This window comes from Anarhichas minor, unplaced genomic scaffold (assembly GCF_050575085.1).
Source record: "Anarhichas minor isolate MPS153535 unplaced genomic scaffold, ASM5057508v1 ptg000030l, whole genome shotgun sequence".
In the NCBI taxonomy this organism is placed as follows: Eukaryota; Metazoa; Chordata; class Actinopteri; order Perciformes; family Anarhichadidae; genus Anarhichas; species Anarhichas minor.
Window position 1 is genome coordinate 6,096,024 of NW_027466476.1, and position 72,089 is coordinate 6,168,112.

At 42.4% G+C, this 72,089-nt stretch overlaps 2 protein-coding genes across 5 annotated transcripts in view; both read left to right on the top strand.

Annotated features, from left to right (window-relative positions):
- Window positions 1–20,321: 20,321 nt before the first annotated feature.
- On the top strand, window positions 20,322–56,025 carry sema4c (sema domain, immunoglobulin domain (Ig), transmembrane domain (TM) and short cytoplasmic domain, (semaphorin) 4C). Its single transcript, XM_076104559.1, has 14 exons — window positions 20,322–20,445; window positions 33,921–34,075; window positions 38,122–38,184; window positions 39,998–40,096; window positions 40,548–40,644; window positions 41,991–42,110; window positions 44,318–44,469; window positions 46,348–46,523; window positions 48,468–48,612; window positions 49,149–49,362; window positions 52,018–52,133; window positions 54,053–54,210; window positions 54,797–54,888; window positions 55,130–56,025. Exons 1-14 carry the CDS (start codon window positions 20,322–20,324, stop codon window positions 56,023–56,025), a joined length of 2,607 nt encoding a protein of 868 aa, XP_075960674.1.
- Window positions 56,026–63,615: 7,590 nt separating this feature from the next.
- The window catches only part of cdca2 (cell division cycle associated 2), a 13,218-nt gene continuing 4,744 nt past the window's right edge, over window positions 63,616–72,089 (top strand). For all 4 annotated transcript variants that reach the window (XM_076104822.1, XM_076104824.1, XM_076104823.1 and 1 more), the window contains exons 1-7: window positions 63,616–63,966; window positions 64,555–64,729; window positions 65,049–65,185; window positions 67,289–67,454; window positions 67,876–68,030; window positions 70,882–71,011; window positions 71,740–72,086. In XM_076104822.1, the coding sequence (XP_075960937.1) occupies window positions 63,958–63,966; window positions 64,555–64,729; window positions 65,049–65,185; window positions 67,289–67,454; window positions 67,876–68,030; window positions 70,882–71,011; window positions 71,740–72,086 (1,119 nt within the window). In that variant the 5' untranslated portion in view covers window positions 63,616–63,957. The remainder of the gene's footprint in view (window positions 63,967–64,554; window positions 64,730–65,048; window positions 65,186–67,288; window positions 67,455–67,875; window positions 68,031–70,881; window positions 71,012–71,739; window positions 72,087–72,089) is intronic.

A 72,089-nucleotide genomic window follows, 5' to 3' on the forward strand; every position in this document is an offset into this window, starting at 1 on the left:
CTTCTCGTGCACAAACACCTTAAAAGTCAAAAATACTTCTACTAATTCACTCTCTGCCCTTATGTGGTGATGTCATCTCTTTTAACTTTCAAAACAGATGTCAAGTGTCTGTGATATATAGCGGTTGTGGGTGTGTTGTGGATGTATTGACAAATGTGAGCTTTTTTTTCCCCTTCCTGTGTGTCTTCTTGGGTTTAGCTCACACACCAGGTGCTGCTCAGTATTTTGTGTCCGTGGCGGCTCCTGTGTGTTCTGGCACAGTGAGAATAATAATCACGGCTCCTCAGCTCAAACCCAATATCTCTTGCCAAAAGCATCCAACGCGGGCAAGCAGAGGAAATGAATGGATGATAGTGGAAAGGTCCCACTTCACTGAGAAAAAGAAAAATCACAATCACTTTATGTGTTGATATCAACAAATGCAGAGTTTGGGGGGTTTTCGTGTCACGCTGCAGAGACAATAGGACTTCAAACCCTCTCGTTCACATTGCCAAAAACTCGGTCGATGCGTTTTGACCGACTGCAGTGCCAAAGGCTTTGATAGCATCTGTGCTGTGGGCTGCAGTTGCAAAGTTCGGAGCTGGCAAAGAGAGCATTTTCCTCTGGTACTGCTAATGTTAGAGCAGTCATGAAATATAAATAGCTAAAAGTTTACTGGCCATCTTAACAATGGGTGTGCAACCACTCTCCATCTCTTTTTCTGACCCAAAGATATTAAAAGCTTTGAAGGCTAATATGCAACTCTTCATTTTATGAAATGTTTGCTAGTTTTAGTCTACAGTCCAATCAATTAAAGGCGATCTGGCAACCCAAGAGTCTAGCTATTCATTACAGCTTATAAAAGTGGTCGTTGATCAAACATCAGGCATCTCTGTGAAAATGTCAACAATAATTGTCAAAGCCACATGTCTCTCAAAGCCTATGAAAGGAGTGGTAACACAGAGCAGAAACAGTATTTCACATACAGGGCAAAGCATGAAGAAGACAAATGGTAAACGGCCAGCTGTATATCAGTCATTTCTACAGAACACTGAATAATCGATCCTTCAGTAGAGTACGGATGGACGTCTCTCATGAGGGATCTCAATGGCAATTGACTCTGTCGTGCCTCGGCGCTGATAATGACTCCAGCAAATGGGGGCCACCTCTAATTTTAGCCCGTAAATCCAAACCCGTGGGTAACAGGCTGCACTTAGAGGCGTCACAGTTTACGACCGAATCACTCGGGGCGACAAAGACCGTAAAGTCAGGCTTTGCAGCTCAAGCTTTCTTTTTTAAAGGGGTGCGAGTGGTGGTGGTGGTGGTGGTGGAGGAGGCGTGGGCGGGTGGAGTGATAAGGGGTTTGCAGTTGGCATTCATTGCACAGATCTCACTCTGACCTTGGCCAGATGTCCACCAAGATGGAGTGTGTGTATGTGTGTGTGTGTAAATATATATATATGTGTGTGTGTGTTGTCAGCCACGCTTTCGGAGAGTGCTCGGCTCTAATAGGGACTGGCAGGCATTTTGTTGGGCTTTATTGCCACATGCCTCTTCCAATCCTGTCGCTGATTAGAGCTGCCATTACTGGCACACACACACACACACACACACGCGCTTACCAGGCCAACCCACACACCTTGGCACACGCTCAAAGCTCGGGCCTTTGCATGCCATTAGCATCCCATTGCGTTGTCTTGTGCACCGATCAAATGGAGCAGAGTTGTGCTCTTGTCGAGGCAGTTTGGAGGAAGTGACGGGTACATCGTCACTCCACTTTTATTCTGCTCATCAGGGTGCTGTCAGCTCAGACAATGTCAAATTTGCTGCAAAGCAATTATAGGCCCGGGCTGTCACAACTGGGCCTGATGAAGAAGGCTCCTACACAACAGCAACACACAGTCCGGCACACTCTGCCGTGTTCACACACGACGTGGGTACACGACACATCCACCCACCCACGCGCACACACACGCACAACGCATGCATTTACAATAAGCATGCAGGCGATTAGCTCAGAAAGTACAGGTTTAAACTGTTAGTCATTGCTGATTCATAAGCGGCTGGCTGGCTTCCACACAGCTCCTCACTGTGCTGCCTGTCAAACACAGGCAGCTGGAGATGTGTGCGTGTGTGTGTGTGTGTGTGTGTGTGTGTGTATGTGCAGGTGTTCTTGAAATCCTGCTTTTTAACCAGACCCCTCTACTCCCCCTCCACTTCGACCCTCCTCCTCCTTTTCCTCCTTGTGTGTGTTTGTGTTTTGGAAGAATATGTGTGCGCATTGGTTTGTGTGTAGACAACGTGCTTGCATATGTGTGTGTGTGTGTGTGTGTGTGTGTGTGTGTGTGTGTTTGTGTGGAGCCTTGCAGGCATTTGGCTGCTGTGTTTCCCTGGATGAAGCCAATGGAAAGCTGAGGTCTGGATGACTTACTTATTTAGGAAAAATCTACCAGAGATGGCCAGTATGCTGCTGTGCTGTCACATAGTCGTGTGTGTGTGTGTGTGTGTGTGTGTGTGTGTGTGTGTGTGTGTGTGTGTGGGTTCATCCAGTCCTATAGGTAGCACAGCAGTGGCCTCAGTAGAAGCAGTATATTTCATTTCGGAGAGATTTTTTTTTTCCAAACAGCCTTTAAAGTTCTTTTGCTGCCGCTAAAGCTTCAGCAGACACGCCGCCGGTTCAGTCCCAGGTGGAGACTCTCACTGAAGGGTTAAACGCTCTACCAGAAGCAGTTAACACACACATACACACTCGCGCTCATATGGTGAGTGACTCATAGCTGTGATGTTTCTCATTTAGTCTAAATTCACTTTCAAGCGCATTTAATTAAACTAACTCGATTTTGAAGGACCTGCCATCAAATAGATTTTTACATAGCCTGCTTTTTTATGTTCTTGCAACCATGAAAAGAGGATTCATCTCGTCTCTGGTTGCTCTCTTTCTTCAGAAAAGCAAGTCAATGGAAGGTTTCACATTGTCCCCTCCCAGTGATGAAGGATTAATAGATTTCTTTTGGGTTGAGAAAATCCTTCTACTTCTTTGGATAAATAGGCCATTTGAAAAGCTACTGTGTTGCTACAAGGATCAAAACGCAGCTGTTTTAGTTGACATTTTGGAGAGACACAGTTTTTATTTTTGTTTTCATGTAACAAGGGCATCATGCCATTCACATAAATTTGCCAAAAAGTCTAAATTAGAGACGCTTTTCACAGATTTCTGAATTATTTTTTGTGAGTTATGTCAGGGTTTCTCGCATTCAATCAATAAAGTCTGATGGACGTCACAGCTTTTCCAGTCGATATAGTGCAGAGCAGTGTGCACACAGTGTAGCAGGGTTTCCAGTGTCTAGTTTATTGACAGCAGTGAATGAACTATATGATGTGTCGGAGTTTTTTTTTGTTGGCTCTGTATGCGCCCTCTGTGTAACACTAGCTGGCCCATACGTTACCGACAGTATCTGCTTGGCTCTCGGCGCTCTCCTCGTGATTAGTGAGCCATTGATGTTGACATGAATCTTAGCCTCTACACACACACACACACACTGGCTGAGACTTGGCAGTTAGTTATGTGATCTGCAGTGGGATCCAATGAATGTGAGCAGCCTTAAGCGTCCAGGTGTGTGTGTGGCTTTGTATGTCAGAGTGTGTGTTTGATGTGCGTATTAGGACACAAAACAGCAATTAAAACAGAAAATGTCTGCTCATTTTCCGCATCAAATTCAACTTCGGTGAACTTCGGCACGTATGGTTCATGCCATTTGCCATTGACCAACAGCAACATAGCTTATCTTTGAAGGAAACGGAGAGTGCCAAATGGAGGAAGCTTTTGTAGCTTGTTAGCTGTTTTTCTGTTGCATCATCCACTTTTATATAACCTCCCTTTGTACAATCTGCTCCACAAATGAGGGATGATTTTCAGACAGGAGTTGATGGTACCATATGTTCTGAATACAAGTTTGAACGACCACTCAAACCACTTGCAGAGGTCGGCTCTCCTTTTGTTCCTCTTTTTTCTCACTGGTTCGCAAAGCTGGCTTCATCTATGACTTCTGAAAATTTTGAAAAAAAACAATAGATACAAGTGTGCCCGACATCTTTTTTACCAAAATGCTCAAGAGACGCATTTGTTCCACTAGCTGCCGTAACTCAATGCTATCTATCAATTAGCATTTTGAAACCTTTAATAAAACTAAACAACAATTAAATAGTTTGCCTAAAACTACAGCTCCCATAGAAAAATCCCACTTTATTACTTTGGTTCTCTATTGTGACTGACTAGGGCTGCCATGTCCCTGTCTGGCTAGCGTGTTCGTGGCTAACTCGCCAGCTTCAGTAGTTCACCAACTGTCTGTGTACATCTGAGTAGAACAGCTGTTTGTATGCGTGTGTACTTATGCGTGTGCACAGACTGGCTGCCAGATCTCCTCTGAGAGAGACATTAACATGATTAAAGCAGCCGTGCCAATCTCACATGGACACAGACTCACAGACAACCACCCCCGTCACTCATTAACCTTCTCTTGTTCTTCTCCTCTTCTCCTTTAGCCCAATGTGAACTTCATCTGAGTCAAGTGTCTCGATTCAACATTCACAAAGACGAGAGAGAAGCAGAAAAAACAACCTGAAAGGGAGATCAAGAAGAAAGCACACAGACGCACGAGGGAGGAGAAGAAAAACAAGTAAGGCCGTAAAAACAGAAGAACGGGTGGAGAAGAAAAACAGCAGCATCTTTTTTCTGCCTCCCCTGAAACCTTCCTCTGCAAAAAGCAGTACTGGTCGTGTGAATGAAGGATGAAGACAGGGGGGGGCATGTAAAATGAGCGAAGAATCAAAAGAAAGTGAATAGGAAAGGAAAACCATGCAGGAGGGACGGGAGTGGTCATTTTCAAAACAGGATGAGGAAATTACAGGTATTTTGAGGTACTCCTCGAAAGAAATGAGACTGGAGAGAGACAAAGAGAAAGCAGAGGAGAGCGTGCTTGAGCCGGGAGATAATAAGAAAGTAAACAAAAAGTAGAATTTGAGTGGGATATTGGATTTCAGATTTCAGGGCATTTTCCTTCAGAAATATGCTGATGGTTATGGGTTTGAGAGTGTGTGTGAGCGGGATGCTCGCACCCTTTCCTCTTGTATGTGTGAGTGAAGGTGGGGGCGGCCATATTTCGGCGAAGGGTAAAAGTGGAAAACAAGGAAGAAAGGAAAGAGAAGAAGAAAAGAGGAATTGATGGATTGCAGCACTGCCACTAGCAAAGTGAATACGGCAGGCCATGCACAGAATTTAAAGTTAAGGTTTACTAAAAATACATTTTATGAGTTTATAGTTTTAGTCTAAATGCATCAAAATATATAATGTAATTTCCACTTTATCTCTATATTTATAGCTAGATTTAACATTTGAAAAGGTATAAAGCTGGATATCAATCAAAAAGATAAGGCAATGAAGGTTTTTTCTTAGATTACCGTCATTTGAAAGCACAATAACCAATTTTAATCCTGATATGTCAGGTAAATGTGCCACAATAAGCTTACATTTTTGGGGACCTACCTTTGACAAATTGTCCAGATTGTTCCCTCATGCTGTCCACATCCCGACTCAATGCGAGCCGGGCCACCTCGGCATGCGTTCTGGCTGATCGGATCCCAATGCGTGCAAGAACCGATCTTGGAGCTCACGGATTTGACAGTCAATGCTTCCTGGCAACAAAAGAAAAACGTGTTACCACAGCCTTAGACAGCTAAGGCTGTGGTAACACGTTTTATAATCATAGGCCTTGTTCAGACTGCCATATCCAGAGTTTATCCAGATTGATTTTACAAAAGGGTGGACAGCAAAAAAACAACAACACACGAAATATGGATCCAAACCACATTTGAGGTGGTTTGGAATGCGTTTCCAATCGTATTTCTACAGACGCGTCTCAGTTCGGATGCTCTGTTCGCTCAAATCTGATTTTAAAGTGCGATCCAATGTGATCGATTGTAAATAACAGTAAGGACAGTCTGTCTGAAAGATCTGAGGAACAAATATCCATAGAATCGGGAGTTGTAATCCATAACCAACACTCCATTGTGCCCCCTTTACTCCTAAAATCAGGCCCATGCCCTTGTCATAGTGGAACGCTGGATATCATCATGTATGATGTGTATGTGAGAGAGACTGGTGTATGAGGCCGTCTGATTTACAATCCGTTGTCGGTTTGGTCAAAGCGAGTGGTACTAGACTCAAGTAATTATTTGCATCCCAACTTCCACACACAGAGCACAGAGAGGGATGCACTGAAGCGCACACAAATACCGTGACAACAACGGCCGATTCGTGCACACACACACATACTGCAAACACAGAGGCGTGAAAAAAAACAGCCTCAGGCAACATTGTTCTGTTAATCAATGCATATATTTTCTGCAAGTGTGTGTATGTGTGTGTATGTCTCTCACACACTATCACAATATCCCCCGTTCTCTCTAATAATTCTGGTAGTGTCTCTCTCTTTCTCTCTCTCTCTCTCTCTACCTCTCACACTGCGGGTTTATCTCTGTGAGGATATTGGTTGACGATCAAAATAGCTTTCCCCTGACAGGGTGCTATCATGGCCACCGAGAGCTTTGGGAGGAGAGGAGGGCGAGAAAGGAAAAATAAAGAGGGACATTACGGTCAAAGGAGGGAGATGGAGAGAGCGATAGAGGGAGGAAGAGGAAGGTGGAGGTTATGTACATCAAGGCTGGGTGACAGGTGTCAGGTATCCACAGATAAATGTACTGCTCATGTAATATAACACCACATACTTTATTCCGAATCTTCATTTTTTTTTTTTTGTATAATGTATAATATTTTAGTGGCACAACTCCCTGTCTCCCTGCAATTATGTTTCACGTTAAAACACTTACAGTGCCTCAAAGGGCATACAGCATGTCTGCTCCTTCCTGGTAGGCTGTTAATGTTCTCCAGGAAGTGTTTCAACCACCACCAATGTCTTTCGTTTGTGCCTGGTTAAAAATATGGTTCTATATCATGGTTGTTGTATTGATTAAATCAGTGCTGTATTAATGTACGTTATGCTGAAATGCTTTTAGGCTCGTTAATCACATCAGCCAGTATTTGAGTAACGGCTTTCCTTTGAGACTTACAGTATATTAACTCTGTTGCAGTAAACACGCAAGAGGCCTCTGCTGCTACTTGTAAGTATATTGACATCGCCCAAGTGTCCTGGCACACACGGGTTCCCCTCCGTCGGGTTTGATGAGGTGGACGGGCGTGTGCCTGCCGCATCTCGCATTCCTCCGTCCTCTCTCTCTCTCTCTCTCTCTCTCTCTCTCTCTCTCCACCCAGCAGCAGCAGTCCTTGTCTCTCTATCGATCCCAGCTTATCTTCCCGTAAACCTGGACTTTTTTTTTCTCTCCTGCTCGCCTCGCCACCTCCTATATACCCTCCTCTCCTTCCTCCTCATTGCTTATCGATCAGCCCGAGTGTTCAACAAAGTAGAGAGCAGGCAGTGGTTAATGTAGAGCCGGGCCAGAGGAGCGCTGTATGAAGTTTCGTGTATCGTCTTTCCCTTTTAATGGTCCCACTCAGGCTCTAATAGACCCTGTGTTAGGGCGCCGAGGCCCACCACTTCTCTTCTCACTCCTCTCACCTTTCACTGCGCCTCTCTTCTCTTCATTAAATATCTGTCTTCGCTGTAATGTACTGTATGTCTTCCAGGTGCATTTTTAGCTGATGGGTGTTGATTTCCCTAACTGTTTAGCTGTCGTTGGCAGATTTTTCTTCATACATATATTCATCCAAGGAAGGATCTCCTTCTGCTGAGTATGCACACGCTTCTTTAGCAATGTCCTGCTTTGCATTTTTTCTTTTTTACAGTAAATGCACATTCATTCCTGGGAGCTGCCCAGTACAACCACAGTCTGCTAATTTTGGCCACTGGGAACTGCCCGGCACCAGAAGCACAACTCGTTCATCGTGTCCAGTCTTCTCTCAGTCACTGAGCACATTGAACCTAGCTTGGTTAAGTGCTTTGCTCAAGGGCAATTTCTTTATTAGTAGTTGTTGAGTCAGGGAAAAGTGTCTCTCGCTATTTGCTTTTGCAGCTTTTGCTTGCCTTCCAGGGATTTGAATGGCTTATGAATGAAAAGTAAAACAGCAAAGTAAAAGAATGAAAGTGCAAGCGCATAATCGCCGTGGGACGGGTGGTGACCTCCATATTTGTAATGACTAGTCACCAAATGCCTCCAAAAGCTAAAGGTTAATGTTCTCCCCTCAATATTCAGTGTGAAACCAACTGCAGAACATGCTGTATGCTCGCTGAACCGCTCCCGCTTCCTGTCGGTGTTCATGTCAACCAGCACTAGTGGACACAACACAGCTGTGCACGTGGCCTGTGAGCACGTTCCAAAGTTGTTGGCCATTCTGTGCGCTCCGCGGTATGTACAGTTGATTACTATGGCAGGTGTGCTACAACATCACTGATACTTAACTATAAAGCAGTGTGTTACTGCTCACATCTGGTCGGTTGTTTCTCAGGCTGGTGGATAGTTTGATTAAGTCACTTGTCTTCTGAAAGTGTAATTGTCTAAACAGTTCTGCTGTGAGCCGTTGGTGCTTTATTTGCATGCAGTGATGGCTGTTCATTGACTTAACCTTAAAGGTCCAGTGTGTAGGATCGAACGTGAGCCGGCAATTGCAAAACCGCAATAAAGTCGTAGGAGCAACGGAAGTCAGACGGCGGCTGGTGGTACAATGGTGTGGGGACTCTGCAGCTCACGTAACCACAGTTTCACAAGTGTGCCAGGTAACTAACCGGATAACCTGCGGGAAACAAGAAAAGACAAAAAGGCTCGCTCTACAGTCAGTGTTTGGTTTGTCCATTCTGGGCTACTGTAGAAACATGGCGATGCAACACGGCGGACTCCGTAAAGAGGACCTGCTCACTATGCAGATATGAAAGGCTCATTCTAAGCTAACGTAAAAAACAAGAATTCTTAGTTTTAGGTGATAATACGCTGATGAAAACGTAGTTATGAATAAGATATTCAATTTCTACTAGTTCCCCGGAATGCTACGTATAAGTTTATCAAAAAAGCTAGTCCATGTGCCTAAATAAGAAACTTTACCATTACTATCCCTCAGCCAACAAAGTCACTCTCACAAGTCTGCCGTGTCTCCTCCCTTCAGTGCTGTATTTCTCTCTATCTGCTGTCATTCTATTCATCTCTTTGTCAGGGTAACCCTCCCTCCCTTCCTGCCGACTTGCTACTGAGGTGTGTGGGTTGTTTCTATAGGAGTCCAGCTAGGTGTAACCTTTCTGCCCCATGGCACCTCACTGGGATCCAGGGCTCTGGGCTCAGCGTGAACTCCTGAATTCTTCCAGAAAGAGAAGCACAAAGAATTGTGACCTGAAGAGAGGGGATGAAAACAGAGAGAGTGGGAGGGAAAGAGAAAGAGTGCTACTGGACGGACAATTAGACACCTTAGGAGCATAGTAGGCGGTCTCCCCAGGCCAGAATACAATTGTTTCAGAGACTGGCAGGCAGAGAGTGAAACCAGAGCGCGAGGGAGATAGTGTGTGCGTGGGCGTGTGTGTGTGTGTGTGTGTGTGTCACAGTGTTTTGCATTCACACGCCCAGCGGTTGTTTTTCCCGAAATGAGACAGTACGTCGGGTGCCCGCAGGCGTCAATATGACCATTTCTATTATTCAGAGCTGATTACAGCGCTAAATCGTACAGCAGTGAATGCTTTTTAATGAGCTTTGAAAGACAACAGAGAAAGTTTGTCGGCTTTTTTGTTTGTCTGAATGTGGCCGGCGGGGGAACAGGGCATATTTGCGGGAGTGATTTGATTAGTGCGCTGGCGTGCGAGGAGCAGGTTGCAACATATGCGAGTGGTGAGACTGAAGATGTGTAGCCTATGAGCGGGTGTGCATATGGCACGTGATAAAGAATCTTTTTATGTTGTGCATGTGTGCACAGTGTTACATCCACATAAATATGTGGATTTATGCGGATATATTTCTGTATAGTCCATATATCTGTGCAGCAATTATTAGTTATTATTAGTTATTATTAGTTATTATTAGTTAGTATTTAAATAAGCACCAAAAAAACTAGTTCGTCTGGATGAAAGTGTGTGCGTTTGTGTGTCGCCTTGAGCATGACTGATCGGCTTGTGGCTTTATGGTGATCATTGAGTAGTACACACACACACACACACTTAGATATGTGTATTGATGAAAGGTCCGAGCGCTATCCCAGCCTCCCCCATGCAGGCAGGTCGAGGCAGGGCACAGTGCACGTGGGTTTTACCATTTCTCTCTGCCCTCATGTGCGCACATCAGACACAACATACGGAGCGCTGACAGCACAAGGTCGACCAGAGAGAAAGGAGGGAGAGGGAGCCCTTGATAGAGAGACTGAGAGAGAGAGAGAAACACAGACTCTGTGTCTGCTGCACATACGTAACCTGGTTAATGTGGCTTTTCTGAGGTAATCTTATTTCATACATCTCAAGTAAACGAAAAACATGGTTTCCACAATCAGATTAAAGGATTACGAGTAATCTGGTTGATGTAGCTAAATGGGGAATCTATCACTGATGTTAAGGGTGGGCGATGTGGAAAAAATATTATATGATTTTTTTTCTTGTCTAAAAATATATGCCCTTTCGACATAACACCACACCAAATTCCACTCTCAAACACTTTAAAGTTTGTTTAAAATGTCCTTCAATATTCACCAGTTACCTTTCCAAAGATTTCTCAATATCCACATGAACCACTCTTCCCATTTCTGTATATTGCTTTTGCACAATGCTAACGATCCCTCTGTAAAGGCAGATCCTAGAGACATTTTAACCGTTTACGATATAGTATTGTCATATCGCACACCACTAACTGACGTTGCTTACATTCTTACTGCAATAGTCCGTGTCCCATATATTACACTGAGAATAACTACAACTAGTGACACCTAAGTATACGTTCAACTAACCATGGTTAGTTAGGTTCTATTTGTTTCTATATACCATGATGTAGGTTTTTTTTAAATAATATTTCAAACTGGAAACAGGGTGGAAAGTTTCAGACAGTAGAGTTCTACAAACAGCACATGACCAGATCTGCTCTTCTTACTGATTAGCACCTTTCACCAGAGACTGATACTGAGTGAAATTAGCTGCTGTAGTGATTGGCTGGAATTAAAACCATGAACGTCTCGGGTACAGGCTTGAAACCCAATGATTAAAAGCATTTGCGAACAGAAAAAAAAAAGTCTCCACTCAAACTAATGAATTTCTTTCAGCTTGGTTTTCAGCTCCTCGAGGTAGATAATGATCGCTGCAAAGGGAGTTCATAGATTCAGTCAAATACCTCTCAAATATAGAAAAACTGAATCTGGTGTATTGCTAAGTATGGTTGTCACGTACAAGAAATTTGCTTAGGTGTATTGATACATAACATAAACATAGTGTCATTACAAAAAGCAAGAAACATAAATAATGAAAAATGAAAAAAGAGTCCATGTCAGTGGGGGTCCCGGGCTTCATTTATGAAGCCAGTTGCAGATGGTAAGAAAGTGTTTTTGTGGGGTTTTGCTCCACTATGTTCACCAGCTAGCGGCTGGTGAACATAGTATAACATTGAAGTTACAACGAGACGCTCTAAAACACTGAAGCCGAATGGAACTGTGAGTCTGTGATAATTCTCTATGAATTCATCAGTGCGAGAGGCCCCTTTCAAGTTATATGTAGCCATTTGGCCCACAATGTTAAATATGTATTGGTGCAGCTTGAATATCTGGTTAGAAGCTTTACAAAGTTGTCAAAAACGTTTGTGTTATCATATTATCCTGCCCAGCAATTTAAATCTAAATCTCTGAAACACGTCTCCTGGTTACTGCATCAAATATGGTCTTATCAGTAAAATTGGGGATCAACTATAATTGAATCTTTGTACTGAAAGTTCAATAGTTGAAATTAAATACCCCCATGCCACGTCCATTCCCCAAATGATTGGATTAAGGTCTGACTCCATCAGGCGTGCGTTCACCGCTACAGACCAAAGGCACAGATGGTCTCGCGGTCCGATTAGCTGGCCGTCAGTCTCTCTGGCTTCATCTCCACAGCACCTCCTCTTCTATCACTTCCTCGGGTCTGAGCAGGTGTTTGGCCCGCAGTTAGAGTCCAAATCAGATCCATTTCATCTGTAATCAGCGGGAGCCCCTGGCACTGATGGACGAGATCAGAGCGCCGATCAAAGAATTATAAGCCGACCACGCCTGACCGGCCAACCATGCCATGACACGGACAAGGCGAGCTGTGGGGGGGGGGGGTGATGTGGCCGAGCGAGCAAGAGCTACAGCAGGGATGAAAGGAGAGAAGATGGAGATTTGAAGATTTGAAGGCCTGCAGAATCTCCCAGGGGAGAGACATGAAAGAGCAGGGCTGTGGGGGGAGGTGGCAGCGAGGGAGGCAAAGATGTTGCACTTCACACTCTCATGGGAGGACATTATTTTATTTTTTGACATTTCCATCAAGTGGAAATAGATTGTTTAAAGTCAAATGCGGTGCTCCGTTCCGCTTCAGTTTGAGGTAATTAGGATGGGAGGTGAATTCCAATCACCATCTGAAAGGAAAGTCAATGACATTAACTTGATGCAGTTGAATTGCTAGATGCCCCGCTGCTGGTTAGCAAATCATTAATTGTGTGCAAATATGGGAAATCATGTGCTCAGGTGCATGAAATTTGATGGGTGGCTCGCATATTGATGGTAGCAGTTTTAAAGGGGTATTCCAAACTCTTTTTTTAGAAGATGATAACACCGCGTTGGATGTTTCAGAAGGACTCTGCTTCTTGCACAGTCACGTACTCTTTCAAATTAGTTCTTACACACATTCACACACTGCAGCATGCAGCTGATCAAGCAGTCTTGCATCTGTGCCAGCACTTCACCCACACACGCAGCCATAAACACACAGCTCTTTAATGTGAGTCGGTCAACATAAAGACGCAACACTTGTTTTTTTCCCACCTATATTCTCAGATATAATAATAATAATAATAATAATAATACATTTTATTTATATAGCGCTTTTCATAAAACTCAAAGACACTTTACATTAAAATCATCATATATAAAAGCAATACACTAAAAACATAAAATACACAATAGTGGTCACACATTAAAAGCAGTTTTGAACAGGTGGGTTTTGATTTGAGATTTGAATGTGCAAAGGTCAGTGCAGTCTCGGATGTGTTGGGGAGAGAGTTCCAGAGGGAGGGGGCAGATATGGAGAATCTAATATGGAGATATGCTAGTTAATGCTATCACTTAGATGCAGGCTCACTCGTAACACACACTCCACCTGCTTTAAATGTCCACGCGTGTCTTTGTACAAAGACTCTCAGATGCTGAGTATGGTGTGGGTGTGTGTTTCACTGTCAATGGAGTGTCCCTGTTTGCTCCATTAACTTCTCACTCTGAATAAAAGCTCTGTTGTCTTCATCGTTCTTGTCACTGTATGGGGAAAAGCTACTCAGTGTAATGCGGAACCTTTTTACAGCCCTGTTGCACGCATGGCTCAGCAAGACTGTGAATAAGTGCGAAGAAATAGCACAAACAAAAGTCCTTGATGACTAGTCATCAGTTTACCAGGGAGCGCTGTAACATGATATTTATTTCATTCCAGTTTCACAGCCATTTTGCTCTGGACTTGAACCGGGAACTCTGAAATCTCCTCTTTGATATGTTGCCCAAGCCGAGCCATTGTATATTTTTACATTCATATTTCAGGCATTATTTAGCTAGAGCTGCTGAGCGACTTAAACCGTGTGAGTTTAGATTCAAATCACCAAAATAGGTTTTTTGAGGGCTGATCTCTCATCTCTGATCAAAACGTTTCAGCTGTATAAAATCATATAAATTGGTGAAATTATCATATGATACATCTGCTTCCAAGGCTGTCTGGTGGGTTCACAGACTCTCAGATAACATCTGAACAACCAGAATATTAGCTGAACTCGGGTTACAAATTATCATTTGGCAGTGAATCCTTCTGTGTGGAAAGATATCATGTTGTTGCACAACTGATCTAGAGCTCTCTCTGACAGTAAAGTTCAAAAAGCTGAACCGTGGCAACGATTAAACTGTTCCTCCTATAGGACCCCATTTGTCTTTTGAAGTGACATCCTCTGGATGTGTGATCCCTCCCTGGTCAAAGGTCGTAATAACACCATCACGCTATTAAAGTTATTCTTTTCTATTGTTTAGTCGTACAAGTCAAAAACACATGTTGGTGCAGTGTCATTCGATTGAAACAAGTTGATTTGTACGTGTTTCTCACTTATACAAGCAAACTTTGACATAATGATGGCGTTAGATTAAAAGTCAGGGGATCGCCAAAATAGTGAAGAAAAAAAACCTGAATGTTTTTGTACCAAAAATCAATGAATAATTGTGATTAAGAGTGTTGATCTCAATACATGAATGTTTCAGGACATTCTGTTCTATAGTTGATGAGACATGTTACAAGTAATTACTGCTATTCATTCTCCATTCTAGAGAGCTATAAGCCTTGGTTTTAATAATAGTTAATACTGAGTTTCATTGTCCCATGATGCTCTCTTTAATATTTCAGAGGCTTTCAGCACTATACAGTTAGTTTGTTGGGATCCTTTTTTAAACTTTTCAACTGAATGAATGTTGAAAAACGGATATTGGCAGCCTCAGAAATTCGTACGTGTCCAACCATTCATGCACCAGTGCTGCTCCAACCTCCCGCTATGATTCATAGTGAGGCTAGCGCGGCATAAAAGTCATGGAGCCGCTCTCATCCCGCCATCCACAAGGTGTGAAATCGTTTGATCCAGTTTTGTTCTGTTTAGGTGAAACAGCTCCGGTGTGTGTGTGTGTGTGTGTGAGAGAGTTTGCACTTGTGCGTATTTGTGTGTGTTTTCAAATGCTCCCGGAGCAATAAAAGGTGGAGGGAAATGGGAGGGGACGGGGTTGCAGGAAGGAAGGAAGGAAGGAAGAGAGCTGCCGGTAGCTGCTGTGTTTGTTTTGCAAGGAAGCGAGAGAGGAGATGATGGGTGGGATCAGTCCTTTTGTCCGTCCTCCTGTGAGGGAGTGGTTGTGTGTGTGTGTGTGCGTGTAGGGGCATTTACGGGTTAATGGACATTAAGTCTGTTCCAGTGTGAAAGTCGAGGTGGAGGGCGGTTGGTGATGCGCCCTGGCTTGCTAACCCACAAAAGGGTCAAAGGTCGGGGTTACAAGTCAAACAATGCCTGGAAGGACTAGCAATCAGCTGGGACTGCACCAGAGGTCTGTGTGTGTGTGTGTGTGTGTGTGTGTGTGTGTGTGTGTGTGTGTGTGTGTGTGTGTGTGTGTGTGTGTGTGTGTGTGTGTGTGGTAATATGTAAGGAAGAGTAGGAAAAGGCTGTCAGGAAAGGAGGGGTGGGGAACATGAAGGGCAGAAAGAGGACAACATGAAACAGGACAGAGGGATGGGGCTTGAAAACGTTCTTGTCTTCCTTTTTCTCCTCCGACATTCGCTCATTTCGAAGAAACGACCCTGGTTTGCTTCTCCCTACAGGGACTCATCTTACCTCCCAATGCACTCTGATAAGAAACACACGCACCGAAAACTCATGCACACATTCAGGCAGAGAGAAAAAGACACCCACACATGTGCGCATACAATGACACAAATCCACAAGCACAGCCAAAACACACACACAGGAGCTCGGCAAGCTAATCAGAACATGTGGCCTATTTCTCTCTAGGTTTTAATGAGCTCTCCATTGTGGAGTGCTGACTGATATTATTAGGCTGCCGTGTCTCAGCTCATTAGCTAAACCAGGCTCAACAACAACACCAGCAGCTAAAAGATGATTTGATACCACCTGCAGAGTTATGTGTCACCACAGGACCTTAAAGAGACGGCGGTGAGAGACCGAGCAAGTGTGTTCATATGGCCGTCAGGGGAGAGCGAGGCTGAATCCCGCTTCTTACGACACAACGAGGGATCATAAGTCAGTTTGATAGAAAGAAAAAGAAGAATACATCATAGGCCGAATTTAGCCGTCTCCCCTTGGCGTTTATAAAGTTCCCTGCGGGTGTGGCTTGCAGATTCATCGTGCAATTTTAGCAGCACACCGGTGACAAGTGAAGAGAAGTAGTCAACAACACTCAATGGAAAACAATTCAGCAATCATCTGTTCTTAGTTGACTGAGTTATTGCTCTGTGTTGAATGGCTCAATTTCCTGTATTGGCACTGTGTGGAATCCCTCTGCTACATGCTATCAAAGCAGCTAAATGAATCCCACTCAACTGGAGAATATTTCTTTGTTGGTTTTTAAATGGTTTGTACAGTTCTACTCAAGTACAATTTTGAAATGCATGACTTTTACTTGAAACCAAGTACTTTATTCATTTAATGTATTATTGCTACTTTTACTTTAAAGTAAAGGATAGTAAATAATCTGCTTATGGACCACACTGCCTGTGGGTATGAGTTGTTTTTGTCAAATACAACGGATACATTTCAGTCGACATTTATTATGTAAAATTATGTCGTTTTACGCCACTGGCATTGAGCTGTTCTTTATTCATTATCTACTATTTCTCCAGTCCAATAATGTAACCTGAGTTAAAGCTAGGGTTACAAATATATTTTAGAAACTATTTTGTTCTATTTTTTGAAATCACATTCCGACTGCAATCCAGAAAATCAATTACCTTAAAGAATTCTGAAGATTTATTTTGAAGTGATCCTTGTGCAATACGGCCTGATGCTGAAAGCTGCAACGAAGGTATCTATGAAGGCTCTCCTGTTAACCCCATGCTGTAACTGGCTCTACAGTTCAAGTAGACACGTCAACGAGTCTACAGATAAGTAGGCCACGATGACCTTTCTTTAAATCCACTTTTTGCTGTTTTGGTCAATGAGGGTTTCCTCGGCATGCACGAGTTGAAAAGAGAACATCCTCGACAGACAATATTTTAAAGTAGTCCTATATTAATGATATTTCACAAGGATTTTATAAACCATTATTTCCTGGATTTAGTTTAACGCTTTGGCAATATTGATAGTGACAAACACTTGAGCTGTACGACTTGCAGAGAAAAGGAAAGAGAGGGAGACGGAATTAAAGAAAAGCAGAGAGAGACAGAAAGCAGAGGAAGAGGAAATGATAGCAATGTTTACATTGAAGATTTTTTCTCAGACAGACGCCTTGTTTCTCTGTTTTCCCCGCTATCCTCTTCCTCCTCATCTTCCTCTGTAGAGTTTACATGCTGCCTCTTCTCTTAATCCGGCCTACAGGATGCCCACTTCACTTGGTTACCTCTCAGTACAGAGATGAAAGGGATAAAAAAAAAAAAAGTAAGCCTGTAAGCCTCCTTCAACATGTTTTTGTTCTTTTCTTTCTCTGTAACTCTCCCCTCCAATTCTGTCATTCTTTCAACCCTTCATCCCTTTCTCCGTTCCTCACTCCCTCCCTTCCCACCTTTCAATCTCAATCTCAATCTCAGCTCACTCAAGCGTTGGCCGGCGAGGCCTCCAGCATCGATCCAATGAAGCTGGTATTCGGCACTGCAAGGCTTGAAGTGCTTTCACCCAAACCAAGCATTTAAGCACGCTCTCTTAACCGCACGTCGCTATGATCTGATCTGGGGTTGGAGGGAGTCTGGGAGGTGTTGTTTTTCTTCTTCTTTCAGCATCTTCTTATTTTCCTATCAAAAGTCGAATCAATAACAGTCACATTGGTTGGACGTTGGCACACAAACACACACACACACACACACACACACACACATCTCCAAATCTCAATTACCTCTCCTGCCAATCCACCAAATAGGCCAAGTGTTTGTTTTTTTTTGGGGGGGGTTTTTGCCAGCACTGGAATTTAGTATTCACTTGTGGGAATAGGTGAGGGAGAGGGAGTCGGAGACATAAAATGTGCTACAAGTACAGAGGTATTCTCTGTCTTTGTTCTGGGTTAAGGTAAATACAGTTTGACATTTTGTGTCTGTTTAAAAGTCAATGTATTCCCATCTCCAATGAATGTGCATCATCGAAGGCGTCATTTCACTCGCTGATATGCAGCAGCAGGTGCAGAGGGGAAATTTTAGCAATGGTGTGTGTGCATTTCTGCCTGCGTGTGTGTGTGTGTGTGTTCGTGTAACTCAGTTTTTCAATTATTATGAGGATATTTGGTCCTCAATAGAATGCAAACATTAAGAACGATCCATCATGCTTTATTTCTGCAGTGCTTAGGTTAAAGTTCAGTAATTGGTTTAGTATTATGGTCAGAGTAATTAGACTCGGTTTAGATTGTGGTCCGTGAGTTGGAGACGCAGTGGGCTTACTATAGGTCACCTTTACATTTAAATTAAACCCACTTTTAGAAAAAATACTTAATTTCACCACTCCCAGTGCTATATAGTCATGCAGATAATTTGAGCACTGAGGTTTTGACATATACATATATCTGAGATTTCTGCTGCCATTTGAATAAAACAGAAGCAAACTGAATGTTCTTGTACTCACAGCATTTTAAAATGGCATTTAAATGTAACTTGTGTTACATGTGTGTCATTATTTTGCCCACAGTGTCCCATGCAGGTGCTATTAGATTAGAACTACTTTCTACCAAGAAAGAAAGTTCATATGTGACGCATATGTTTAATATGCTTCAAACAAAGTGCTTTTCAGATAATGGAACAGTTTTTGAAGCCCAATTTCTAATGGCACAATCGTATGGTGTCTTTTTCAAGTGCAACACCATGAATGCCTTTGAGGGGAGATTGCGCTCCGTATTTGTACTTTTGATTGCGTTGGGAGACTACAAAGACATGCAAAAGACACAGAGGGATCAGGAATGCAGCCAGGAGGAGGTTAACACATTACCTTTGGTCATTTAGAATAGGCACAAACACTTTGTCCTTAAATGACACGTTGTAAAACCTAGTTTGTTTGAAGCAAACTGAAGCCTTTACCAGGGACAGGATCTGGATGTTGGTGTTGCATTTCACTGTTGTGAGCAACACAAATAAATTCCAATGAGAAAAGGGAGACTTTTTTTTTTTTTGTAATTTCAACCCCCAATAAATCAGTATAAATTGTTTTATAAATATGACCGTTCACGAGCAGTCACTGAAGAATAATTATAGATTTTTTTTCTTAATCTCCTACTTGTCATCATTGATCGAGGATGTTTGTCAGCACAGGTGGCTGCAGGATATCTACGGATGGCACCAGTCCGACTTAATTAAAAACTATATTTACTGCTAATGAAAATGAATTACTCTATCTCAGGCTGTTCATGGTTGATTTGACAAGTGACATGTTTCATCTTGAATTAACACATAATGCCACTAATTGATGTCCCTGAGGTCATACAAAATGATAATGTGACATACATTAAAAGTTTAAGGGTTGCCATGTCCTCACAAGCATATAACAAAAAAAAACTTGATTGTGTGTCATTATATCCGTGTTAGTACTATTTTAACGTGAAATTCCTCTTCTCGCCCTGCGCATCAGTCTCACCTGCAGCACCGTAACAAGTCAATCATCCTGTGCTGTTATTGGACTCTATTGCCACTCTGTAGCCGCACACTTGACATGTTCATTAGGTATAAACCAATTCATTTACAACACAGCGCTATTGGATTGTCCTTGCCTCGACATTCATTTCCCAACACGTTGGCGTTTGATGCATTGCCAGCGCCAATTAACTTTGATAACTCAGCCCCAGTTTAATATACTGCTGCTGAATTGGCTTGACAAGAGCGCGGCGATAAGCTATTTCTGAGCTTTTTGAGCGCCGATAGCTGGATTATCGCTCAGAGTGAGGGAGGGCCAGAGAAAACTTTCCTGCATAACCCCCGGCCAAAAGTCATTAAAATGTTTTGTTTGTTTTTGTTGGCAGACACACACACACACACACACACACACACACACACACACACACACAGAGGCACATACACTGATTGCAGCTATGTCCTTATTGGCTTTAATGATTTGCATAACTCATTTCTGTTTTACGTTATTGTGGATTTTGATGGCCATGTGAAATTTTATAGTACATGTTTTCAAAGGGACAAATTTATCTTTCAGTGCAGCTTGAATGTGTGAACCGTATTCTGTGTGGCTTTTTGAAAAACATGCAAGTTGTTCTGACAAAATAGTTTCTGATAAACAACCAAGCCAATAAAAGAAGTGAATTGCTGCTTCCTGCTGATGTGTTGTTGTTTTTTCTCCCGGCAGGCTGCCAGGAGCTGGGCCGCTCTCCAGTCCCTCTCATCGACTGATTTATCCCCCGATCCATCACACAACGCCAGTTCCAACGAATGGGAGCTGATATGGGAGCTATGGGCGGGACGAAGGTCTTGCTCCTGGTGTTTCTGGTTGGATGGGAGAAGTCGCTGGGTCTCAACTGGAACCCAACACCACGCAAGACTGTTCGATACCAGGGTGAGTGAGATTAAGAGATTAAACAATTAACACAGTGACACACAGTTAGAAGTTATATTTATTTATTTGACCATGTCTTTAAGGACGAAGGGAACTATGTGATTCTAGAAGCTTGGTTAATTAGTGATTACTCGCAGGGCTAGATGGTGAACTATTGTAGCTGGCATACTAACCGCTGGAACACCAGCTATCCGGGAATAAGGTAGCACTCGTAGGACTCTAAGCTTCGTTCTATTTTCTTCGTACCGTTGGGGCCATTGCTGGGCTCAGCTGTCCGTTACAAGCTTGTAGGCTTGTTTGGTAATGGGACAACAAGTTGACACAGTTTGTTTAATGTATTTGTACCACTGACTTCTCTTTCCTTACAGTCTGATTAACTGTCTCAAACTATTCCTCCTTTTTGGAGCAGTTTATAGTCAGACAGAGGGGTTGTAAATAAAAGTACACAGAGCAACACAGCAGCTGGCGTACAGAGCTTCCATCTTCAGCTTTCTCAAAGTTTAATACTATTGGTGAACATCCAAATTTGCATGTCAAAGCTCACCAAAGTTGAACCTGACACAAAACACGAATGCATATTTACTTTCCTTGCCTCGACCAAATCCACTGAAGCCAGACCTTAAGACGGATTTAAAGGACTGACAGCTGTTGGAGGAATCCTCCAAGTTGGCCCTGGAACGATTTATCTGGTCAGACATCCGATACAAAACCAGTAATTGCAAAAATGTATTCCGTTACAACTACCGGGGAGGATTTTGCATTAAATCAGAGGTGGATGCTTTCAGATTTTGTAAAGAGATCGACCCCCAGTAAAACAATACATCAGTCTAATCCTAGCGCTCAACTGCATTTGCACTCTTTATCTCGGCCCTCCTCTGCAGCCAAACCCGACTGTCTTCACTGAACAATGCCAATTGTTGCAAGCTGAGAAAATGTCTTTTTTTTAATCCCTCAAAGGAGAAGTACTGCATTCTATCACTTGGGGATTATGGAAATTGTATTAAGAGGGAGGAAACAATATATGGGATTAAAAAAAGATACATTTTCTCACCTCTGTGTACCACCTATTCCACCTTTCATCCCATATCTATCTCTCCTTTCCCTTCCCTTCCTCCTTTTTCTGTTTGCCTTTTATCCCTCCCCTCCCCTTCTTTGCTTTGTATGCTGCGGCTCATCGTATGAACTCGTAATGCTCTTATGGCGTTTTCACAAAGAGCTCAGATTTCAGCCGCTCTTGAGGAGAATGGTGCTGGGTAGCGGTGGGGTGTGGAGATATTTCAAATGCAGCTTTCTCATGCCGCTATCACGCCCCCCCCCCCCCCCCCCCCCCCCCCCCTACAGCCATCCTCCTTCCTCTCATCCCTCCATGCAGTCATCACTGGCATTGTGTTGGGATGTAAGGACAGAGGATGTCGGGGGAGGGGGGGAAACAATCGATAGGATGACGATACATTCTGGGGAAATGCTCCAGTGTGAGCCAACGTTGGCAGAGTGGCCCTGCTGCACTTTGGCCAGAACACACTTGTGGTAAGGACACGCCAGACAGGGCAAACTGGGACAGCTGCACACACATGGAAGGAGCAAAAAAAAAAATACATTTCCAAAAAGTATCTAATATTCAGTATCTTTCTGGAAAAAAATGGTGAATAAATCTGTCTGTAGAGATGAGATAACTTCCCTTCGCTTCTTGTGCAGCTTCAACTTTTTTTTGTCATTAATGTCTTCGAAATAAAAGCCTTGTCATGAAACGCTTCTCATACTTGATTCGAGTACGACACTTGAGTGCAGAAGGATTCTTGACGTAAATTGATTTGCATTGGAAACAAGTGGGATTATCTTACCCGTTGACAGATTTCTCCACTTGGTTGAAGAAAAATTTGATTTTCAGGCTCAATACTGGGTAAAATGACTTATATGGATGGGTTCTTGCCACGGTGCTGAGGAGGAGATAGGAGAGAGACGAAATGGAAAAACAAAGCTGCAGAAAGAGGGAGGGAGGGAAGGAAGGATTGGAGGGGAGAAATGAGAAGAGAGAAGAGAGCGATATCATGGAAGGAAAGCAAGAGATTCAGAAAGGAGGAGAGACATAGAGAAAGACTGGGAGAGAGAGGCCACTCACTAACTGCCTTAAAAGGACAGAAAGTAGCTTCAGTGGAACGACAGAGAAAGGAAAATACACACACACACACACACACACACACACACACACACACACACACTCTCAGCAGGCCATTTGCCCTGTGCTTCATTTTACATCAGGCATCTCCCTGCACAGACACACAGCTTCCATATTAACGTGTGTGTGTGTGTGAGCTGCTGTTTGCATGCAGTGTGAGTTTACAAGACAGAGATAAGAAGACAAGCGATGAAAAACCAGAGTGAGAGAAAATGTGGGGGCACAGAGGGCGTGTGTGTTTATACCTATTTGTGTAGAGAGAGAGAGAGAGAGTGTGTGTGTGTGTGTGTGTGTGTGTGTGTGTGTGTGTGTGTGTGTGTGTGTGTGTGTGTGTGTGTGTGTGTGTGTGTGTGTGTAGCTGTGTGTCTATCAGTCTAATCCCCCTTTGTTTTTATGTGTGTGTGTGTGTGTGTGTGTGTGTGTGTAGCTGTGTGTCTATCAGTCTAATCCCCCTTTGTTTTTATGTGTGTGTGAGTGTGTGTACTGCTTAGGCTGGCAGTCTGAGGGATTTGGAGCTCCGGACCGTGCAGGAGTGTGTGTGTGCGTGTGTGTGTGTGTGTGTGTGTGTGTATGTGTGTGTGTGTGTGTGTTGGCTGGGTTATGCTGGGGCAGAGATGGTTGAAGAGATAATATTTACCCCCCTCCCCCAACACCAGCACCCCCACCCAGCAATTACATGAGGCTTACACGAGGTTGCAGAAGAAGAAATACAATCATCTTCTCTATCTCTCTCTCTATTTCTCCACCTTTTATTCTTTAAAAGTCACATTTTGACATTTTGAATTTTAGGTTGTTGTTATTCTTCGCCACCCACATGTCACAGTTATTGAGGAGGAAAACATAACAGTTGGCTCCTAATGAGACATTTTATGTACACACATTATGTATGGCCCTCATAGAGCTGCTAATGAGCTCTATAAATTTGCATACTTTTCTTTTCTAATTACTGACATAGTGCATGTATCTTGATTTCTTTTCACATTTATGTGCTTTGTATTTCAAATTTATGTTCATTTTGTACAAGTTTCTCTGTAATAATTGTTTTGCTAAAGGTCCTCTCATCCACACTTTTTCACTTAATGTTAAAGGAAAAGGCTGATGTTAAATCATTGCTCTCTTAGTGGCAACAAATGCCAGGAAAAGACTCAAATGCTCTCCTCATAGCACCACACTCCAGTCAGACAACAGCAATTCTACCTCGGTAATAGTCGTAGAACGCATTTCTTGCAAACGCAACAGATACAAAATGAAATGAATCGAAAACGTCTTTGTTTATCTTTCCACTGTTCCAACAATCACCAACTCTAGTTTGAGAGTTTGAAGGAGAGGCTGAAGTAACGACTGTAAGATTTTCCCTGGAAGTTTATTGACCCTGTTTTCCGGAGCGATCGTTACATCACACCAGAAAAAAAAGACAGAAAGGTATACTCCTACCGAAAATTGGGAAAGGAGCATATTGCCTATTTTAGAGGGTTTTTCCACATTTACAAAAAAAAGCCTGACTTGAGTCAAAGTCCTATAACTCAGGTCTACACCCCTGCAAGGATCAATTCATTGTTGCTTCTTTTCATAGGATTTGTTGGCAATAAGAAAAAAGGTAAAAGTTCTTCTTTCTGACTTGTTGTCTTTCTTTTCCATTCTGTCTCTTAGACTGACCTGTTCTAGTCTTTTCCCTCCTGTTTCTTACTTAATTGGTCACAGCTGATTGGAGCATCCATTATGTTGTTTTAAGCTGCTTTCACGCACTTAACCTGGCCTTTTGACGACAGAAAACACTCCAGCTAATAGCAGCGCTGTCTTCTCCCACTCCTCCTCTCTCTTTTTCTCTGTCCTTCTCTCTTTCTGGCTTCCTCCTGTTGGGTTCATACACTCAACCACACAAACACTCCTTAACCCAGCCCAAAGACAGAGGCCAGTAAGCTGAAACTATGGCAAAATGCAGCAGCTGTGGTTAAACAAAGAAAGGAGGAAAGAATGAGAGAGAGAGAAGAGAAAGAGGGAGGTGAAGAGAGAAGGAGAAATAGAGCCCTTAGAAACTTGATATGTTGATTGAAAATCTAGCCAGCTTTGATGCAGCACATGCATCTTTAAAGAAAAGTTTAGCAAATGCTCTCCTGGTTTAGAAAAAGAAGGATAGAATCAGAGATGGCGGGAGAGAAATAACTGAGCAGAAAGAGAGTGGAAAAGGGCCGGGCCTCTGACCTCCAAAAACCTCTCTCTCTCTCTCTCCCTCTCTCTCTCTCTCTCTCTACCTTTCTTTTTTCCCTTTCTTTCTTTCTCTCTGCCGTATCTCCCCAAACCCTCCAATTACAATAATGAGCGGTTGAGAGCCAGGCAGAGAGAGGGCTGTGCGTGACTGGGAGGATAAATGGAGGAGAGGAAGGGAGGGATGGAAGAAGGAGATTCATCACCGCTTTTTATCTGCTTTGAGTGTCACTCATCCCCTGACCCTGTGCTGATTGGTCAGGGAAGATTAACAGCCGGGACCAGATGTCAGGAGCTGGAGCACTCTCTCTGTTGTCACACTGACTCTGTGAAACCTGATGTGTGAGCAAGTGGGCATGTGGATTAAAATGAAAATGCCACTCGAAGGCTGCTCTTATCCGAAGCACCTTCTTGTAGTAGCAGTGCCCCGTTGACATTATAATAAAAAAATCACTGCCGCTCATAATCCCTATCCGTAACTCAAAAGCGTAATTTTTGACATTTGACATGTGATAACAGCTGAATTTTGTTTATCACATGTGAAGCAGCATTTGACCGACACATTCTAACTTTTGTATTTTGTAAATTGAATATGTTTGGGTTTTTGACTGTTGGTTGGGGAAAAAAACAAGCAATTTGAACAGTTTGTGATTGTTTTTTTGTAGCTATTTTATGGACTAAATTATTTGATGCATTCATTTAGTTCTTGAATTGACGTTAAAAGAAACAAATCAACAGCCTGGAGGGAAGGTTAACCTGTTCATGCAGCATATGGGGAAACAAATCATGTGCAGGAATAATTAATTTGAGGCACAAGCAGGAATCTACTGTGCCGAGTAGCTTTCTGAATGAACAAGACCACATGTTGTGACTCACATAGCTGCACACGTTTGCCTCCTCCACTGATTGTTAAAAGCAGGAAATTTCTATTTTGCCCTGTGCGCAGAATAACTACACCATGAGTACCTTTCATTCAAAAGGGGCGGTACTGAGTCATAAGTACTCAGCTGGACAGAAATCTACTGATTTAGGTGGTAGAACAGGCTTTGTCTTAAATCGCAAGCTTTTTAGGGTTTGGTGATTCAAACCCCAGCCTGGAGTGTCTCCAGTTTGAGGACGCAATTCACTGTTCTTCTGAAACAACAAATGTAAATAGTTCAGTGAATCAAATTCCCAAACTACAGCAGTGCCAATGCTACACCCGTTGAGCTCCACAAGCATCCGCCTATCTCTCTTTGGGTGTGTGTGTGTGTGTCATCACCACAACACTGTACCAAAAGGCCTGAGTCTCCCCAGCTGGTGCCCGCTGCTGTACCAGTCATACATGCTACACCATGACGCTGGAGTGGAAAAACCTCACTTTGTGGCATCAACCAGCTCTTGATGATTTGTTCAGCTTGTTGTGGGCTGCAATAGCGACCCCCCCATCGAGCTCGGCTGTTTCAACCCCCCCCCTTCCGCTTTCATCTTCCAACTTCCAAACCCCCCCCCTTCGAAAACCATCCCCCCACTGGGCTCACTTGTTCCGTCCTTGTGTTTAATCCACTTTTACCACTTCCTCTCCTCCCACTCTCCCATCCCTTCATCTCGCTCTACCAATTTGGCTGAATTCAATCGCTCCACATTGCCATGACTGTTTGTGAAAAACTGTAATAGGGAAATACAAACGCTCCATAATCGACAAACAACAGCTTACACATATAAGCCATGCAGAGACTAGTAATTATTTGGCTTAAAAACATGCACTTTCGTCAGTGTACTTGCTATTATTCTTTATGGCATATTGATCCAGTCACAAGCGACTTAAGTACATGAATTCCTTGTGTTGAATAATCCTATCAATCTCATTTATTCTTATTTTACAATGGCAGATCATCCATAATGACCTAAATTCACTGCACAGTTGACGGAAAGGTATTATTGCCGATCTAGCTCGTACGGGCATGTATATCTTTCCCTTTCTTGTGTCTCTCTATATCCATGCTCTCATTCTGTCGTACACCTGACTCTCCTGTGAACTTGTCATCTGTTCGGCAGACAAAGCTTGTGCATCCACGTGGGAGTGTGTGTGCCTTTGTGTGCATATTGTTGTTGTTTTTCCTTCAAAGAGGGTACCTGCTCAGATGAGGATCTGACGGGGCTCTGTGTGTGCACACGCTCGGGTATATCTGCATGTTTGTGTGGGCGCTGCACAACGTCTCTCCCTCCTCTGTCTGTCTGTCTCTGCCTCTCGCTCGGTGTTTGTCGCTGCTTCAAAGCTCTCCCTAAAATAGGCCTTTAATCATAGTTTGGTGAGTGCGTGGCTCGGCGGTTGCGAGCTATATGCAGAGGCTGGATGTATTTATAGGAGACAGGGAGAGGGAGGCTGGAGCTCCGCTGGAAGGCTGATGGAGGCAGATTACAGAGGCGAGGCCGGCCGTGAAGCAACAGGCGTCCCCCCCCCCACCACCTCGTCCTCCTCCTCAACCCCACATTGGAGTTCTGTTGGGTTTGGCTTGGTATGATTTGGGCTGAGCTGGATGGTGCAGCTGTGACATGACCCTGAGATACCCTACATACAAGGAAGAGTGCCCGTGCATGAACACATGCAAGCACATTATACACATACCCGAAATGTCTTTCTGCTGAGTTCCACCTGTTGATGTCACCACCAAGCTACCAGTATTAACTAAGTTGTTGCCCGCTTTCCTAAGAGTCACATCGTGTCACAGCTTGATTAGCTTCAGGAGGCCTGCGGTGTGTAGTCCTCTTGATAATGTTTTGTCTGCAGTTGCATTATTGTTGCATGATACTGCAGTTGTATAAACTGGTACTGGGTGACAACTCTGCCGTGTGGTGCATGCAAGGACACTCAAGCAAAGGCTTCACACTCTGTCATGACCCGAGTCGGAAGATGTTATTCCAAACAGTCCTGTTCAACGAAATGTCTTTGACTCTGGTTAAAAGTAGTACAAGTGCAACTTTCCTCAAATACTTACATTCTATGTTGTCCTGCTTCAACATTTCAGAGGGAAATATTGGACCTTTTACTCCACTAAATGTACCTTTACTTTAAAGATTATGATTATACATAATATGTTTAATCATAATCTTCTAAATAAACTCACCAGAATAAGAATAAGCTAAACAACAGTATAAAGGTGTAAGCTTTGTCTCAACAAGCTAGAACATTAACAAGCTGCTCACACACACATCATCATCTTTCCATCACTAATAATAACTGAATAATATAAAGATAATGATATACGGCATGCAGGGGACTTTTTTTTGCATTATGAGCACTTTTACTTTTGACATTTTTGCTTTAAATACTTTTGCACTTTTTCTTAAGCAAACGTTTAAATGTAAGACATTTTTGCAAATGGTCTTGTTTCTTTGCTTAAAGAAATAGTTTGATATTTTGGGAAATATGCTTAATGGTTTTCTTGCCGAGAGCTGGATGAGAAGATTGATAGCACACTCTACAATGTCTGTACGCTAAATATGAAGATTCCGCCAGCTGCCAGTGAGCTTAGCTATATCATAACTTGTCATTTTTTCCACTTAAACAAATGAGATATGACATGTTTATTTGGGAGCTTTAGGGGTGCTGGTATGGTGGACTTTGTTACCTTTGGACAGAGTCAGGCTGTTTCCCCCCCTGCTTCCTGTCTTTATGCCAAGCTAAGCTAACCGGCTGCTGGTGGAGGTCAAGCGTCACTGGTCTTTGGCAAAAAAGGTTCACTGTGATGATTTATCTTTCTCAAGCATGTTTCAGGTCTCTTTGAGTAGAAATGAAATGAACGGAATAGAATGGCTGTCGGAAAGGAAGGAAATCCATCCAAAAGAAGAAATGTCAAGTTTAGCCCAGAGCTATAGGCAAATAGCTTACTCAATGAGCAAACATTTTAGGATGATGCATCCATGTATTTGTTCCAAACTTCGACTGAAAATAGTGTTAAACATTTTCCCTTTTAAATCCCAAACATCTCTTCATTTAAATATGCGTAGTGTTATCAGCAATATATAATCCACCCACTTGCGTACAGAAATGCTCATACTTTTTTTTAATCACAGTCTCAAACACGCACACAGCCAGTGGAGAGGTTTTGTAGACATTGCTGATCATTTCTGTTTCCAGTGGTACTGACCTCGGTCGGGCCTTTTGAGTTGTCTATCATCTGTATTCTCCCTTTCTGTTCTGGCTTTCTATTTACCCTTTTGTTTGTATTTCCCCTCATCTGTTGGACTCATTATGCCTCTCCTCGTCTCTGCCCTCCATTCCTTATTCATGCTCGTTTATTTATATTCCCTCTTTTCTTTTGCTTCCGACAAACTGTTGTCTAGAAGCATCAAAGGCCTTGTAATTTAACCTAAACCACTCTTACACACACACACACACACACACACACACACACACACAAAATCCTTGAAATGATGGAAAGACTCTCAAGACAGTCCTAAAAGCTTTAAACCGTTTTCAAATATCTTCCATCCAGTATATATAGACCTGATTCACAATCAGGGGAAGGACAGTGTTGTGTGCTGCACTGCTGTATATTCAATGCAAGGCGAGTTGTATAATATGCATCCTTTGTTCTTTGGAGTACATTGATTTTTTTTCCTTTTCTGCTCAGTCATTATTAGAACAGAGGGTTGCCTCTTTTATTTTGGCATTCAATTCTCCACTGCTGTGAAAACATCGAATAAGATTTGTGTTAAACCTGCAGATGTTTACATAAATGTAGACATAAATTCAAACTCACACACTGTCCCTTCAAAAAAAACATGTATACTTGTTCACTTGCACATAAATAGTGACGAACCACAGGTGTGGACAGCCTTGTGTCTGTTACAGAGACACCCACAGCCACTCAGGTTACAACACACACACACACACACACACACACACACACACACACACACACACACAGCAGGTAGCCTCAGGGCTGCCACAGAGTGGTGGCAGATGGTAAGTGCTTCTGCCCGTATCGCCTCTTAATGACAGAGCCGCTGATCACTTCAAACAAGCCACTCGGAGCAAAACTTTCCCTCTGTTGGTGGAGAGATGCTCAAGTCACTGAGCAGGTACCCTGGAGAACTATCCAGGACTCTGCATGCGAGTGTGTGTGTGTGTGTGTGCAAATGCAATGTGTCTTTCAGCTTACCCATCAACTTTATGTGTGTGTTCAGACGTGCACTGATTTGTGTGTGTGTGTGTGTGTGTGTGTAAACGTGTGTCAGCTCTGGAGTTTCTTGCCTGGCTGTGTGGAACACAGCAGATGTGCTCAGTTCTCCCCTGAGGATGCCGCCTCTCTCTCTTCACTCTCTCTCATCAAGCGCCCTCATCCGTACATACCCTCCAATGTTTATACACCGCTGCTCTTCACATAATAAGCTGACTTCAGTACTTATCCCTCCTTTCCTCTATCTCTCTCCCTCCATCCTCCCGTGCCTCTCACAACACGCCATTTTTTAACCATATCTTGATCAGATCTATATGATGTTTGCTGGGTGTTGTTAACACACATCCACACACACACATAAGCAGCATGGTTTTAAGTGGAAGGGTTTAATTGTGCCAGGATGGTCAAAATGCTTTTTAAGAGGCTCTTAGTGTTTTTCAGAACAATTCTGGAGTTAACAGCTAACACTTTAAACGTTTTGTATCCTTTCACATGAAATTGGTCCCATTTAAAGTAGACATTTACCCAGGGTATAATATGAGGTTTTTCAAAAGAGGGGTCTCAAACTCAAATTACGTGGGGCCCGCTGGTCCAGTTCCAAGGGGGCTACTTGAGCACTCTGTGGATGCAAAAAAAAAAAAGTGGTGACAAGCTATTCAGTTAGACTCAACTTGCTAAATGTTAAAGGAGCTGTATTTAACATTCATAGCATTAATATAGCAGCAAACAACTATTATATATGTAAAGATATGGTGGAGTAATGTCTACCTGAGCAGAGAAGTAAGTCGCTCTCCCTCTGTGTGTGTTGTTATCCGAGCTTCTCTTTGCTTTGTTGACATAACCGGGCTGGCCGTGCACAGTTTTTAGTGCATGTGAGCGTGCTCCACTAGTTAGCTGCTCTGAACATATGGCGGTTACAGCTGATAATGCTGTCTGATTTTTTTACTTTTGTCGTAGTTTGCATTGTTAGCAACGTTAGCTATGAGCCTTTGGCTCGTTGTCGACATGTTGAGAGCCCTTGAGAGGCAATCTAAATGCTCCCAATCTTGGATCTTGCACCTTGCAAATGAGAAATAAAAGCACATTTTATGCTCCAATTTTACTGGCGGCCAGAAAAAGTAGTTATTACTCTAAAATATAAGACTAGAAAGAAAATGAGATTGGGAAAAAATATTTACTTTGGGAGGCTTTTTCAAATAGTCACAGGAGAGATCTCTGGCTGCAAAGTACAGTATGTGCCCAAGATTATTGTTTGTCTTGATTCTAGTGCTACCATTTGTCTAAAATTGGTAGCGTTTGCGTTCCGTTGACAGCAATGTTGATTTACTATGAAAATTTGAAGCATCACTTGTGTGCAGCAGGTACAGAGAGAGAGAGGACTGTATTTTTGAAGCCAATAAAACTAAATCTTCAAAAAACTGGCTTTAGGTTGAATGACTTTGGTTGAGGGGTTCAGCAACAGGCCTCACTTCTAATCTCCCTTTCTTTTCTTCTCTCTCTCTCTATCACACACACACACACACACACACACAAAGCTCCTTCATCCAGTACATATTGCTGCATGTCTAAAAGTCTATTTAGTCCCATCTAGGCCACAGCATCACATGAGCAGTTAGTCACACCATAAATCACACCGGTTCCTGCCGTTCCCTCCCTGGATTTCAGCTGCTATTTTCAGTCGGGGGAAACAGCGAAAGAAGTGAATATATTCAAGCTGTCAAAAAACAAAAAAAAGGAATATTCTTATTCAATTTATGAGATTGCATTACGTGCAGCGCAGGCTGTCGTCGCCTCGCGTTGTGCACACGTTCCATCAGCCCAGATAAAGTGCGAGAGAGAAGACAAGGTGACACTACAAGCAACAAGAGTGTGGATAATGAAAACTAAACACCATCCTTTCTCTCTTTCCTCCCGTCTTGCATCTGCTCTGCACCACTAGTTTGTCTGTATGCTAGTCAGGGGATTTGAACGGCGTGTGTGTGTATTCGGGCGTATTTATGTGTGTGTGTGGGAGTGAACAGCAAAACAGTGGGTGTATCTTTTTTTTTAAGTTTCGATGAAAAAAAGTCAGCTCTGGTTTTTCAACAAACTCTGCAGATGGGACCGCGGAGAGACCATTTTGTGATTTTCTCATAATGTTTTTGAGATTGTTTGTGTCTGTCGGCAAGTGCGAAAATCAGAAACAATCCAAAAATGTGGGCACTCCCCAAACGAATCAGACAGCCCTGAGATAAATCACATTGAGTCAGCTAGGATCAATAACTGGGTTTACAAGGAGGCTGATATTCCGTTAATACTCTTGAGTGATCGTCTAATCAGAGTAAAAGGCCTCATTTAGGCTTTTATTAAAATGTGATTTGCATCAAGATGTGCAACACGGATAACGAACAATGTAATCACACCTGCAGATTTACTCCCATTATCAATGTTCTTTTGCTCTGCATTCTGTCCACGTCGGCTCTCATTTTCCCTTTTGCACTAAAGTCTGACTCTAAACCCCTGTTTGCTTGTGTATAGGTGCTCCGTGTATATAGCCTTGATTAAGCTGCTCTCTTCTTAATGCTGCAGTGCTGAGTGTAGGAGTTCTTCAACAAGTGTTAGTCTAAAAGCTGTGTCCAATTGAGGCAAAACACAATTTAGGTGGTTTTATAAAAACAAGATTAGCCGATTTTTTCTCAATTTGAAAATTGCCATTCTTAATGGAACGTTGTGTGTTGAACAAGTGTATGAATACAAACCTCTTGGCGACTGGCTCGATAACAAACTGCCTTTTAACGCTCCCATTAAAGCAATGGCTGATTGAAGCGGTTGACGGTTAGTTTCTTTTATAGATAACAAAAGGTTTCGATTGTGCAGATTGTGCAGACTTGCAGCCATTTATATCAGTGTGAGATTATGGTTTCATCAATATTGCGCTATTTAAAAGCTCCAGATGCTGCCTTCGCTCTGCTGTTAGATTCATAACTTTGACAGCACACGTCACTGCACTCTTCATCAAAACAAGGGCTGGAAGGGCAAGTGCAATATTGCTTCTTGTTTATTTGCACAGCTTCTCTAAATAGAAGACCACCTTATCTCTCCTCTGACATGCAGATCTGGAACTTATCAGACTTGCCTTGAAGACTGGCTTCTGCTCGAGGTTCTTAAAGTAAATACAGAGCTTTTGAAGCTTTCGGTGCAGTGTTCCATCCTGCAGGAATCATTTACAACAGATCCTAAAGCTAGATACCTCGGGTAGTTTCGGCAAACTTAATTATGAGTTATAACCGTGGGAGCTTTTCGTACGAAAAATGCTTTTTTTTTTACATCATTGATGTTGTGTTGATTGCCAGCCAGACAGTGAAGCTGGTATTTTGTTCACCTTGTGAGTCTTGAGTGTGAGTCAGCGGGCCTGAATGTGGTCCTGCAGACACCTACTGTAGGAACTACCACAGAGGCAGTTTTAAGTACTTCGGTTCGGTGTTTATATTTCTGCAAGATGCAGTCACGAAACTGTATAGATGTGATCAAAACGAAGGCCGAGTTCAAAGATGGGTGTGGCCCGAGCAAGGGTCCCGGAAGTAGGGGGGTCCTCAGTGTCCGAGGTGCCTCTGTAAAAATGTTAAATTGAGCAGGAACTTTCACATGTTGTGAAGCTGAAAGCTTTGTATACGACACACAGCTCGTAATGAAAAGCAAAGCTGTGGGGGAAGTGCACCATGTACCGGACGAGCAGAATGGACGACATTGAGCTATAGGTGGTGGAGTAGGCGAGGCTCGGTGGTGTGAATAAGATGAGACATCAAACATTTCCAACAAGGGAAGTGTGAAATGTTCTTCCCGGGTTTTATTCTGTCATCTGTCAACAGATCAGTTGAAAGGAAATGTGAGCAGTTCTGCAGCTATGTATTATCAGCAATGTAACGATGCCCCTCTGTGTCTTTATCCAGATGTTTTGGACAGCATGGCGAGGTTCAGCATTCAGGGAGTGTTCAACTACAGCATGCTGACTCTGTCTGACAACGAGAGGGTTTTGTACGTCGGAGCACGGGAGACGTTGTTCGCCCTGGACCCCAACGACATCAGCAAACAGCTACGGCCTCAGGTAACGCACACACAACACTTTAAAAGCTGTATTTTCCATTTAAGAGGATTCAAATTTGACAAAACGTCAATATGGGAAGGATAGGAAGGATTTCAAGACAAGCAATTGTATTCACACAATACTGCCTCTGACTAACTGCCACTGCGAACGCCCACACAGTCTGAGAGGCTTTTGTAGGAATGTGAGAAATTAAATGATAACACATAAGATTTAATATCACAACGCTTCATGATGGACAGTTCAGGAACAAAAAGCATCGTCTCCTCCGCACAGCCTGGTTACTGAGCACTGCAGAGATAAACACACATTTCAAATACTTCATTTAAATACGCCAAATTCAATTATGATATCAACTGTGATATAATTATTATATCAAAGATTCAGCTTGAATATGCAGGAAACGGGCAAAAAACATAGAGCATAATCTCTGCCACACTTCTTTGCTGTCTATTAACTTACAGAACGACCTCATTTCATCCTTTTTTGGCTCATTTTTGGACTCAAGGACATTTCAGAGCACACACCAAAAAAAATTCTGGCGAACAATCAAAGAACTGTAATCGTACCATAATAAAGTACACTGAGTCATACTAGTTGTTGGGTTCTTTATTGGTCTGGCCTGTACTGTACTTCTTTTATTAAATGTTCAGGCCTTGTACAAGCTAATAATGTACGAGCTGACAAGCAGTTTAATGCCTTCTCGAATTGTGTGTCCTCCTTAAAGGGTCAAAAATATAATAAAATGTATTTATTGCTGCTGACCAAAGATATAGCATTTCTCGCAGAAAAAAAAAGTATATGGAGCCCTGAAACTGACAAAATACATAGATCATAGATTGAATAATATGAATTAATAATACTGTTTGTTAAATGAAAATGGAATGTTCCGTACTAGTTCTGTTGTGGTCCTTGATGAAGGAAAGAGACGTGCACTTGAAGATGAAGATTAGGTAGCTAGCGATGTTAAGCATCCATTATCATTAGATGTAGTGTTTAGACTTAATTAACGAATACCCTTAAACTGAATTTTTTTCTGTTTTAGGCGCCAAACATAAAATCTTTCAACTAAATCAAACCATGAAAATCCCATAAACGTACAAAAACAAGGTCTTATAAGATAAAGAGTCATCGTTAATCAGGAAAGGGATTTTTACACGATCAAGTTTTATATATTTTGGACTAAATTCAAATGTTTTTTGACAAGTTATTACTTTATTTGCAAGTTATTTATGTTATCTGTTGCTAAAAGCCTCCAACAGCAATAGTGTGAGTACGCTGCCAAATACTAAGATCCTAATATGTGCGGCTGTTGGCTCCAATATTTCACTTTTGTCAGCACAAACATATCCACTGTGAATGTGTGGGAGTAAACAGGCACTCTCACGCACACACACACACACACATTCACAGGCGTTGGCCCTGTTTCCCGGAGTTTACGATGCACTTATTCAATCATGTTTTTATTGTCCTTGTTTTAATTTGTGTATCTTGTTTTTCTTTGAAGCACTCTGGGGCAAACCTGTTTGTTCAAAGCACTCTATAAATACCCTTGACTTGACCTGATACACACACATGCACACACACACACACACACACACACAGGCACACACGCAGAGATGCTAAAGCCTCAGAGACTCAATCTGGTTTTGCTATGCTCCGTCAATAATTGGTCCATATTGCAATCAGTACAATTGCAGCAGTCCGATGAAGGTGTAGCAGGCAGCCTGCAGCGGTCTGGGAATTGTTATCTGATTTAGAGCCGTAATGAGCAGTTATTAGATGCACATACACACACTGTCACACGCAACACAGGCTGTGGCTATTGGAGTGAGGGTTATGAGTCTTACAGTAATGATAAGACCACCTGTTTTCAGCCCCCTAGTGTGCATTGTAGTGGGAAGGAGCCAACGCAGAAAAATGGCAGTGCGAAGACGAGGGAATAGTCCATCCCCTCTGTCACCATCTGCCCATCACTCTCTCACCCCTCCTCCCCCTTCCTTCCTTTAACTGCTACTCTTTTATTTCTCCGCCGCTGTCTTCCGTCATTACTTTCATGCCTGTCTTTCTTCCCTCAATATTTTCAAGGGATATATTTTCTCAGAATTTGGACTTTTTTTTTTGAGACAGGCAGCTCCCATTCGTGTCTGAAGTGCTTCCTCCTACATTATTTAGTTATGTTCTTTCCCATGTCTGTTATATAAGTTATGTTGTTTCTGTTTTTCCTCATTTCATTCAGACACCGCTGATACAGTTTAGACTAACATTAATGCGCCGTTTCACCGCCAGCATTTTGAAAAGTACAAAATGTAGCAAATGTTCAAGTAGGCGAGATATCAGGCTCACATATCCAGCCGTCCTTGCTCTACACATTTGTTTTCAGGGCCATCTCAGTTTGAGCTGCCCGGGAACTAGTGTGCTTTTTTTTATTCATTAGCTAATGGCCAAAGCGTGGATTCCATTACTTGCGCTGACGCTGTATGAGATAAAACATCCGAGATTAGCACAGGGCTTTCAAGATGCTGAAACCAGATGGCCGTGTAATAGCACCGAGGTCCTTCCCAAATTAAAGGTTTATGCTTAATTTTCATCACTTGAGACTCTTTCACTGACAGAGTAAGACACTTATTAACCATACATTAACCATACCTACTTTGTACAGTTATTTGTCACACAAAGACTGTCTCTAAGACACTAATGTGAAGAGAGCTTATTATTCGTGCCACGTGTTAATGTGAAATGGAGGACATTTGCTTTGGCAGACTTGTCTTTGTAGGTCGTCGGGCATTAACACAGAAAGCTTCCGCTGCTTCTGCTACTGCCTGGTGCTTTTTGTAAAATACCTGAACTGTGTGGAGCAAATGAAGAGTTGAGTTTCTTCATTAGATAATAAAGTAGACGGTGACTAGTGACTAATGAGTGTCCCTTGAGAACGAATTAGAAGTAACAATAAACTGCTGGTGTTGCTGTGCTTCATTTGATCTCGTCTGTCTTTAAAAACTCAAGTGCATTAGTTAAAACCACAGATCCTACAGGTTATATTTCAAAGCCACTGATCCCAATGATTAATTATATCGTCATAATATATAAAAGTCAGTATTTTAAGTCTAGTTTGTAAAGCTCAATCTGTCTACCAGTACAGTACACGGCAACAACTCGTTGTGTGATTGCTGTTGGTTTATACCCACTCAAGTAAATCAGTTTAATATTAAATACGCAGCAGCTCTCTGCCTGTAATGACCAGTGTAATTATTTCTAATGATGTGGAAACCTCTTAGTAAACACAGTGTGGACCTCTGTCCACGGAGCAAAGTTCAGCCATGTGTCACACCGCCATTAAAAAAGCAGCTACTGTGAATAACACTAAATAGCAAAAGTCAGCGGTAGATGGAGGTATGGACATGTGAAATGTGAAAGAATGTGCACGGTTCTTTTCTATTTGCCTCCCCGCTTTCAGCAGAATTTAGCTTTTTGGAGGACAAAAGCTTGTCACGGGAGTGATACTTCCTCCAGGTGCATTGTGATACACTGTCTTGCCTGTCAGTCTTTGATCCTTTCAACAATGGCATCATCATTAGGGAATTTTGCTGCGCTAAGGACCTCACAGTTTCCTGTCTGCCACTAACTAAAGAGGCACCGCTGCCAGGGACTGAACCTGGGACTCTTTTACTGCACCGACTGGGCGGCTCAGTCTGTGGACCGAACTGTATCTTAAGTTCAAGGTGAACTAGTGTAACTTCAGAAAACACTTTGTACCTACTTGTTGGAATCGAAAAGTATAAGTGAAGTAAAAGGCCCATTATGTACAAAATGTATGTTTTTTAGTACCAAAATTAATTTGAGTCTGTGGTTGTTGAGTGCACCCTTTTAGAAAGAAGTGAGGTGATGTCATTTACACGTATATTTACTTTGTATGGTCCATGAATGAACATGATGTATAGACACATTGGTACTTGCAGGATGTATTGCTCATGGGCCGAAAGGCAGACAGCACCATTCCTGGAGACGCCATGTTGCCCACATCGTATCTGTCTCTTTCTTTTCCCCAGATCGACTGGCCGGCTCCGCAGGACAAGAAGAGAGAGTGTGTTGCCAAAGGGAAGAACAACCAGGTAACATGGATTGAAGCTGACAGAGTGTCCGAGTCGTTGGGGTTACCCTGCCTTGCTCGAGGGCACAGTGGCAGTCGTTTTTTTTTAAGACAGTAGTTTATGACAGCACTTCCCTTTGCTCAATTACATTTTGTCAAGTCAGTCTGGGACTTCTAACTGGAAACCTTCCAGTCATTACATTAGCAGGCAGTGAATGTGCAACTTCCAGATGGGGTTAGGATCAGCAACTTTTTAGGGGATTCTGCTCCAAAGAGAATCTAAAATGTGAGAACGACTGATGCTGAGGCTTCATATTCAACAGACATCTTCTCGTTCAACTCTCAGCAGGAAATATTCCTTTAACATATAAATTATTATATCATGGTGTACCACGGTCGGAGAAAAACTTAACAAATCTCATAATGATGTTCCACTTATTCCAAATATGATGCTACTTAACAGAGAAGTAACTCTTTGTAATTCAGCATTACGTCATACATTGTCCAGGCATATGAGCCTGCTGTTCTTACCATCAGTTGGGGTGCATTTGTTAACACAGATAGTGAACTGCTTTGCACTTTAGTCTCAGCAAGAGCTCCTCACTGCGTACCCTGCATAATGTACATTTGCAGTCTCCTTTAATATTTTATAGAAACACACAGCGAGCTAAAACGTCTCTCATCGCTCAACAATAACCTTTGATGTGGTTTTAAACAGTAGAGGAAATAGTTCACTGGAGTGCTACAGTTAACTAAAATTGACTCCGAGAAAGAAAGAAAAAATGAAAAAAACATGTCAAAACTTAATGTTTATTCTAAATTCACCTTTTGAAAGTTGATCATTTGTCTTTCATAAAATACAGCATGATCAAGATAGTTGAGTATATACGTATATAGACACATATATGACAGGAATTGATTTACTATTTTCAAGAATAACCATATGGTGTTTACACTGACCATTGTTAAGTCTTTTTATTTAATGTTGTAGCTATGGGCCTGTAGTTGAAGCCCGTCTGCCAGACACATCTCATCCTAATTGTCCTCACTGATTGCAGGAGCTGTAAAAATGAATTTTAAAAAAAATCATATTGCTCCTTTTACAGCTGTGAGATACAGATATTGTTTTGCTGCTGCGAAAGCAACATCAAGTGGATGCACTGAATTATTCATTCCTCCAGCATCATGTGTGAGCATCTGTTTCCAATTCCTTTCAAAGAGCTTTATTGTTCATCACAGCGCAGACATTGAAGGGCACTACCCATAAAACACTGAATATATTATACTGCTAATTACACACATATCTTTTGAATGGAAACAATCTGTTGTTGTTTTTTCTTCAGTTTAAAGGTTACTTAGAAATTGTGGTTACATCATATATTAAGGGATGTCCTCAATGGGACACTTGTACAACAGTGTTGATTGGCTGACTTCATACACCTAATAAATGAAAGAAAAATCTGCTCTAAAAGGCTGCCGGTGTTCAGTGTCTTTGATTTTTTTTTAACTATTTGTACATGCAAAAAAATAACAGAAGATGACAGAGCCAACAGATCCTTTCAATCACTGACTGGCCAACTGATTTCACACATTTTTAATATGAGGATATAATCAGCAAACATGATCTCGTCTCAAGGTTATTGAGGTATTTCAAGGGAGTGAGGATTTAAAAGAAGTCACACTGAAGCATTAGACTAAAAGCTAAATCTCAGAGGTGTGTGTGAGCATACCGAGAGACTTGATGGTGGAATAGACTTCACCTTAACAGAGGACAAAAGCTTCACCTGCCCAACAAACAACAGCATTCTAACAATTCCTCCTCTTCGCCTTCACAGACCGAGTGCTTCAACTACATCCGTTTCCTGCAGAGCTACAACCACATGTATCTCTACACCTGCGGCACCTACGCCTTCCAGCCCAAATGCACCTATGTGGTAACTATGCGTGTGTGTGTGTGTGTGTGTGTGTGTGTGTGTGTGTGTGTGTGTGTGTGTGTGTGTGTGTGTGTGTGTGTGTATTTCCCTTGACAGCGTTATTGTGAGCCCGATGTTGACAGGTGTCAACTTGAGATGTCAGTCATCTGACCTCAGGCGAAGACCACTGTGTGATAAAATGTAAAAATAAATGCAATGGAAAACAGTATCCCATGCTGGGTTAGATGAATGTGTGAATGCATGTGTGTGTGTGTGTGTGTGTGTGTGTGTGTGTGTGTGTGTGTGTGTGTGTGTGTGTGTGTGTGCATATATGTGACACTGATGCAATAGGACAACATGACCAGGGATGGAGCTCTGGTCCTCGGAAAGGACAGACAGAGCTTGCAGCTGTGTCATGCGGGTCATAATACACACTGACCACAAACACCTGTGTTCCTGTGTGTGCTTGCAGAATGCCGACGATTTTACCCTGAACACTGCAGATCTGGAAGATGGGAAGGGTAAATGCCCATATGACCCTGCCAAGGGGCATACTGGCCTCATAGTGGGTGAGTGTCAGTGTGAATTTATGTAAATGAACGCATGTTGTAATGTACTCTATATTCATGCAAAAATATGCGTGCGCATGGTGGCAACGGAAGTGGCGTTTTACCCCAGCAATCCAGACGAGTAAGCAAGCTTTAAATATTGATTTTAAACTGTCCACAGCATCAGGACGCCTGGTTGTAGCGTGCTCGGCTGTCAGGATCGATGTTCCGACAGCGGACTCCTGTTCTACAGGATTACGACAGGATAACAACAGTTTCAGGGCAACAGGAGTTTCAGTTTAATGAGTGACCATGTGAACTGGTGACTTTCAGCCGAACTATCATAAATGGTTGGTGTAGAAAATCAACACAGTTGAGTATTTAAAATGGGTTGAAGGCTTTATCGAGGACACCTACATGTTCTGTTGGTGTTTTCAACAGCTCCCGTCACCTCGAGCGACCACGGAAACACTCGGCTGAGGGTCACAAGTTATCACTGTCACTTGTTTAACTGAAACACCGGCGGCGTCCATGAGCTGTGAAACGCGTTGACTAGCACTGTAAATCTCGATCAAGTCAAAACTCTTCATTTATGTCATGGTATTCGACGTTCTGTACACGACCACAGATGACGTAGTTGTTAGCATCAAGTGACTTCTATGCTCGTCACTGCTGGCTGTTACACAATAGGTTTCTCCACCAAATACATGCAAATATCTGGACACTAAATGTTCGGCCACTTGTTAATGTCTTACCCACTCACTAATAGCACACGGATATGTAAAGTCAATTTGTTCATGTTGTATTTGTGATCTTTAGCGGTTAATGCCCTTGCATAGCTGGACAGGCTATGTTGCGCACACTTGCATTTGACATAACTGTTTACTAACTGTAAAACGATCTATAAGAAAAGACAAGTTTGAGTGTTTCTGAACGAGTGTAACGATCATTAAAGGATCACGTTAAACAAAAGATGCATGAGCACTTCTCAGTTGGAAACGGGTTCATATCCATCAACACCAAACCAACAGTCAGCTCCGCTTGTTCCATCTCAGCAGTCTGTACAGTGAACAACACCACCATGTTGTCACAGCTCTCGCATAAAATGTCCATCAAATCTCCACAACCCACTTCTGCGGCATTTCCCATCTGCTTTGTAGCTACATGATTGCACTGAGAGTCCAGGAGTCCAATTTAACTTTGCATGCTGCATTCACTTCAGTGTGAACAGCTTCTCTCAACTGAAAGGCACCCATTCTCTGTGCTTCTTTGTGCATCCCCGCTAAACCAATGTCCCTCTCTCAGGCCCCGTGCAATTGTGGCCGAAAAAAGAGAATTAAACTAAAGCTTGCATTTTGTTGGTACAGATCAGGAGCTGTACTCAGCAACGCTCAACAACTTCCTGGGTACAGAGCCAGTCATTTTGAGGAACCTGGGCCAACAGCACTACAGCATGAAGAGTGAATACTTGCCTGCCTGGCTCAATGGTAAGTGAAAAAGAGGACATTTAGAAAGACAAAGAGAAAGAAGCTGTTAACCCGCCAACTGAAAGAGAGACAGGGAGGGAAGTAAAGGGGAGGGAACGGATAGAAAAATAATTAAAGTGGTTGTTAGCTTTGAGCGCATTTACTACTCAAAATTCTGAGTCGTTTTTGAAACAATGGGTCTTCAATTTCACACAGAAGTAAACAACAGCAGGCTTTTCATTTCTAGCTGACAACCAACAACTTTGTCGGCTAAAATGACGACCGTTGTTTGCACATTTTATCAGCACTAATGAGCTGTTTGAAAACTGCCTCCAGAAGACTTTTTAATCTTGCCAGCTGGCATCTCGTGTTCAAACGAATGTAAAGGGATCTTTAATCTGCTCTTATTGGCTACATACATGATGTAATGCTAAAAGGCCGACGCTAAAAAGCTGCATGTCCCAGGTCAGTATCCTCACCAGTTACTGGTGCCTGTAAAAGACATAGAAGAAAAGGGTAGCGCTGCTTTCCTATTGCGTTTTAGCTAATCAGCCATAGTTTTATAGTACATAAAGTAATGTAGAGAATTAATTAAAATGTTGGTTAGTCCTAATGTAACCCTGTTTGAATGTGTCTGTGGAAAAACATGAACAAGCAACACAGAGGTTACATCTAAGCAATATGTTTTATTTAGTCTTTGAGAAGAAGGAGAAGGATGAATTTGGCAAAAGTAACGCTATCCCAGGTAATGGGTAGCTAATGATATGCTACCTATAAGTAAGCTACACAGTTCTTACCATCTAGTGGTAGTGTTAGTACTACTAGCTTACTTCTAACTTTTCTAAGTTAGTTGCCAGACATGCTCACGTTTGTAGCCTTTGTTCATTACACTTTTACTCTGTATGTATGTGTGTGCGTGTGTGTGCGTGTGTGTGTGTGTGTTTTGGTTTTGGAAAGGCGATAAAAGAAGACACTACGTTCCAAACCAGCGTAGAAACTACGCCACTACAGTACTAGAATTCCATGCACAATTGTACACTTGTATTCTACCGTGATGTTCAGAAGAAAATTCAAATTTATGGAAAAATATCTATTCCATAATTACCATTGAATTAAACTTAAATATGCTGCATCAAGTTTTCCAAGACACTGCGCCACTGACACATTAAATATGTATTTGAATAAAATGAATCGCATTAGAGATAACCCTGGCTTCTTTTTAACAGAGTTTCATTAAAAAAAAAGGTGTGAGCTAGAAACATGCAAAAGAACAAATGGAGAAAAAAAAAAAATGAGTTGCAGGAAATGAAGAGCAGGACTTGGCTACAGCGAGGGATCGTTATCTTTTGGGGGGGGGGGGGGGAGGTGGAGAAAGGAGTGAGCTACTTGGAGAGAAGCGAAGGGGAGAGAAGAGGATGAAGTCACAGCAGGGAAAATGGCTGATGAAAGAACAGACATTAGGATTGGCGATGAAAAGATAGAGGGATAGGTGAGGGGAATGGAAAAGCGAGGGGAGGAAGGAGCAACATACAGATGAGGCTGAGGTTCGGATCGATGTGTCCGTTTGTTATTCATGCTGATGCTGAGCTTTTATTAAAAAGTAGACCAATGAAGCTAGCCTCACCTTGATTTAAGCGGCTTCTAACCAGCCTGAGAGCATTTAATTGGCCTGGGTTTTAGTGGAGAGTTGTAGTGTCCCATGATGGCGTAAAATACTGCTTCTCAGGCTTTTATGCAGAAAAGAACAGTCCATCTGGAGGGAACGTTGTATCCTTGTAATTAAAAAAAAAATCCTTTAGCATAAAATGGCTGAATTTAGTTGAATGTCTGTGTCCGCCTTTTTAAAAAACATATCAATCGAAATCTAATGAGGGCTCGATGTAGAGAGAATCGGGAACGGGTGGGAGGAAATGAGAAACACAAAATGGGGGCCGCTAATGGAGAGACAGAGAGCAAGAAATGACTGGAGGGGAGATGAGGCGAAGGAGAGAGTGCTGATAGAAAATAGACAAAGAGGCGGCAGGGAATAAGAACGAGGTGTCAAGCTTGTGTGTCTGTGTGTGTGTGCTGTGATTCAGTTCAAATGCACCTAGAGGCTGAGACAATGTGTAAATACACTTTTTGATACTTACCGCCATGTGTGTGTGTGTGTGTGTTTATGTGTGTGTGTGTGTGTGTGTGTGTGTGTGTGTGTGTGTGTGTGTGCGTGTTTGTTTGTGTGTGTGCAGAGCCGGACTTTGTGGGTTCAGCCCTGGTGAGGGAGAGCAGCGGCAGTAAAGAGGGGGATGACGACAAGATCTACTTCTTCTTCAGTGAGCGAGCGTTGGAGCTGGACTGTGACACTGAGCTCACTGTGGCCAGAGTGGCCCGAGTCTGCAAGGTAATGCACCAGCTGATAATCAAAACTGATCAGAACAGATTCAATTAGGATTCTAACTAAGTCAAAGGAGCAGTAATCAATCTGACTATTTAGGAATGCACGGGGACATACGAAGCCCAAAACTAGTTTTCTCTGCAAAACAGTGTCCTGCATGCTTGGCTTGCAATCAGCTGTTTTTCTGTTTTCTCCAGCTGTTTTGGCAGCTGTTCCTGAGCACTTAATCATTTGAGACAGCACTTGCTTTTGGGCTTACAGACTTCAACAGGAGATGCCCATATAAGGAGGTAACTGGTAGAGTTGTTCAACAGCTCCAGTATACGTTAAGTAAATACATACAGCTTTAAATCTGATAAATCCCACTTAGAATAGCCTGACGTTACGTACAAAGCTAAGTGAACATAATGGCGTTTCAGTTCAGATCCAACGGCACTTGCTCTGCTTTTGTTTGGATTTTAATGCAAGTGATACAAACTGCCTAAACTAAGAGGACACAACTTTCAAGACCGACTTTCTCTGAGCTGCCATATGCCTGTATGCATCCGTCTAATCATCAACTCCATCTACCTTGTACAAAGTGGTGCGTTGAACATGATGGAAACGTGATACTTTCCGTACAAGTTCCGTGTCAGACATGACCTGATACATGTAATGAGAAACATTTTCTTCAAGCTTTTACATTATTACCAGAATAAAAGCACTAAGAAAAGGCTGCACAGAGAAAATAGCTGTCCTGAGCTTAATTTGTCCCACCCTGAATTTCAGCTAAACAACCATTTACCAACAATGTGTTATGTGAAGACAATTACATTGACATGGAGCTATTTGGTAATAAATGCTTTCATTCGCCTCATTAATGGTCTCATTAGGATAACTGATTAGGTCTGATATACCACAGTGATTATGGCCAGACATCAGAGGTGCTTCTAGCCGTGAAGAGTGTGACTGCCTTTTTTTAAATTTTCGTATGGCTTTAGGGACTTTTTAGTCATGTTACAGTTACACACGCAGACATATCTCAGTAACCTTTAAACTGAGCAAAATAGATTGTTAACAGTCTGAGGAGATGTGTCTAATTAAGTGTACAATATATGCACTGTTTTATGGTAAATGCCCTTTCATGTCTGCGCTGTGATCAACAATAAAGCTCTTTGAATGGAATTACAAACAGATGCTCACACACGATGTGTACTAGAGCAATCAACAGTTTAGCTCCTCCTGCTGATATTGCTGTTGCTGCCGCTGCACAATGTCGGTATCTCACTGCTGTATTATGAGCCTTTGCTTCTTTCTTTTTTTTATTCCTTTTTACAGCTTCTGCAATCACTGAGGATGATAGGAATATGTGGCAGACGGGCCTCTTTTGAGCCCACAGTGCGCTATATAAAGGGACAGCTCATCAATGCGCAATGGTTATTGTATAATTGAATATTATTATTATTGTTATCCTCCATTTCTATGGTACCCGTGAACATCCCAGGGTCTAAATGCTCCTTAAGAGGTTTTTCCAACATGCCAACAGTTCTGTCAGCTCATTCGCATGGAACAGGTTTGTTATTATGTTGCTACAGAAAAGGCACAGTGTAGGGGTGCAAGGGTGCACGAAAGTCTTGGTTCGGTTTGTACCTCCGTTTTGGGGTCACGGTTCGGTACGTTTTCGGCACAGCAGGGAAAGCAGAAATAATAATAATAAATACATGTTTTAGATTTCATAATTTAATTCCAATACTAGGCTGCAGCTTGTGCTCAGGGCAGGCACAATGAACGGAATAAAATGTGCATGTGAAGGCACATTGCAGGGGGGTTTTAACAAATCCAAAACAATTTACATATATTCGACCCATATCAGCCATTGATGAGACCTAACATGTCCTCTCTCAGGGGGATCTGGGTGGTACCAGAACCCTGCAGAAGAAGTGGACCACCTTCCAGAAAGTCCGTCTGGAGTGCTCCCTCCCCGAGCGCCACGTCTCCTTCAACAACCTGAGGGCCGTCTTCACACTGCCGGGCCAGGACTGGAGGGGGACCACCTTCTACGGCATCTTCCACGCGCAGTGGTGAGTCAGAGCGAGCGCTGTCAGAGACGTTTAATTGAGACTGTAGCTCAATTTAAGTGTCATCCTTGGGAGTTAATTACTACATGTGCCATCTGCTGTCAGGGCGAGACACTACATCACTTTGCCAACATATCAGTTACTCTGCTTTTTATTCAACTCACAGGTCAGCCAGTCAGTTTGATTTGCTAGTTCTAATTATGTACTTTATGTGATTAGGTATTTACTGTGTAATTGGGCTTTTATTATAATAGGCCTTCAACTGACAGTAATGTGAGTTATTTTGAGTGGATACAACTCAAGTGTGCTTGAACATGTTTTAGTGATTTAATGTCACATAGACGTAATGTTGTTTCAGATGATAGTGGACACATTTGCCGGACTGATTTAATTAGGTCCTGCTCTACAAATATTCCATCCTAAATTTCAAAAGATTAGAGATTGAGTCATTGGTTGAATCCAATTATTTACATCACTTCTTATACCTTCCGATGTGAGTATCATGACCCCCCCCTGTTGTGTTTTGTCTTGGGAGCAGAAATGCATCCTACCATTGGCTATCTTAGTAATAAATTACATCTTTGTGAGACTGAGCAGGGAAAACAGACTCTGTTGATGTCCACCGTTCTCGGCTCTTGGTTTATAGCTTGATAATAATTAGTTCAGGGTCAAATCAACTTTTTCGGACTTGTTTCTTCTGAAGAGAAAACTTCATTAAAAGTGTTAATTAAACAACAATGTGGTGATTGGTGTTGACAATAGTAACTTAGTTTTGGTAATGAACTGGGGTGTCATTAGTGGAGTAAAGACTGGCATTTGCTGGACCGCTACATAACTGTAATGTGTTAATGAGTTACTTATCAAGAAAGAACTAGGAGCGAGGGCAGCAGGTTCTCTTCAGGAGGATAGTTGGAGACTTTCTCCGTCTCCGGGTAATACCCTTTGATGTCAGTCTTTTGTGTTCCTCAATAAGATATCATATCGCAAAGCGAACCAGCTTTGAACTTCAAGCTTTGTTTCTTCATTCAGAGTTCCTACCGCAGCTGAAAAAAACGCCTAATCCTTTTTCTCTGTGACTCGCCGGGGAATCCTTAAAGTCCCCTGGCATTAAGATAATTGGACATTATGTAAATGATGACTCAAGAGTTCAAGCCATAATCTGACTGAATAGGCCAGCTTTTTAACTTACTAAGACATCAGTGCTGTCCTTTGGTTTAGATGTTCATCGTTTAAATGCCGTGGAACTGCTGCACATTAACAGCACTGTTTCAGACTGGAATAGCACTTTCCTTACAGGACAAATCTACAGCGTTAGTGGCTGATTCATAACTATATACCTTTTTTATCGATATGTCAGTAACTCTGTTTCAGAGCTAAATAAAATAAGTGTCGTCCCGGCTGATGAGGAAATGGAAATGAAATATATTTGTGACATGAGGAGTGCAAGTATGGCTTAATGTGCCTGGGTCATGTGTCAATACCCAATTTCAGTCCCAAAGTGGGACTGAAATTGGGTTGGGGAAAAAAATAAAAAAAGATCCTACACCCCTTGCCTTACCATTAAATTAAATGCATTACCTGAGTCGCAGCACCAACTGATTGATTTCGGTGGCCTGTCAAGTAAATGTATTATATGTACATCAATTTGTACATCAATTTGCTTCGCCACAGAAAATGTGTCAACAAATCTTATCATTTCAGCTCACTCAATAAGTGACAGTGTAGGGTGCTGGGTATTATATATATATACACAATGCTATGTTTTACCATATTCCGTTCTGTGTGGTACAGCTCACATTCGTGCGTGTCTGTCTGACTCTACTTGTCTACATCCAAAAGCTGTTTGCTACTGAAAAGACACATTTTCCACAAGCTTATGACAGGTAATCCGTCTCTCAGTTTGTACCGCCACACATCGCTAATTCCCGCCTTGTCGCCATGTTTCAGGGGTGACGTGGACGTGTCGGCGGTTTGCCAGTACCAGATCAGTGATGTGAAGAAGGTGTTTGAAGGATCCTACAAAGAGTACAGGGAGGCATCTCAAAGGTGGGGGCGCTACACCGGTGCTGTCCCTGTGCCACGACCTGGATCGGTAAGAAACTGATATATGTGATATATGACGTTTCCAGGCAACTTTAGGATGCAAGAGCAACTTTAGGAAGCAAGAGCATTATTCTAAAACCTAGGGTTTTTTGTCAACCACTGCGCCACAGAAGGAGACATAAGTGGGCAGAGGAGGGATAATGAAAGAGGGAGGGAGGGAAGTATAAATGGGCGGCGTGGGGTACTGTAGCGATGAAAGTGGAAAAGAGCAAAAGCTGGCACGACACGAAAAGCCAAGAAGGTAATGATCCAGGACGAAAGGAAAGGAAGCCGAGGAAGGGATGTGATGGAAGGCGGATTTGAAAGGGAGAGTGAAATACAGATGGAGAAGAGGAGAGAAAGGGAAAGAGGGAGGGAGTCATCCCAAAGCCAGCAAGCCATGCCAACCTGTGCCAGCTGCAGCTAAGAAGTTTCCTCACCTCCTTCTCCTTCTTGGCCCTCTCACTCTTCCCTTCGTCCTTTCCTCCATTCCTTTCCTCCCTCCATTTCCCTCCCCCGTCTCTCTATCCTCTGTCTGTGCCGCAGTGTATAACTAACTCAGACAGGGAGAACGGCTACAACAGCTCTCTGCAGCTGCCTGACGCCACGCTCAACTTTGCCAAGAAGCACCCGCTGATGGAGGACAAAGCTCTGGCTCGCCCCCTGCTGCTTACCAAGGGTGTCAACTTCACGAGGCTAGCGGTGGATCGGGTTAACGCCCTGGACCAGCGGGCGTACAACATGCTGTTCATCGGCACAGGTACAAACTACAGAAACACCAGCAGATACGTCAGAGAGTGAGGAAGTTAACTGAGTTAACGTAAAGTTTAGCTAGTGTTATTTGGGGCAATTTCTTTAGAATGAAATGATATATCTGGTAAATGTGACATGAATAATACTTAAATACATCACTCCGTCCGTGAGCACGACCTCTGTCCGAGTCACTTCAGATAGATTTTCATCGACAGTGGTGGTTGTTTTACAATGAAAACTACAACTCCCATGATCCCACAATACTTCACGACGTCAGCAAAGTCCGTCTTTCATTTTAGATATTTCTACCTGGTTATAATGTTAGTACTTAAAGTGAGCATACTTAAATTCAGTTCAAGTTTTTGGGACAAAATAACCTTTGTGATAAATGATATATATGTATACATACATAAAAGTTAAGCTTAAAACTAGAATTTGTTTGCAGGGTTGTTGTATTGGATTGCATTATACAGTATATGGTGTTCCTGTTACTTTGCCCACCTCCTGTAGCATGATGTACTCTCGATGTGGCAGAGAAAATGTATTGTAGGTACACAGCCTTTGCTTATATTCCCCTAACTGTGGGTGGGTGAGTGTGTGTGTGTGTGTGTGTGTGTGTGTGTGTGTGTGTGTGTGTGTGTGTGTGTGTGTGTGTGAGTTGCACACAGTATTTGTTGAAGAGATGAAAGCTTACAGGCCATGGCGGCAGACAGGGACAGGTACTGGCATTAGGTATGGTGGCGCAAAACAACATGCCATCTGGCCAGACTTCAGCTGGGTTTCAATTAAGGACTTGATTTGCATGCTGAGATCCATCTTCATGCATCAAAGAAAACATCTACGTACGCGCGACTTAATTAATATCTCCAGTCGTAGCCATCGGGCCCATATGCAGGTGTCCTGTTTTGGCACGGACCTGGAATCCCTCACGGAGCCTTAATCCTTAATAACACAGATCCGACAGTGGATTCCAGGGAATGTGAATTTGAATGCAGCCCATCTCATGAATGGAGAGAGACTCAACTACTTACCATTCAGATCACTGCAGCGACAGAGCGACTGTGGAAACTGACAGTGCGACAACAGCGGACTCGGGGCTTCTCTGCTGGCAAGCAGGGAGGCCAACCCGGACACACACAAATCAACACACACACACACGTGGGTAACACACTCACAAACTGATACACACAAACGCACAGAGATGCACACACTTACGCTTCCTCAGCCAAGTGTAGTCATCCCCGCTTGTCGTGCTTCACAGCACAAACTCAACAGGGCCCTTGGCAGACGTGCGCTCATAGTGCCAATTGGGCTGTGGGGTTGATTAGCTATTAGCTGCAGCATAGCGACAGCTGATGTGAAAAAAAGAGAAAGAGGGAGCACTTGTCGAGACTGTTTCTTCAGAAAAAAAACAGGCTACAGGATTGAGGGATTAGCCGACACTGGTCCCTGACACCGCGAGAGGCGAGTGTGATGATATGTGGCTTGCTATGTGTGTGTGTGTGTGTGTGTGTGTGTGTGTGTGTGTGTGTGTGTGTGTGTATGTATTTCCCTCAAACCTCCCGTCGGCTACCGAGTTAGCTTTTCATATTATCTGTGACAGTCTCTTAATCGAGAGGGCCACACAAAAAAGTACATGTCAGCACATAATACTGTTCCATCCATGGATACACACACACACACACACACACATCAAGGTCACCCCACCAGCTGTGCCTGAAACGCTTTTCATCACAGGGGATCTCAACTTGTTCACAATGCCGTACATGAAAGGAGGCGCATAGGATCTCCTCCTCCTCCCTCAGCATCAGCTCCCCAAACACCTCATAAAAAAGTCTGCAAATGTCTCTGATGATATTATCTTTACCCAAGGTCTTAAAAGGCCAGGAACAGCATGTTGACTCCTTAAAATTCACCTTTAGATGGTTTTCTTGCTGAGCTGGACTCAGCTCTGGCAGGAGAAGTCGTTTTCCTTTTCCGTCTTTCTCAGTTGCAGAGTTGCATGAGATTCTAGTGCAGCTGGCGTTAAAGTTTCACAAATTGAAGTTGATGAAAGTTGCAGACAACTTCGCATTAGTTTTCTTGTAAGTAACAGCAAACTTTTTCAGTGGAGAGTCCTTGTCTTTTGTAGACTTTTTACATCAATATTCAAATCAATTGTTATGGCATCTTACCATTCATATTTTAATGAACTTCTATGCAATCACAGGTGCATAGTTTGTGCATATCATTCATTTGTAAGTAAAATACTGTGCAGTCACAGCAGGTGTTTGTTTGCAGATCCTTAATATTTATATTCATTGGTATCTAGTCACAGCTGTACAGGCAAATTAATTAAATCGCATTTTCATTATTCAAATTAACTGGTGTGCAGTTGCAGCTGTGTGTATCTACATATTTCTAAATATTATATCAAATGATATTCAAATGAGCTGTTCTACGGTCAAAGGTGTATATCTTTTGGGAAGTCTGTTTTGTATCGGGAGCTGAGTGCCGAAGCGCAGATCTGTTTGAAGATGGGTTTCTATTCATGCCGTGAAAACTTTGCCCTGATCAGATACAGAAAATCGAGTGTGCTAAAGTGAACTTGAAGTGAAAAATTGACTCAACAGTGGTGAAGTGAGCTGACTCCTCCTTCCTCTTTCTCTCCTGTGTGCTGCAGCGGAGGGCTGGCTGCAAAGGGTGGTGATCCTGGGCTCCGAGGCCTACGTGATAGAGGAGATCCAGCTGTTCGAGACAGCCCAGCCAGTGGACAGCCTGACCATCTCCCACTCCAAGGTAAGGACAACGGGAAAGCATGTTTAGAATTTGTTATTCAAAGGGAATTGCAGCAGTTTTACACAGGCAGACTTTTACACTATTCGTAGGGAACCAAAAACAGTTGTGTAATTACCTTGTGGCTCTGGATGAACTTTGTCAAGTCTGAGAAAATATCCCCTGATGATGTCGCCTGGGTTAGCTTTGATAATGCTCGGTTTAATGGAAAGGCTGCGTTACCTCACAGGCAGGGGTCTGACAAAAAGATGCATGTAGCGTTTTTGGAGCTTGACCCAATCTAGAAGTAAAACGTCAGGATATCTCAACCTCTGTTTCGTCAACTGTGACCACCTCCCCAGGTTGGAAGATATTTATAGCACTGCCGCACTCAATGGCATCATCCTCATTTTCTGTCATCTCTCTCTACTATCGCTATCTGATGAAGTTAAAAATGCCCCAAAAATATATATGAAAAAGATGGCAGTCACAGAGAGGGGAGAGACGTGATACTCATTTCAACATCAGGAGGGCATTCGCAGTGTTGCAGTTGGTTTTACACATGAAATTTGACACATGAAATGCAAAAAGAGAGAGAGCTTGAGAGAGAAGTCTAAATCCGGATTACTTTCTCACTTTCTCACACAGCAAACCAACCACAGCGTAAAGTCGGCTTGATTGGCGCTTTGTCTGTTTCAGACAGATAAAGAAATTGTCCGATCCAGCCCTTTAATTCTGATGTCAGCAAATTGTGGGGAAAAGGGGTCTAAGTCCCTGCAGGATCCCCTTTTAAGATACATCGCTTCCATTTAGTTAAGCAGATTGAGACTTATACTTTCAAGTCAAAAAGGAACGTCTCAAAATGCATTAAGGCTTTGTGTTGGCATTTCAGTTGATTCATCTCTGTCTGGATACATTTTTCTTAAGAACATGTTAACGGACCAGATTCAATTCAACAAATTGAGGCAAGAGCGATTTTATTAGAAATAGAAGAAAGCAGCTCTTCCTTTTTTTTGATCGTTTGAGCTTTCAGCTGCTGGTGCTCAGTATAGTAAAGCATAGCCATGTGCACGTAACGTCATGGACTCCTAGATGCATTGATTTCTGTCTTTTAGAGAGATAAGAACTCTTAATGGTCTCTCAGGGGGAAGGTTACTCAAGTTTTGTTGGCACAACTAGCTTGGTTCTTCCCCTGATCATACCCCTCGAAAGCATAGTTCCGGGGTTCCATTAGCTTGCTCTGCTGTTGCATCACTTTTTCATTTTTATTCAATGATACCAGTATGATCTAATCTTCTGCCGTCCTGTTAATACCTGTTTTTGCCAGACACTTACAATCATGGATCCACTGACAGGCAGTCAGCCCGGTGCCACTGGCCCGCTGTCACTCAGCAGATGTTTTTATTAACACTGCCCTTTTTCAGATCAAGCGTCGCCTCATGAATCCAAAACCCTCTTCACAATAACAGTAATTACAATCCCTCACCTCAGTGGGGATTTGAACCTCTGCCCCTGTTGTTTTCTCAACGTCCCTGTCCTGTCAACCGAGCGTGTGTGTTGACACCGGCCGTGTCCCCGTGGTTCTACAATGGTTTGTTCGCCGATCGATGCAGTTTTTGACGGGGCGTTCCCTGATCTAAAGCCCACTGCTTATCTTATTAACGCTGGCTTAGCTGCGACCGAGAGTTTTTATAACAGCTTTCGCAAAAGGAGTGCAATCCAGATTTGTTTGGAAGAGGGTCAGACGGGTGAATGTTATTGTAATTGAGAGTGATTATCCCATTATCTACTATAACTCCTAACTGAGTCACTCTCCCTCCCTCTCTCTCTCTCTGTTTATCTTTCTCCTCGTTTTTCATCTCTCTGGTTTCTGTCTTTGGGTGATGGCTTGGATCTGTTCTTTGTCTTCCTCTTCTTCTTCCTCTCTCTGTGTTTGTCTGTAGAAGTACTTGTACATCGGCTCTCGTTCGGAGGTTCTCCAGCTGCCCTTGGCCAACTGCAGCCGCTATCAGTCTCAGCCAGACTGTCTGCTCGCCCGGGATCCCTACTGCGCTTGGGACAGCGAGGGTCGGGCCTGCGTCCGCATCGACCTCCACCGCGGGTGAGACCAGTACCTATGTGCACCCAAACATCCATACTATAAACTAAACATACTTAATATGAAAGGCTTGTTATTTGATATTTTCAAGGAACCTGAAAGTTGCAAATATTGGAAAAGCCCCTGAAACAGTATTTAGATATTATGTGCCCCGTAACTCTATAGTGAAACCATACTAATAAAAGTCTATTAGCTAGATATAAGCAGCTCTTAACTGAAGAGTGATGCATCTTTTACTGCAGCTTTTGCAGACTTTCCCCCTGAAGCTGTTGCGTAACATTCTCCTACTTTACATGCTGTGATGTCCCTTGTCGGGAAACTACATTAACAAGCTGTGATCAAAGCTGAATAACATTCACCGAGTTGTAATATAAGACTTGTATCCTGTATTTGTCTATTTAAGGAAATCTGCAGCTATTTAGTAGCTAAATTATTATGAAATGTTTGTTTTGATGCGTTTTCTATAGATCCGGGTTATTCAGGTTTGATTATTATTATTATTATTATTATTATTATTACACAGTTGTCTGTAGTACTTGGCGTGACCGTTATTAATCTTCCGCTCTTATTTTTGCCCTTTCCCCTCCAGGCCCACCTCCTCCCTGTCACAGGATCTTATGCTGGAAAGGTTCAGCCGGGGGAAAGCCAAGTTTGATAAGCCCGTCTCCATCCCCAGCCCTGGTGAGTAAGGGGCAACACCTCAGTAGTGGCCCCTTGTGGGAATTGATTGTCAGTGCAGAAGTCAGTAGCGAGTAAAGAGAATGGACTTGGACTTAGATTGAACTGAATAAATTGAATTAAGCAGAAGACAGCTGGCTGGTGTGGAATATGAATTGGAATTATTATGGCTGACACCTAGCCACCTCTCCTTTTTCCTCTGTCCTACACCCCCTTCTCAAACTCTCCTCCTCTTCCTCTGCAGAGCACTCCCGTCTGAGGAACGTTACAGTGGTGGTGGGGTCTGACATGGTGCTGCCTTGCCAGCTGGTCTCCAACCTGGCTCAGCCCTTCTGGGTCCTCAACGAACGTGAGCTCCAGCTGAGTGACCCCGAGGCTGGAGGGCCGCGCTTCGACCGGACCCTCAAAGCTCTCGTCGTCCCTGAAGCGGGCCAGATGCAAGCGGGCCGCTATATCTGCTACTCTGAGGAGCAGGGGGTCAAGTTTCAGACAGAGCGCTACCAGGTGGCTGTAGTAGCCAGCGCTCCGGTCTTCATGGAGGCCCGTGCTCCAGACAGCAGCATGGGGCTCTTCTGGGTGCTGGTCATCACCCTTGGAGCGGCGTGCCTGCTGCTCCTTGTAGCGGCTCTTTACTTGCGCAGGAGGCTGAAGCTGGCCCTGGGAAAGGGGGCTGATATGAAGCCTCTCGAGAGCACCCTGGTCTACCCCATCACCCTGCCCAAGGAGCCGCCCACCTTTGTGCCCAGCAAGATGCCCTGCGACGAGGACCGCTTCTGGGAGACAGGCGCCAACTACTACTACTCAGACGGCTCGCTGAAGATCGTTCCCGGTCACGCCCTGGGGCCCAGCAGTGTCAGCAGCACGGCGTCGCCCAGCGCCATTCCCGGCCAGCCCATCCACTCCCCCAGCCGTCTCAGCCTCACCAACATTCGAGGCTCAGGTAGCAATGGCTACATCCGCCTCAACCTGAGCACAGCAGGGGAGGAGAGGGCTAGCGGGGTTGGCGCTGGGGGCGGCGGGCTGGGAGGCCTGGGCATGGGCGGGAACGACTACTCCAGCCCCTTCAAGGAAGAGCTGAGGCGCACTCTGCAGCAGAGAAGCGTGCTGCCCGACGCGAACCCCGAAGAGTCGTCCGTCTAGGCCTGTCCTCCTCCGTCACCATTCCCTGAGTTGGAAAAACAAAACAACCAACCTACCTCCCTCCTTTTGAGGATGCCTGCTCTCTCTCTCTTTCAGTGACACGCTGTCAATTCCCCGTGCTCTCTCTCTCTCTCTCTCTCTCTCTCTCCCGCTCTGCCAATGCCTGTTTGGCTCACTGTTGACATTTATATCACACAGCATGTTAAATATAAACACTCATACACTGTGTTCGCCAACATGCACTCCTATAATTATTATGTTCTGGGCAACATGCAGTCACGGTTGTGGCTTTTTCTGCTTCCAGTGTGCAAATGCCACTTGTGTACATTTTGTATTTAAAAAGGCTGAACGCAGAGGAGAACACCCCAAGCATTGAAATCAAACAAATGGTGTTACATGTTTTCTGAAGGGCAAATTTTCTTTTTTTTTTGTTGAGTGGACCAAGAGGCTGTTAGCCCCTGTGCTGAAACCAGTTGACGAATGGCAAGAAGCAACTGACTGGAAATATTGAACTGATGCTCTGTCCTGTTCCTTTGAGACTTTTTCAGCTTACTGCACTTAAAAACTGGAAGCGTGTCTTCCCTTTTTGTATTTGTGAGCCAAGAGTGCGAGAGCGGTATAAAAAAGACGAATTAATCTCGAAGCAAGACGACAATCATGTCCCCGTAGCAGGAGCTCTGCGAGGGACAGAGAGGAGACGAGAGAGAGCAAGAGACAAAGAGAGAGGAAATTAAATGGAAAATGAAGTGAATTGGCGTGAAAGATGCAAGGGGGGGTTTTGAATGAAGGACAATCTCTCAAGACTTTCTCTGCTCAATTTAAATCCCCCCGTCCCATGTTGTATTTAGCCCCGGAGAAAGTCCTTGATCCCTTCCACTTTCATTTGTTGTGATGGTTGGTTTGAATTAAGACATTTGTTGTTGTTCTTTTTCTATGTCTTACCGACTACAGCAGTGTTCAGACGATTATCAAGTGACGAATGGCTCCACTCTGTGAGTGACGATGTGAGGGCTTACATTCCTCGCTGAAGCCTGCACGGTGACCTTCAAACGCACCTTCAAGTCCAATATACTACAAGTGCACTCCAAACGACATTCATCAGAGTCAAAGTGTGTCACAGATATGCCTTTTGGCCGAGCCCTTTTGGACATTTTGTTCATCACTGTAGAAAGAACCGGCTATTTGCATTCAGCTCATAGCAGCGGAACAATAACTGCACACTTAATTCCAAATTGAAGCTGACATGAAGACATTAGGCAAGGAGAATGTAGTTGAACCGTCACTGTTGCGACCGCTGTGGATGTCTCAATAAGTGCTTTATATTGTGTGTGTATGGTGAGGGTGGTAACTTGCACTGCCAAGAAGGAAACGACCCCTCCTACACACACCGACACACTCACAGTCCTCTGAATGCCAACCATCCTGGACGACAGTGTGTTTGTGACGCACCCTTACAACCCATGAACCCCCCCTCCCTCTTACCGATACCCAGAGACTGACCCGGGGCTACTGTGGACTTATACAGAGGAAGAGCACTGTAAAACACACCAACACAAAATGAACACACACACACAGTGTTGGTGGACGAATGGACAGACAGACTGATTGCTGCCATGCCGACAAACCGCTGGCTCCAGGCGGGAAACAGCTGTGAACCAGTGAAAGGTATTGTTCTACTTAATTAAATTCATGCAAACAACGATTTCCAATTTATCTTTCTGGTTGTAGTGTAGTGTTGAGAATTATTTAGTTAATTTATCTTTCTGTCCCTTTGCTCAACTTATCACTAAAAGGAATAGGCAACATTTTGTTTCCTTGTTGGGAATTAGATTAGAAGATCGATACCCCTCTTCTATCTGTCCATTAAAAATATAGCTACAACCATGAGACGGTTAGCTAAACTAGCATGAAAAACTGAAGGCAGGGGAAAACTTGGCTCTTTCCAAAGCTTTACAAAGGCTCATTAAATAACACATCTTGTTTTTCAGTCTTCACTGAACTGAAGTGTAGAAACAAAGTTGCTAACCTCGCCAAAGTCACCGCTCCTCGCCAAGAAATTGTCTGGCATGTAACCCCCCAAACTGCTATTTGTTGTTTAACACTAAACAAATTACCGTATTTTCCGCACTATAAGGCGCACTTAAAAGCCTTTAATTTTCTCAAAAAACGACAGTGCGCCTTGTAATCCGGAGCGCCTTATATATGGATCAATTGGTTAATTGGTTGATCCATACTGGTTGTACACGACGCTCTGTCAAAATGTTTCAGTACGACTGGTAAACTACAAAGCCGCACCGCGGTAAACACCGGTACTGTGCTTACTCCTAGTCCAACACCACTTGTGTGTATAAAGACCCCAAAATGGCACCTTTCAAGAGACACGTTTACGACGCTATTCTATTCTATGCGCCTTATAATCCGGTGCGCCCTATATATAAAAACAGTTCTAAAATAGGCCATTCATTGAAGGTGCGCCTTATAATCCGGTGCGCTTTATAGTGCGGAAAATACGGTAGTTATTATGTCTTAATTAGTGAGCTTTAGAGATGCTGGCAGGGTTTTTTTTCCCACTAGACGGAGCCAGGCTAACTTTTTTCCCTAGTTGTCAGTCTTTGTGCTAAGCTAAGCTAACTGGCTCCAGTTCCAGATTTAGCTGACAGGCTTGTGAGTGGTATCAATCTTCTCATCTCACTCTCTGCAATAGCGCAAATGTGTGCATCTCCCAAAATGTATCTTCATTTAATGACGAGACGATACAGTTTATCTTGCAGAGACTAGCATTATCCGCGGTTAGAAGACTGATCTTATTCTAATCGTACAAAGTGGTATTATTACAGAATATTGCCTGTAGACTAAAAAAATCAAACACCAACACTAGCTACGTAAGGTGACCAGGTTTCCCGCATTTTTGTCGCTTGTCCCGCCTTCCACATATTGAGATGATGTCCTGTATTTTCATTGGCTCTAGTTCTCAAAAGTCAAACCACTGCAAGACAGATTTTCTAATATCTGTTTGTTATCCAATGGCAGTGAAGAAGTCAGGGAAGGCTGTCATTGAGGCTGCGTTTGATGTCCATCAAACTGTGCACACGTGGGTCAAGTGCAGGTTAACCTGTCACCCTGTTTGCTACGGGTAAAATTGCGAGTCACCACAAAGTCACAAGCTATACAGAGTTAAATTTTAACTTTATTTTGTGCCCACTGTATTTCATTTAAATAAAATACATTCGTTAAGTCCTTCACATGCACTAAAGGCCTATCCTGTTACCTGCAGAGTCTATTGTGTGCTACTGAATCAACCAGAGGAGATATTACCAGCTAAGAATAGACATGTTAGATAGACATTATATAAAAATGTGAGACCACCTCTCAGCATTGTTAACGTGGCCAGCATTGTACAGCAAGTACAGCCCCCCAGAGCTGCTAGCATGTAGACGCCTACACATGTTACTATGTTCTGCATCATTTGACCAGTCTCCTTCTCATCAAAAGTTGTCCTTGTGCAAACTTTTATTAAAGTCTTGAGGGGACAGGTGCATCAGAAACTTTCTTGGCAAATGATAAGAAAAGGACCTGCACTGCCTGAAGCCTGCGACTACAAGATTTCATAAAGGAGAAAACGTTTCAATCTGACAAGGATCAAAATAAGTTGACCTTAGGGACCTTTGTCAGCCTGAAATATCTGTTTAATAACAATGTTCTGCTTGCAAGAGTCAGACAGTAAATGGGACCATTTCATTCCAGTCTTCTACTCAGAACTGGAAGATAACCAAATGTTTTATTAATTGCTGCAAATTCTCAAATACCCTCATATATTGCTTTCTAGTCACCTACTCAGGCGGGTATAATGAGGTGTTAGTATGAACTATCAGAATAAATTATCCAATGCACCAACTGCCCAGAATGTGATGTGAAAATAAACCTTCTTTCTGATCCAATTTCAAGGAAACTTTAAAATTCAGCGAACACCACGCGCATATGTTTGCTGTTACTAAATTAACATTATTTTGTCCTCTTTCTGTGCTTTATCCATCAGAAGTGGCTTTTTGTTTTTGGGACGTGTCTGTCGGGACCAGAGGAGCACAGCAAGAAGGAAGGGGAGGACAAAAATACCTTGTGTTTGCCCCCACTGTGTACAGAGCGCTGAGAGAGATGTAGAATATCAAAAATGATCCCAAGGTTGAAGAGGTACTCAGCCATCAGCACTCCATCTTAACGTTGCATGATCCTCTGTAAGTGGACTGCACATCTTTGATATGATCATCCTTGTACAAGTGCATCATTTTGATCGGCCATTTTTTGACTTTTACAGACACTAATGTTGTGGAACAATAATGCTCTCTTTGAAAAACAAATATATATATATATGATTTTATGGTTCAAGGGTTGTACAGGAATTCATGGCTGCATTCATGTTTACTTTTTTTGTGCCTCTTCACCTTTTGGAAAAACCAAAGTAGACTGCAGTTGCTTTTGTTCTTGTTGAAATAATTAAATTGATTTGATTTGATTCCAGATCGATATTTAAGTCTCAGCAGTCCGTCCACTTTGTTACACTGAGCTGATGTCTGCAACCTCTCTGCATATTGTGTCTGCAGCTAAATTTTCCCTCAAGCAAAATGTCTTAAGGCTGATGGACTTCCTGTTTTCTTCCTTTCTTTATGTCAGTGGTGATCTGCTGGACCCAATTCTTTATGAAAGGCTGAGTAATGTACCAAAACTTTAACCATTATTTAATTTGTCAGCTCCTAAAAACCAAATATGTATCTGTTGATTCAAAGCAGATCAGTGATAGAATGTGCCCACTTTATATTATTACATCCCCTTAAGCATTTAGCTAAAACATGTCAGCTCTTTACACTGGTACTTAGTTATGTCTTATAAAATATTTCCCTTTTACAATCAGGCTTTTATTTAATATAACATGTTGCAAAGAACAAAAAGATAAAGGAATACAGGTCTCAAACTACAAAAAAATGCATGTGTAATGTACTTTATGTGCATTTCTTCAGTTCTTACACATTTGTTTGCTCATAATATTTCCTCCCACACATGGCTTTAAGTTCTGCTGTTTCTCGCATTATCATTTGTATTATTCTATTATCAACCTGATTTTATTTTGCCCCATTTTTGCTTGTCTGTTATTGATCTTTTATGTTTGTTTTTAAATATGTTAAGTAACTTATTTCACTTGTACAAATGTGTTGATATTTATTATCATTGTACATATGTCATTATTTTTTATATGTGTATATATACACAAATAAAAATAGAGATATGCTCAAGGTGTGTGATTTTGTTTGTTAAAGAGGAAGTTTACTAGTCATAGAAAGTGCTACTTATCCTGTGAAAACAGGAGTAAAAGTTTTTCTGTGGCTCTGGAGAAGCTTTGTCGAGTCTGAGAAAATTACCCCGATGATGTCATAGTGATGTCATCAGAGTTATCTCGGCCTGAGCTTGGATTTAAGGATCATTTATTGTCATTATGCATGATGAAATTTAGTTGTAGCCCATTTGTAACACAACAAACACATGGCAAACAAAACAAAAACAGTAGTACATTCCTGTAGTGCGTTTTTTTATTTGCATCATAAGGAATGAAAACAGCAGCAACAAAAACAATTCTCTGGGCAGATAATATGACCGACATCTTCAGGAAAAACATTGTCCATCAACTTTGACTGTGTTTGAGCACCAAGCATCATGATGTAAACAGAATCCACCTCCTCTTGTCCCACCGGAGTCCTGCGCTCTGTCCTGCTGTCCGCCCATCAGCGTGCAGCTTGATCCGGGATGAACAATGGAGCCAGGTGTCTGTGAAGATATGGGCTCAACGGTCACCGATGGCCTGCTGCTGGGTTCGCCTGAAGTCTTATTTCATCCATCTGATTTTTCTGCATCGGGCATCAGACAGCCAGCAGTAGGCTGGGTAGTGGAGTAGCCTTAGGTCCTAGCTGGGTTAGCTTAGCTTCCATCTCGGCTCTGCTATAATAGGAGGCTTCCATTATATACTGGGGGCACACAGATGGTCCAACAAAAAGAAGCTTTTGGGATGCATTATGGGGAATGTAGGATCCAGTGTTTAGCTTCGCTCAGGATATCTCGTCCTCTGCTGCTTTAATTTTGACCATTCATTTTTTTTTATTTGACTTATGAGTCTCCAAATTGTATGGAAGACTTAAACTGAATCACTCAAGTACTCCTTCAACATACACAACATGTAGGTAAATACTGGAGAGTGTTTAAATATTTTAAACCAATGATACTTGTACCTTAAGGGATACTTATATAGTTTTGGTTGAGACCAAAAATATGTACATTCACAAATCTGTTTTAAAGAGGAAAATAAACACACAAATTACAAACTGGTGTTAGACTGATCTTTATTTATTGTCATGATAACTGGCAATAGGCTGACTCCATAAGACACAAAGAGAGCAGAGAAATGAAATAAATTGCTGTAAGTGCTGGGTTCTGGGTGCTTCTGTCACTCACAGTGGTGGTAGTAAAATACAACAAAGAACATGACAAGCTGTAACATCTAATTCCGCACAATTCCTATGTCTTACATGAAAGGATATTGTAACACTATCCACTTTTAGGATGACTGTTGAAATCAGCTCAAATCAACACATTTCGAACAAGGCGGGTGGTGGTAATGGGTACTTGAGCTTATTACACTTAAAATGAAGACAGTTATCCAGTAGGATCATTTGAAATATAATTCCTGTAATAAAATGAAGGCATTGACGCATAAAAAAAAAAGTACCTTAGAAAGTTTCATAAGCCTTTGTAGAAACATCCTAAATCACAACCCAACATTTAAGGATTAGTTGGGGATGATTTGGAAATGTAGGCCAGACCAATACTTTAAGACTCCGTGCATCATTGTGTTGGTAATTCTATTTTCTAAAAATAAGACTTTCAGTTTTTCAAATTGTACACATCTGATTTTGGACAGGAACTCATACACACAGAGGCTTATTTCACCTGTGAATGTCTAGACTTGTTTCATTTGCCCAGCCTGTGCTGCACAACAACAACAGCAGTCAAGCTTCCATCGACTTGCACAGCCTTGCCTGGTGTCAACAGAAGAAGCCACATGCTTCATGTGGTCGACAGTCCCAGCTGTGGAAAGAGGCTCTCAGTTGCATCTGATCTCAGTGTACTCAGCTGTGCCACAGATTTCAAAACCTCACAAAAGAAGGAACTCTGTTTGTGTGTGACTGGTGTGTGTGGGCAGGCTTTACATAGCTTTTCAAGACTAGACCACAGTTCACCCACTTGTTTGGGCTTATTGATTTTTGAGTTTGCTGTAAATTATGTCAAACTATTGTGAACCACGTGAAATATGGTAATTTATGTCTGAATACATTATCATCATTTGATTTGATTCTCTTAAATCTTAATCTATCTATCTATCTATCTGTCTGTATGTCTGTATATATATATATATCTCCATCCATCCATTCATTCATTCATCCTGCTTTGACTTTGGTCACGTGGTATCTTATCTGGAATTTCTATTGGCCAGTTCATATTAAACGAGTTCCGCTCTCTTTCAACCCCTGACAAATACGGAAGTTAGTTCCTCCGAACGATACACTTCCTCCATTAGTATCGACATTTTTTTAACAATGCGAGTCGTTGGTATTCACAATATACATTTTTAAACAAGACTAAATAATATACAGCGTGTTTTGAATTCGTATAAGGGTTTGTTTAGAAACGTTCATTACTTTTTTTTGCGGAGTGATACATACGTCGCCGCTGGCTCTGGCGTGGAGCGTAATTTGAATCTCTCTCCTGCCCCCTTTTCTAACGTTTGTGTTTTATAGGAACATGTATTAAGATGTCAGGGCTTTTTATGACACAATAGTCCCTACATGTGTTTATATATTTATATATATTTAATCAGAAAACACGAGGTAAATGTACGAGGTAAGTGTTTCACTCGCTGTCATTCCATTATCTTCAACACTAACGGCACTGTTGCTACTCTTAGCCAACGTCGCGTGTGAGGAGAAGGGCATGAACAACTTACGTTAGCTTGAAACAATTTGCTTTATCATTAATATTCTGTGATAGTCGGCGATATAACAGAGTTACGTCCCTGGCAGGAGTCTACAGCAAAGTTAGTTGTTACACTGGTGTTAAACCGTACCATTTAGTTCATTCTATAAGGGCATTTATTATGAAGCTAGCTGTAACTAACGCTAACTTAGTTTTGTTATGCTACCGGGGATTCAGCTAACTATATTAGCATCATGCTAAGTCAGTGGGACGTCACTTTTAGCAACCATATAGATTTTGACGTGAAGTTGAAAGAAATGTTAAATGTATATTGTCAGTTGACATTGCCTACAAGCATTAGACTGATTGGAACAAAATATAAAGGGAATATATTATAGATAATAGTCCCCTGTTGTCATTCATTTTAAGTTTTCCCTAGTGACTTCTAGTAACACATGTTGTGGTTCTGCTGCTCTTGAATTATTAGACGTAACGTTATTCAATTTGTCAACACAGATGGCTACCGCGGAGATGAACACCGATGGAGATCAGACGTTGTCCCCCTCAGAAGAGGACTCTCCTCCAGTTTTAGACGACACCTCAGTCCCCCTGAACTTCTCCGAGCTCACACCTAGTCAGTTTGGCATCTCTGTGCAGAGTTTTACTCCAGCGTCATTATCAAATAGCAAAGGTGAGCGGACAGGTCTTTGTTTGACGCTAAACTGCATGTGCATTGCCTTCCATAGACAGAAATGTTTACTTTGTATTCATTCAGCCACCAACGTTGGAAAACATGAGGAATTATGTATATACTCTAGGGGTTGACATGGTCTGTAATATTAGCATTTAAACCATCCAAAAAGAAACACTCATGTTAAATCATACTACAGTGACCAAAGTAGTAACAGACAACTAATGCATAAAATCGGAGGCAAAAGACATTTGTATTTGTCCGTATATGGCACCAATCAAGTGTTACTGAAGTGGCATTCTTCTCCCTCTTGTTCTAGATAAATCTCGTCTAGCACAATTAAAGGTGAGGCGGAGGTCCAGCGTTGGTGTCCGCGGCTCCCCAGAGACAAACTCCCTCATCCGCTTCATGGCACAACAGAGGATGAAGACTCCACCAACCTTCCAAACCCCAGAGGTGAGATCCTTCATGGGATACATTTGAGCAAATCTTGCACACCTTTGTCACATCCTATTCCTGTGTGAGGCAGTATTTAGATTGCAGTCTGGCTTTTGGTTGGCTCTCTGTGATCAATATTGAAACTGACATATATTACTGATACTGTACGTGACGATACGGCACACTTTCTGTAAAGAAATGTTCTGTACTGTTTTCCCTTGTTGGATGCAAACCGCAGTGCCATCACTGCGGCAACTTCAAATAGTTGTACATATATGGCGGTGTTGCACATCTACAGCTGTCAACAGAAGTTGCTTTGACTCACTCTAGCTTCAAAAGGGGATTACAGACAAGTTGATACACATTAATCTCCATAGACATACAGTGAGGTATTGAGATTTTTAAAGCTTCTCAGCTTCAGTATAAGTATTATTATATCCTGACCTAAGGGGTTGACAGGCTATCATGTCCGGCTTGTTTAACACGTGTTAGCTTGTCTGGGGTTACTGGTATTGTGTCCAGATATAGACCTTCCAAGCAGCATTAAGCTTCTGTATGCAGACATCCGTCTACGTATCACGCCCAAGACGTGGTCACATCAACAGTAGCGTTTTGCATCAGCATAAGCTTAAGGCAGCAAATGAACAGAGCAGAAGAGAAAAGCATGGAGCTCCCGTTGTGACAGTGGCATATGAATGACAGGAGGACTTCTGGCAAATGCTGTTAAATGCAGCAGTATTATGTACCGTGGATTGATGTTGCACTAAAAATTCAAGCTTGGCGGCTCACCACACGTGAATGTAGCAGAAACTCTGCATTAAAACACACATTCTGCCACATGTGTAGATCAAGTAGCTTATGATATATACTGTACAGTATATCATTATTTTAAGAGGATAACTTCAACGTACACATAGAATTTTTCACAGCCTTTGACGTATTTTATTGATGTGGTCTTATATAAAATGTAATATGCTGAAATATCATAAAGAAAAGACTTATCTGAGTCAATCTTATTGCACATTTGATCACTTTCTGAGTTCTGGCCAATTTAGGAGAGCCTGTGTCTTGATGGAGACATCTTTGGTTAGATTTCATTTGTATCTCATATGATCATTGGGAAAGTAGCTATTATACTTAATAAATATGAATAGTTAGTATTACTCAATGAAAACAGTATTCATTTCATGAAAGCTGGGCTCTCCCAGGCTGCTTTGTAATGGAAATATTAGTGTGAGGGAATACACAGGATGACTCGAATATGTTGACTCCACAATAACATCCGTTTACACTTTTCAGATCAATTCTGCTCTATTCTCTGCTGTCCATCCGTGTTTTCAGTATGCCCCAAACCAAAATATGCTTCAGTCTCCTTTTAGTTGGACTAACAATAGACAATCTGAGTCTTTACTTATTAATGTTTTCTGATGCTGTTAAAGCTTTGTTTACATCAGCATATATTCTCAGTTATGATCATTTGAGAAACACACAATTCTTTTTAATTATGCACATAATTTGTATATGACAAAATAATTTAGGATTAAGCTTGTAAACAGCTTCTATGATATTCTGTCCGAGCTCACTAATTGCTTTAGATGGGATGTTGCTGACCAATGAAGGAGAAGAGGTGGGCATTGTCAAGCCAATAGCACGAGTTGGCTCACAGGCACAAATTAGTTGTGCAAAGGATTCAAATGAAAGCTATGCATTCAGCCATATGTTGGCAAAACTGTGCATGTTTGGAACACAGGGAGCATATTATGGACATTATTAAGAAGTTTCTCTGGACTTTTGGTGTTTTTTCCCACCAGGGAAAACTAACAATTCTCAAGTCTGCAGGTGATGAGTCTGATAATAAAGGGATATGTTTTGGGTCCAATATCACTTGAAGGAAAGTATTCTTTTACTCTTCTGTGAATAGTAATGACTGAATATTCTTGCTGTTGGATGATGCACAGCTCAGTTAACTTCTAAAAGTAATATTCCCAGATTGTGTGTGTGTGTGGAAGTAGTTTGTGATAGATGTCCTGCCTCTCGGTAATTCTGTAATCTCCAAAGCCTCTGACCTGTCAAACTGCATCACTGAGCAGATCTGTTTGTTTCTGCTGTCTCAACTCTCAGCTTGTCAGAAGTAGCCCCTTCCTTCCCCGGGTCGCCTCCACGCTGAGGCAGAAGATGGCCTCCTTCCAGAGCCTGATGGATGTGGAAGAGAGTGAGGTCTGTGATCCGATGCCAAGGCAGGACAGCAACACTGGAGGATGCATCAAGACAAGAGATTATCTGTCTGGTGAGGCTGCCTCATTGCCACAGGATTAATAGTTTCATTTCTCAACAAGGGTCCATGCCAGTAAGACTCCTTTATGATGTCTGGAGGCACTGTTGAAAAGCGGTGGATTAATGTATAGCACAGTATAAGTTTTACTCTGACAACATCTTGCAGCAGTATTTTCTTTTGAGCTTGGTCAGCTTCTTAAATGGGCCAGTTTCTGAGCTGTATGTTGCTGTAGTGTGAGTTTATCTCCATCCCTTTGATCAAGTTTTTATTTATTTTTTTCAAAGTTGTTTTTCCAAGCAGTGCTTTTACGATATGTTTATTTGATATGGGATCTTTTATCTTCATTTAGCTGAGGTGTCCCAAAGTCCCATTTGTTTTTGTATGTTTATATAACTTGTCTTTTCGATGGGTGCTTTTTTTCCCCCTCTGTCAGATAGGAACCGCCCTTATGGAGGGAAGGAGAACCACCCACCAATGATGACGCCCATACCCAGCAAGAGGAGGCGCATGGGCCCCGTTGAAGGCAGTGAGGTGGAGATTAAAGAGGCCAGCGCTCCTATCCTCCACCTGAGCTTGAAGAAGCAGGAGGTACACTCACTCTGAACATGTACTTACTTGACTGCTTTTAATAATTTAGCTAAAAGGGTTTCCCTCTCTGTACTTGCCTTCCATTGAATCCTCTGGTTATTTTTAACTCCTCGATGAATGTTAGAACTCCGTGCTACACGGGGCTTTTTAAATACAAGCATCCAAAAAAAGAGGAAAACTTTCAAGCGAAGCAAGTTTGATTTAAGTGCTGTGCATGGAGGTTTATTTATTTATAATTACATCTTTTTGTTTTTGTTTTTTACTCAGAGCTTCCACTTGCTTCCTGTAAAGTGCAACATCAAGTTTTATGATACCAGTCTCATTCTAAACTACACGAAAACTATGGAGCTAAATCCAGGTCAAAAGTTTTGTTCATTTGGAAAAAAAACATTTGAACCTGAAAGTTCAAGTTGTGGTCTTGAACATTGAAAAAATACAGCAATGTATTCAAAATAAAAATAAGTGAATGAAAAGTTTTTTTGGGTTGAATATAATTTTGATTCAGTTCTGGATTATTAATTTTTTTCATTTTTCACTTTCATATATATTTTGATATTTGAGTTCTTATATTTTTCAGTTTCGGATTTTATATTTTCAGATTCAAATCTGAAACTCTTTTTTTTTCGGTTTCAAATCTTTTTTTCACTTTCATTCGGGTTTTTTTTCAATTCAGACTTTTGACCCTGATCTAATGTGGGGGGCGTGGCATCAACTGAGAGGGGCGTGTAATCATGAGTGACAGCATAACAAAGAAAGCTGAGGACCGTCCTCAACCACGTTGCCTTCAGGTAACGTGGGCACCGCGACAATTATGATTCAACACTTTCTATACACCATATTCACGTGATTGGAAGTAAAAAATAAAATACGCTAGTGACAAAGTTCTGTTTAGAAAGCTGTTTTAGTCTCTACTTGGCACGAATCATAGTAAAAGAGCAATACACTATGCCATATTGGGCCGTTCAACTACCACACTTTAATATCTGACGTTTCGCACTTCCACACACCACTGTGAACGCAGCGTAGTATCCTTGCGATGGCGTCCGCGAGAAAGGGTAAGTTCAAAATGTGGCAGCTGCTGCGGGAAGTTTAGCCTTTATTTTTCGTTATTTGACAAAATGTGACAAAGCATTAAGGTCCTTGAAGGTATGACTGTTGGTAATTGTAATCGGTTTAGTAAAAAAAAAAAAGCCGAATTGTAATAGTATGGCTACTTGTTTTTATTAAACTAAGCTAATATAGGCTAACATCAGTTAGCACGTGTTGCCATGGCAACTACACCAGCAGACCAAACGGGTGGACCAGCCAGCGTTTCTCAGATTGGAGTGAGACGAGGAGAAAAGGTGATGTAGTGATCTTCGCAATAAAACATATTTGATGTGACGTGTCTAGTCTTGGCCAATCAGCGTTAAGATGTCTACACGTCTTCATTTCCCTCCGTTAAAGTTACGTTATGTTCCGTTACAGTTCAGACTTACTGGGTTAAGTTAACGTCCACTGCATGCGGAACTTTGTCGACTGTTAACGTTCGTCATTATCGCGATTTAGGAGGGAAAAAACGTAACGTGATGAAACATGCAGCCCCCCGTGTTCCGTTAAACCGGAACACCGGTGCAGTTGCTCCCAAGGGCCCTGAAGTAATGAGTGTTAAGGTGCCTGTATCTTCATTTCAGCAGCTTGCTAATGCAGAGGTGTGTATAGATTACAGCTATTATTTTACTCTTGATAAGCTACCTTAGCCAGAGTAGAAAATCATTTTCATTTAAATAATTCAACTGGATTGAATGCATATTAATTGCAAATAGAAGATAGGCCACAACTCTAACAGCTTTACAGTAACAGTGGAAGTCCATTAATATTAAGCCATACAGTAACAAGGTTCAATTAAAACGAATCACTTTTTTTTTTATATAGGCGATGGGTCTCGCTACTCTTGCTATCTGTGTTGTTATATGACTAAACATTTTGAAAACGAGACCTCTTAGATTTTGTCTAAATAAAGGTTAATAACAATATTGATGGGAGAGATAAAAAGCTACCTAGCCAGCTGTTCAACTACAGCTGAAATACTAATAACTGAATAATAAATTAGTTTTTTGCTTAAAGTAAATATTGTCTTATCACTTAATTTTCTTCTCAGAGTACACCAGAATGCTACATTTTAAAGCTCGTATTTAAAATACAATTCTCCCGCCCACCCCCACAGGGTTTCGGGCTTGTCACCTTTTTCACCTCTTATGAGTTTGCAGGTATGTTTCTTAATGCTCAGTATAGCACACTTCCGTCTCAAACATGGTGCCAAGCAGTAACCATATGCATCTCAACTGCAGCCCCATAGCAGGCAATCACAAGGCAGAGCTACAATAATGGGACTGTGACAATCTCCTCCCTCAACAAAGTGTCTCGCCCTCAACGTGTCTGGTCACGCAGGCGACAAGACAGAAAGCACCATTTTTAGAAATGTCATACAATGGCACTTAAAGTTCTCGCTGTGTTTTCCCACTCCAACATTCACGATCATCTAAGATAAAACCTTTCTTATTTGCTAGTATGCAGCTATATTGGACCTGTATTTGTTGTGTAGAGCTAATGCTAAATATGCATTTCCTGGTCCTTCTTCCCCACATTGAATGTTTTTAACAGGTGAACCACTTTGATCAGTGCTGACAAACCAATTGGTTTACACAACAACATTTGGACATTGTCAATTCGATTTAGACGGGGGATCAGTTTTTCCTGCTGTGAGGTTATTAGATGAAACCGATTCTATACACAATAACGTTCACTCGTACTGAACAACCTGCTCTGTGAAGCTCCTTGAACTACAGTCTCATATAATCCCTCTCAACAGGACGATGTCTTTGAACTCCAAAGCCTCGGCCGACCACCGCCCGATGATTCTGCAGCAGCTTCACCGCCCCGCCCCGCCCCCCCCTTCCACATCCCCTCTCTCCCCTCTCTGTTGGAGATGAAGCCCACAGGTAAACACACGGTACTCTCAGCGGCCGCGCAGGAGTAACTGACCTTTTATCTCGGTTCAAGCCTGCCTTTGAGGCTCGCTGGATGCAGCGTATCCAGGCTGAATACCAGGAGAGTGTTAACCTTTTTATTTTCGGAAAAGAAATTGTGTTAATTAACGGCATTTGAGTCGTGTGTATTGGAGAACAGCATGTGTGTGTTTTAGCTACAAGGGGAGTGTTAATAGTTCTCATCAAATAGACCAAACATGGGATCAATGTGTAATGTGGGGATCAGCACCCACAACTCACAAGACCTGTACTTGATGAGCAAATTCAATTGTTCCAATATTGATACCACAGACATTACTTTGACCCAGTGAAAACACTTCTTTTCAGTTGTGTAAGAAAGCTGCAACAATTAGGTAGTCCTTTATATCTCAGATATAGTTGAATTATAAATACAGTATATTAAAATCTGAATTTGAGTTAAAAAATTCCGGTATGTCATATCTTCTCATATATTAGTTACTGGTTTCTTCTACTATTTGCTTGTCTAACTGGCATATCAGTGTCTGAAAACCTTAATCAATCTCTCTTAAACTTCAAGCACCCTGAACCGTAAATAATTTGGTGATCAGTTTCTTTTGATGTAAAACAGCAAGAGTTTAAAGCAAAGAAACTTTACTTTCTGCCTCTTCGTACATTGTGTAATGAGGGCCACAAAAATGCAAATGATTTGTGCGTTGAAGGGTTGACTGTCTTTGCTGGAGAGGACGACTCCACCGGGACCTCCACGGTGAAGAAGAACAAGAAGAAAAAGAGGGTCTGCTTTGGAGGGCCGCTCTCTCCTGAGCTCTTTGATAAGAACCTGCCTCCCAGCACACCGCTACAGAAGGGGGGTACGCCGGCCCGGGCGCCCACACCAGGTGGGAGCTTACAGCCGCGCTCGGTGCTGAAGACGCCGCAGAGAAGTGAATCCCAAACAGCACCGGCACAGCCAGATCTCAGCAGCCCCACTGTGTTTGGTGCCTCGCCGATACTCGCAATGCCTCGCAACCGCAGAATGCCTTCTGAGGGAGAGGATGAAGAAGGATCGGTA

What these genes read in the sequence shown, in the direction of transcription:
- sema4c (XM_076104559.1), top strand. Translation starts at nt 20,322, where the DNA reads ATGGGAGCTGATATGGGAGCTATGGGCGGGACGAAGGTCTTGCTCCTG. An exon ending in CTTGCCTGCCTGGCTCAATG is followed by an intron (nt 42,111 to 44,317) that starts GTAAGTGAAAAA and finishes GTGTGTGTGCAG; the next exon opens with AGCCGGACTTTGTGGGTTCA. An exon ending in CGTCTCCATCCCCAGCCCTG is followed by an intron (nt 54,889 to 55,129) that starts GTGAGTAAGGGG and finishes CTTCCTCTGCAG; the next exon opens with AGCACTCCCGTCTGAGGAAC.